This window comes from Ursus americanus, chromosome 24 (assembly GCF_024610735.1).
Source record: "Ursus americanus isolate L20-20 chromosome 24, mUrsAme1.1.p, whole genome shotgun sequence".
NCBI lineage: Eukaryota > Metazoa > Chordata > Mammalia > Carnivora > Ursidae > Ursus > Ursus americanus.
Window position 1 is genome coordinate 33,422,928 of NC_142150.1, and position 72,089 is coordinate 33,495,016.

The 72,089-nt window shown below is 37.5% G+C and overlaps 8 protein-coding genes across 9 annotated transcripts; 7 read left to right on the top strand and 1 right to left on the bottom strand.

Moving 5' to 3' along the window:
* Positions 1-6,288: 6,288 nt before the first annotated feature.
* Positions 6,289-7,230, top strand: OR5D18 (olfactory receptor family 5 subfamily D member 18). The gene has a single exon (XM_045786957.2). The coding sequence runs from the start codon at positions 6,289-6,291 to the stop codon at positions 7,228-7,230; it is 942 nt and encodes a 313-aa protein (XP_045642913.1).
* A 4,181-nt stretch (positions 7,231-11,411) lies between these two features.
* LOC123785239 (olfactory receptor 5L1-like) lies at positions 11,412-12,408 on the top strand. Its single transcript, XM_045786958.2, has one exon. The coding sequence runs from the start codon at positions 11,473-11,475 to the stop codon at positions 12,406-12,408; it is 936 nt and encodes a 311-aa protein (XP_045642914.2). The 5' UTR covers positions 11,412-11,472.
* A 9,813-nt stretch (positions 12,409-22,221) lies between these two features.
* LOC123785240 (olfactory receptor 5L1-like) lies at positions 22,222-23,198 on the top strand. The gene has a single exon (XM_045786959.2). The coding sequence runs from the start codon at positions 22,254-22,256 to the stop codon at positions 23,196-23,198; it is 945 nt and encodes a 314-aa protein (XP_045642915.2). The 5' UTR covers positions 22,222-22,253.
* A 7,559-nt stretch (positions 23,199-30,757) lies between these two features.
* LOC123785241 (olfactory receptor 5L1-like) lies at positions 30,758-31,742 on the top strand. Its single transcript, XM_045786960.2, has one exon. It carries the CDS (start codon positions 30,788-30,790, stop codon positions 31,730-31,732), a length of 945 nt encoding a protein of 314 aa, XP_045642916.2. The 5' UTR covers positions 30,758-30,787; the 3' UTR covers positions 31,733-31,742.
* An 8,309-nt stretch (positions 31,743-40,051) lies between these two features.
* LOC123785242 (olfactory receptor 5L1-like) lies at positions 40,052-42,439 on the top strand. Its single transcript, XM_045786961.2, has one exon. It carries the CDS (start codon positions 40,089-40,091, stop codon positions 41,031-41,033), a length of 945 nt encoding a protein of 314 aa, XP_045642917.2. The 5' UTR covers positions 40,052-40,088; the 3' UTR covers positions 41,034-42,439.
* A 6,952-nt stretch (positions 42,440-49,391) lies between these two features.
* On the top strand, positions 49,392-54,760 carry LOC123784944 (olfactory receptor 5L1-like). 2 transcript variants are annotated; one of them, XM_087855239.1, is made up of 2 exons: positions 49,392-50,300; positions 54,731-54,760. In XM_087855239.1, exons 1-2 carry the CDS (start codon positions 49,392-49,394, stop codon positions 54,758-54,760), a joined length of 939 nt encoding a protein of 312 aa, XP_087711365.1. The 2 variants fall into 2 exon arrangements, with proteins under 2 accessions (XP_087711365.1, XP_045642439.2); XM_045786483.2 differs by lacking the exon at positions 54,731-54,760 and having other exon boundaries at positions 49,392-50,451.
* Positions 54,761-57,397: 2,637 nt separating this feature from the next.
* On the top strand, positions 57,398-58,402 carry LOC123785243 (olfactory receptor 5I1-like). Its single transcript, XM_045786963.2, has one exon. It carries the CDS (start codon positions 57,398-57,400, stop codon positions 58,400-58,402), a length of 1,005 nt encoding a protein of 334 aa, XP_045642919.1.
* Positions 58,403-62,866: 4,464 nt separating this feature from the next.
* Positions 62,867-63,805, bottom strand: LOC123785244 (olfactory receptor 5W2-like). Its single transcript, XM_045786964.2, has one exon. It carries the CDS (start codon positions 63,803-63,805, stop codon positions 62,867-62,869), a length of 939 nt encoding a protein of 312 aa, XP_045642920.2.
* Positions 63,806-72,089: the final 8,284 nt, after the last annotated feature.

Here is a 72,089-nt window from a genome sequence, read left to right on the forward strand (position 1 = left end):
TGCGGGGAATTTTGTAAGAATATATTTTTGTTAGGTGCTATTTTGGCACGGGTACACATCTTGTTTCCCAGAATATTTTCAAAAGACTTAAGTTTTAAAATTGCACAGATAAGTCTTTTTTAAAAAGTTTTATTGTCTCAGATTATTTCTGCAGACCTGAAATAATTCAGTGGTAATTTCTTAATGAAAATGTGCTACCAAAGTACTCAACTAATGTCATCCGATATTTTGTTAATGTTCTAAGAAATACCAACATAGAGGCATATAGAGGACTTTAAAGGACGCCCACAGTTATACCCAAGTAGGCTTCCTTCTCTTTCTTTCTGCCATAAATAATGTCACCCTGAAATATCCAAGTTACAGTTTTGCAAGCAGGTTTAGACAGCAGAGAACGTCACCTCAACTGCAGAATTATTGAGATGCGTAATAAAACCGGGTGTATATTTTTCAAGTTTTTATTTGAATTCCACTCAGTTAACACACAATGTAATATAAGTTTCAGGTGTAGAATTTAGTGAGTCTATGCTTACATACACTACCCAGTGCTCATCACAAGTGCTCTCATGAATACCCATCACATATTTACCCCCCACCCCCACAATAACTCTCAGTTTGTTCTCTATAGTTAAGAGTCTGTTTCCTGGTTTGCTTCTTTTCCCCCCACCCAGGTACCCCTGTTTTGTTTCTTAAATTCCACATATGAATGAAATCATATGGTATTTGTCTTTCTCTGGCTGACTTATTTTGCTTAGCATAATACCCTCTAGATCCTTCCATGTCAGGTGGTGGTAAGGATGCAGAGAAAGGGGAACCCTCTTATACTTGATGGGAATGCAAACTGGTGCAGCCACTATGGAAAACAGTATGGAGGTTCCTCAAAAAGTTAAAAATAAAACTACCCTATGATCCAGCAATGGCACTACTAGGTATTTATCCAAAGGATACAAAAATATTGATTTGAAGGGATACATGCACCCTGATGTTTGTAGCAACATTATCAACAATAGCTAAACTATGAAAAGAGTGCAAATGTCCATTAACTGATGAATGGATAAAGAAGATGTGGCATATATATACAATGTAATATTCCTCAGCTATCAAAAAGAATGAAATCTTGCCATTTGCATTGACATATACATATATGACATATATATATATATATATAATTTTACCATGCTGTACATGATCTTGAAAATTTCAAGATTTCTGTTATAATAAACCTGACTAGAGATAGGAAGTTCAGTGGAGTAGATATTTGTTTTTGTTTGTTGATGTTTTGTTTTATTTTGACTGCACAGTTTCAAAAATTACTTCTGAAACATTCTTAGCATTCTTCGTGAACTATCTCCTCTCTGCACTGAAATTCCTCATAGTTCTGGTAGTTTGGCTCTATTCCCAGTTCCTTTGGAAAGTCATATTTATTATTCAATAAAGATTCACGGTACACTGACTTTATGGCAGTCATTCACCTAGGAGTTTGGAATATATTTGTTCAGAGCAGTGAATGGGCTCTGCTTCCCTGGAACTTTTATCTTAGCAGGGAAAAACAAGCAACATACAATAAAAGAAATAAATGAGGGTTAAAATATATTTGAATCATGTGAAGTACTTGAAACACTCAGTTGGGTAGTAGAGTAGCTCCTGCAAGAAAACAGTAAGTTCATGGAGGGTTTCACCGTACAGGTACATTTGAACAAAAACTTAAAGGGAAAGCATTTCAGCATGCAGGAAACACGAGTAGGAAAGACCATAGAGAAGGAGTGGGTAATGTTTTTTTGAAAAACAAAAAGCAAGGGACAAAAAAAAAAGGAGGTCAGACTAGCTGGAGGAAGCAGAGGTGGGAAAGAGTAATAGAACAGGACAAGATCTCAAAGGGACTAGATCATTTTCTCAACTCAATATTTAACTTTGTAAGTATTTCTGCTTTAACTCTCAGTGAATCATAATGACCTAAAAGATGGATCTTCACTCTTCTCCAATAGGCTCAGAGTGCATGGTAGGGAGGAAGAGGGTTATGCCCAGCATATGGTAGTCACTCAATATTTGATAAGGATGATTTTTATAATTCCATAATATTGGTAATGGTAGGAAGGTATGGGAGTAATCAGGGGTTGAGGAAGTGATTTTAAAATATGGATTTTGGGGGCGCCTGGGTGGCCTAGTCAATTAAATGTCTGCCTTTAGCTCTGGTCATGACCTCAGGGTCCTGGGATTGAACCCCATGTCGGGCTTTCTGCTCATTGGGAAGTCTGCTTCTCTCTCTCACTCTCCCTCTGTGCTTTCCCTCTCTCTCTCTTTCTCTCAAAAAAATAAATAAATCTTAAAAAATTAAAAAATAAATTAGATAAAATGTAAATGTTTATATAAAATGCTCCCAGCGTTTCTTCAGGTTTTCAAGAATTACATCAGAGAAAGGTGATTAATTTTAATTGTTTATCTCATGACCTCAAGAGAATGGGGCAAGACATAATCCCTAGAGTTCATGTCCCAAAGGTTGTACTATACATATAAGAATATATCCATCAGTCCCAACGAGGAGAGGCCCTACCTTTGCCATCAGCAGGTTTGTTTTAAGATTCTAGAGACAGATTGATATTAACGTCAGTGTAGGGTATCTACAAAACAACACGGGAGGGGGTAACTTACCCTTTAGATCTAGACAGTCCTTGAGAAATACTTAGTCACTGCAAAAGTAACATGTTTGAACATGCAAGGAAGAGAAAGTGCATTTATTCACATAGTTTTGTATTAGAGGAACTGGTTCAGATGAACAAGGGGTACCTGGAGTGGGAGAATTGAAAAGGTCTGAAAACTTTGGGGATGTGCACTGTCTTGTTTCTACAAATTATTGAATAAATAGCCAAAGTAGAATAGAGAGGATTTAAATAAAATAAAACTAGCAGAGTTGTAACAGACTCTCTTGTGAAAAAAATTGAAAGGGACCAGCTTTAATCGAGATTATAAAACAGGAAACACATGTGTCTAAGCAAAAATTACAACAAAATGGGGAAAACATAAGTAAGATGACAGCTATCATATTTTTTGGATTCAATGATATAGAAAATTTTTACCAACAATTTAATAATAGCATTTGAGATGCAAGGACCATCACATTAAATGTAACATTAGTTTAAAATAAATTCTTAAATGCTTTAGATAAGTTAAATATTGTATTAAGCAAAAAATGTGATAATTGGAATGTCTGGCTTCATGATGAATTGTCTTTTGAGATTTTCTTTAATACTCAGAGGTATGAGTATAGGGACAGAGAGGGTCGTTGAGAGCCCAGTCTTGAATATGATCTGACATCTTTATTGAGGGGCCATCTAAAACTATTTCTTGGGTTGTGGGACCAGAGATAACCTTACCAGAGAGAAAATTAAGTTTCCTGGTATGGGGTGCATAAGTGGCTCAGTCAATTAAGCTTCTGACTCTTGATTTCAGTTCAGGTCATGGTCTCAGGGTCCTGGGATGGAGCCCTGTGTCACACCCTGGACTCAGCAAGGAGTCTGCTGCTCCCTCTCCCTCTGCTCCCCCCCCCCGCCCCGCCTCTCAAATAAATAAATAAATAAATAAAATCTTATAAAAAGAAAGAGTTTCCTGGTACGGTAGGATTTCAGAGGTGTTGGGCACCAACTGGAGAAATAGAATGATTCTTTCGTATTACTATTTTCTCCTAAAATGTCTTCATAGTGCATTACTACCTCAAGTTTTTAATCTTTCTCCTTACAGATAATATTGGAACACAATGAATATCCTCCATGTCTTGGAGAGAGAGGAGAGGTGAGGAGAGAGAGAGAGAGACTGAGAGAGAGTCAGTCCTAGGCAAGGAAAGTTTCTAAGTCTGTCTTTAGTACACTTAGTTATTTCTGGGAGAGAACATTTCCCTGAATGCCGTTCTCATTTCATCTTGATGCTGCTTTCTAGTGTAGCTCTGTGGTCTGGGCACTGTCCGCAGACTCTTTCCCATAGGTCCAGAGACTCTGGTTCGTCATAAATTACAGATATGATTATTAATAAAGGAAATACTTTAGTATCTAGACCAAGAACATGGGTCAGAGTCTGATGTGAAGGAATGGACACATGGCTACGATTCCAATCAGGGCTCTCATGGATGTGTAGATTGGTCCTCATTTGCATGTCATTGGGAAAGTCAAGTTTTCTCCAGCTTCTGTTTTGTTACCTCTAGAATAAGGAAGTAGACAAGATTATCATTATCATCTGCTCTGATTTTATTATTCATCAAGCAATGTGGAAGAACTGACAGGAGCCCACTGGTTGAAAGGCTTACTCTGAAAAAACTAAGATTTATTTTTATATCAGCTTTACAGAATCAGAAAAAAAAGATTAAATTGTTATATGAAATTAATGATAAAGGCACAAATATAAAGTGTTAGAGGTGTTTATTCTTATTTTTTCAAATTTAAGTTCAATTATTCAACATATAGTATGTCATTAGTTTTTGGTGTAATGTTCAATGTTTCATTAGTTGTTTAACACCCAGTGCTCATCAGATTACCTGCCCTCCTTGGGGTGTCTGCGTGGCTCAGTCTTTAAGTGTCTGCCTTTGGCCCAGGGCGTGATCCCAGGTTCCTGGGATTGAGCCCCTCATTGGGCTCTCTGCTCTACTGGGAGCCTGCTTCTTCCTCTCCCACTCCCCCTGCTTGTGTTCTTTCCCTCTCTGGCTGCCTCTCTCTGTCAAATAAATAAATAAAAAATCTTTAAAAAAAATCACCTGCCCTCTTTAATGCCCATCACCCAGTTACCCCATCTTCCCACCTCCCCCTCCCCCCACCATGCAACCCTCAGTTTGTTTCCCCGAGTACAGAGTCTCTCATGGTTTGTCTCCCTCTCTGATTTCTTCTCATTCAGTTTTCCCTCCCTTCCCCTATGGTTCTCTGCACTATTCCTTATATTCCACGTATGAATGAAACCATAAGATAATTGTTTTTCTCTGCTTGACTTATTTCATTTAGCATAATCCCCTCCAGTTTCATCCATGTCGATGCAAATGGTAGGTATTCATCCTTTCTGATGGCTGAATAATATTCCATTATATATGAACCATATCTTCTTTATCCATTCATCTGTTGAAGGATATCTAGGGCTCCTTCCACAGTTTGATTATTGTGGACATTGATGCTATAAACATTGGGGTGCATGTGCCCCTTCTTTTCACTACATCTGTGTCTTTGAGGTAAATACCTAGTAGTGCAATTGCTGGCTCATAGGGTAGCTCTATTTTTAATGTCTGGAGGAACCTCCATACTGTTTTTCAGAGTGGCTGTACCAGCTAGCATTGCACCAAACGTGTAAGAGTGTCCCCTTTCTCCACATCCTTGCCAACATTCGTTGCTTCCTGTCTTGTTAATTTTAGCCATTCTAACTGGTATAAGGTGGTATTTCATTGTGTTTTTGATTTGTATTTCCCTGATGCCAAGTGGTGTGGAGCATTTTTTCATGTGTCTGCTAACCATTTGTATTTCTTCTTTGGAGAAGTGTCTGTTCATATATTCTGCCCATTTCTTGACTGGATTATTTGTTTTTTGGGTGTTGAGTTTGAGAAGTTCTTTATAGATCTTGGATATCAGCCCTATGCCTGTTATGTCATTTGCAAATATCTTCTCCCATAGCATAGGTTGCTTTTTAGTTTTGTTCATTGTTTCCTTTGCTATGTAGAAGCTTTTTATCTTGATGAAGTCCCAATAGTTCATTTTTGTTGTTGTCGTTTCCCTTGCCTTTAGGGATATGCCTTGCAAAAAGTTGCTGTGGCCGAGGTCAAAGAGGATGTTTATTCTTAATGTCACAGTATGAACCTATGATGTAAAAATTAATTTGTTTGAAAATTTCTCATTTTTGTACTGATTATAGGGATAACATGATCAGTCATTATATTATGCTAGCCATATCTTTTATGAACTTATAATGTTCAAGGGCAGCTGAAAGCGTTATAGGAAGATTTGATTTAAAGTAACCATGAATTCCGTTATGTCATATTCTTATTTGTAAATATTAAACATTACAGTTGAAAACTTATGAATTTTTAAGTCAGCAATTGTATTGCTTTTTTACTTAAAGAAAAATTTTTAAATGATTTTCATGTTTTAAAATCTTAGACATTTAATATATCTTGTATAATAAGCACATAGCATAGAGAAATTACGAAAAGATCTTTTGCTTCCTCTTCCACTCTTGCTAAGTGGTAGGTAAGCAATCTTCTCATATCCTCACTTTCCTTAATATTTTTGTTTTCAGGACTGATTCAGATTCCGACAATCAGAAACCATCATGTTACTGTCAGAGAGAAACAAAAGTGGGGCTACATTCACTCTCTTGGGCTTCTCAGATTATCCAGAACTGCAAGTCCCTCTCTTCTTAATTTTTCTAACCATTTATAGTGTCACTGTTGTAGGGAATATTGGGATGATAGTTATAATCAAGATTAACCCCAAACTGCACACCCCCATGTACTTCTTCCTCAGCCACCTCTCATTTGTGGATTTCTGCTACTCTTCCATCATTGCTCCCAAGGCCCTGGAAAACCTGGTTGTAGAAGACAAAACCATTTCATTTCCAGGATGTGTAGTACAATTCTTTTTCTTTTGTACCTTTGTGGTAACTGAATCCTTTTTATTAGCTGTGATGGCCTATGACCGCTTTGTGGCCATTTGCAACCCTCTGCTCTACACGGTCGCCATATCCCAGAAGCTCTGTGCCATGCTGGTGGTCGGATCATATACGTGGGGAGTAACATGTTCCTTGATACTCACATGCTCTGCTATCAAATTATCTTTTCAGGGTTTCAATACAATCAATCACTTCTTCTGTGAGTTCTCTGCATTGCTCTCCCTGTCTTGCTCTGATACGTACATCAGTCAGTTGTTGCTTTTCATTTTTGCGACCTTTAATGAGGTCAGCACACTGCTCATCATTCTCTTGTCTTATGTATTCATCATTGTCACCATCCTCAAGATGCATTCATCCAGTGGGCGCCGCAAAGCCTTCTCCACCTGTGCCTCCCATCTGACCGCCATCACCATCTTCCATGGGACCATCCTCTTCCTCTACTGTGTGCCTAACTCCAAAAACTCCAGGCACACTGTCAAAGTGGCGTCTGTGTTTTACACGGTGGTGATCCCCATGTTGAATCCCGTGATCTATAGTCTGAGAAATAAGGATGTCAAGGGTACAGTCAGCAAGTTAATGGACACCAAAGTTTTCTCTTTTTGAGCATAATATTTTAGTAGCATTTATCCCTGAAATGTAAATAAAGTGTGCCCATAAAGGTTGATTGTAAAGATATCTTTAAAATTAATGAAGAGTTAATGTACAATGGGGAGGATGTGGGTTTTGATTCAAAGAGACTACACTTGTCTCTTGCTTACTGGAAAAAAAAATCAGCAATATCTCCCATCTTTGGATTTTAATCTACAAAATTGTGGTAACATAAACTAGCTCCTAATCCAATTGTGAAGACTAAAAGATAATATAGATATCATATGGAATACCTTGTATAATCTCAATAAACATTAATTCCATTCTCCTTTCTTATAACACACCTGGAGTAGACTGGGCTCTCAATAAACACATGAATCTATCTCATAAAAGTACAAATAGCAGTTAAATTGAAACACAGTCTTCATCTTGAAGGAATGCAAAATCCAGTGTCGACAGTAGGGCAGGGAAGAAAAAGGCCATTGTGTTTGAAAGAAAGAAAAGCTCAAGTCCATTTGGGGGTTTTAGAGTAATGCCTTCAAAAAATAGGTATTGTTTGAACTTGGCTTTGGATAACAGGATGGGCAGAGTTTTAGGAGACAACAAGGTACGAGTGGTAGGTAGAAATAAGACACCCAGACACGTGCCTCAAACTCAGGGAATTATCAGATGACTCAATCTTAGGAAAATGCATGAAGGTTATTGAAAATTTGGAAACTGATTGCCTGTAACTAATTACAGCCATGGAGCTGTTGAAATGTGTGATTTTATGCAAGGACACATACCACAGACAGTGGTTTGCAACCTTATTAGTTTAGGAGGCATTCTACAGCCAGTAAAGGAGCCGACCCGGGAGAAATCCTGGAGCCAATCCTGTTTAATGGCCTCTGGTGTCCAGCAGGGAGATGCCGTCCCGGCACCGTCAGAAGCTCTGCTCTTTCTCACATGGTCTTATGGGTGACAGATCAAAATGCAGCAGATGGCCTCATGTTATCGGTGATTTGGGGTGTGATTTTTGGGCAAGTTACAACGTCCTGTACCTTAGTCACCCTTTCATAGAGGTACATAACGGCACTGATCTCACTTTTTTTTTTATAAAGGTAAAATGTGTTAGAAGTTGTGTTCAGAACAGTACCTAGCACGTAGCAAGTGGTCGGTATATGTGAACATTTATTACTCTTCTCCGTAAAGGAGGTGGGTTATTCCCACCCATTTCCGGCATTTGGCAGAAGTCTGGTTTGACTTCAGACCTTAGGCTTTCCAGGAAGGAGCTTTTGACTACAACACAGGCAAAGTTTACAAGGCCTCTTCATATATTCCATGGCTACAGTATGATCCCCGGGTCCCAGGGCAATGCTTGGATGCAGCATACATTGCTCTGCAATTCATCATGAACTCTGGAAGGAACCTCATTGGACTGTAATATGTACGAAGCTGGGATAGTTTCCCCCTTGTTTATACGTCATAGAGGTCATTAGTTGTTTGAGTCTCAGGACAGTATGGTTTTCTTGATATCTCATTTATATCCCACAGAGATCAGTAATTATTTGGGGAAACTTAAGGAACATGAGTCCCAGAAATACATACACACGAAAACATAAAGCCTTTCCATGATAGCCTCTTCAGACGCAGAAGAAGCAATATTGACCCACAGGTTAGTTGCACTCCACTCTCTTTTCTTGGAAATGGACCTAAATGGTATTTTCTGGGAGCTGGAAGCTTTTTCTCCTTTTTTCTCATAAGGTATTATAGCCATACATACAAGAAGGAGGAACGGAGAGCAGGGCGGTAGTATTAAACATATTTTTAAAAATCTGTGCTTTGCTCTTTCTTAATTAGAGAGTATTTTAAGAAATGCCATCTTTGGATCCCTCCTTTATGAAAACATTTATTTTTTGTGTATTGAGAAACAATCTCGGTGGGGAATGGAAACAGTCTAATCTGCAAGACCAAATACCTTGTAACAGGTGCTGGAGTAAGAGGGAAAAGGCTGTAAACAAGTTGGTAAGAGTGCTTGCCCCCCCCCCCCCATCCTATTCCCCCTCTCTCACACTGACTCCATCCGTGAAACCTGGAAAAGACCCCAGGGAGATTCCCCTCACAGTCACTCTGATGCTGAGAGCTGCAGGAAGGGGCCCTCAGGACTGTTCCTGGAGGGACACAGACATGGGGACCTCCTCTGAAGCAGAAAGGAGAGGAATTATTTTGTTCTCGGGCACCACACTTAGCTGTCATTCCGTAGCAGCAGGTGTCTCAGCCTTGGTCCTATTGACCTTTTGGGCCACATACTATTGTGCATGCGTGCGCCATACTATTTTTGGTATGTGTGTGGGGGACGTGGGGGTGGGGCTGCCTCCTGCATTTTAGCTGTTCAGCAGCATCTCCGGTCTCGGCCACTAGATGTCACTAGCACTCCTTTCTATTGTCACAACCAAAAATGTCTTCAGACAGAGCCAAGTGTCCAGGAGGGATCAACATCTCTCCTCCTTAAGAACCACTACTCTGTAAATAACCCAGCCTGATTTTTCATCTTCAGACTTGAAAACAGGCAAGGTTTTCAAAATTATGTGCTACGAAAGAGAGAATGACTTTTATTGGCTACTGAAGAGAGAAAACCGTATTATCAGAATAATTATTTGTTTTCAAACTGGGATTTTTTTAAGGCACATGTGCTTTACCTCTTTGAAATCATTTGAAAAAAAGCAAGAAATATCTGACTGCATTGAATTTTAGTGTAGACTCTCTTTTCTCCAGGAATAATCAACGTGGCTCCACGTCATGAATTAAGGCAAGTTTCTATATTTTTATTCCAAATGATTAGAATAAAATATTTATGTTTCATGGATTTCGTGAGGGTTAAATATGCAAAGCAACTTATGTATACATATATAATATTCTATCTGTGCAATCAGGCTTACTATTTTTTAGCTTATCATTTTATCATAGTTATTTTTCAGGTCATTAAACGTTCTTCAAAAATATCCTCTGAATATCTTCATAGTTTTCCATAGTATATATGTACCATAGCTTTGACCATTTCTCTCTTGTTTGACACATTATTTCTGAGTTTTACTATCATAAATAATGCTACATTGCGGCAGCAAACATTTAATACTTTCATATGTGCATCTCTGATTAGTTTTTCAAATAGATTTAAAACAGTAAATGTATTTGTCAGATAGGGCATTATAAGGCTTCAGAGTCATAGTTATAGGGAGTTTGTTTCCAAGTGCCAATTCCCTGACAATGGCTGGCATTGAATAGCATAATTAACAAAATCACTATGTTAATTTTATAGAAAAAATGCTAGTATGAAGCATAAAAGCTACTTCTCCATCTAAAATACATTGATAAAAAATGAACACTTGTGGAATAACAATCTTCGATACATAGACTTTTCACCATTTCAATGGAAAACAGAGAAGAATGTTGTGTGTTTTAAAAAAATTATTTCCTCCTCCAGTGCCGTCCATGTTGTAGCAAATGTTGATAATGCTAAGTGAAATAAGTCAAGCAGAGAAAGACAACTATCATATGATTTCTCTCATCTATGGAACATAAGAACTAGAATGATCAGTAGGGGAAGAAAGGGATAAAGAAAGGGGGGTAATCAAAAGGGGGAATGAAACATGAGAGACTATGGACTATGAGAAACAAACTGAGGGCTACAGAGGGGAGGGGGGTGGGGGAATGGGATAGACCGGTGATGGGTAGTAAGGAGGGCACATATTGCATGGTGCACTGGGTGTCATACACAACTAATGAATCATCGAGCCTTACATCGAAAACCGGGGATGTACTGTATGGTGACTAACATAATATAATAAAAAATCATTATAAAAAAAAATTATTTCCTGAAATTTCAGTATTTCCGGTACTCCTTAAATATTCTGCCAGGAAAGAGGGATTTAAGTTTCACAAAACAATATGGCTAATTAAATAAGGTGTGCTGTCTTTCCAATGATTCGATTTCAAGCTCTGAATTGTGTAGGACTCCTCTAAGGAAACACATAAGCTATTATGGATGTGCAAGTTTTTGTGTGATCTGTGAATTAAACTGGTATCTTACGGATCTTTGTCACAATGCCTGCAAATTTCCTAAACTTCAGGAAAGCAATGCCCTATTTCTTCACTGAAAACATTAGTTATCTTACTTGTTATCATGTCTTTTTTTAGGAAACAGTCAAAACATGAATTTGGGATCATATAATAGAGAGTAACTTTAATATTTTTCTCCAACTTCAATAAAGTGGGAACATGGGGGAGGAGAACTGCACCTCTGTGACAGAGTTCATTCTTCTCGGATTAGCAGATGCCCCTGAGCTCAGAGTCTTCCTCTTCCTGGTGTTCCTTCTCATCTATGGAGTCACCATTGCAGGAAATCTGGGCATGATTGCAGTGATTCAGGTCAGCTCTCCACTTCACACTCCCATGTACTTTTTCCTCAGCCACTTGTCCTTTGTGGATTTTTGCTACTCCACCATCATCGTGCCAAAGATGCTGTCCAATATCTTAAAGGGGGACAAAGCCATCTCCTTCCTGGGATACATGGTGCAATTCTATTTATTTTGCACATGTGTGGTGACTGAGGTCTTCCTGCTGGCTGTGATGGCCTATGACCGCTTCGTGGCCATCTGCAACCCACTGTTGTACATGGTCACCATGTCCCGGAATGTCTGTATGGAGCTGGTGTCTTGCTGCTATCTCTGTGGGGTGGTGTGTTCTCTGATCCACTTGTGTTTAGCTCTGGAGATCCCATCCTATAGGTCCAATGTGATTAACCACTTTTTTTGTGACCTACCCCCTCTGTTATCGCTTGCTTGCTCTGATGTCTCTATTAACGAACTCATGGAGTTCATTGTGGTCACTGTTAATGAAATCACCACCATCGTGGTCATCTTCACCTCCTACTTGCTGATTCTCATCACCATCCTGAGGATGCGCTCTGCAGAGGGAAGGCGCAAAGCCTTTTCCACCTGTGCCTCCCATCTCACAGCCATCCTTGTCTTCCATGGAACAATTCTTTTCATTTATTGCCGGCCCAGTTCTGGCAACAGTATGGAGACTGGCAAGGTGGCCACAGTATTCTACACCATAGTGATCCCCATGCTGAACCCCCTCATCTATAGTTTGAGGAACAAGGATGTGAAAGAAGCTCTCCGGAAAGTAGTGAGCTCCAAAATATTTTCCTAGAAAATATTTTCTTAGCAGGACTCAGGGTCCCAAAGTGGAGGCTGGTGGGGTGATGAATGGGCGGGCTGTAGTGTTCGAGTGGAGGGAAGAGCCAGGAGGTAGGTGTTTCTGAGTGATTCCTTTTGATTCCCTTGCTTTTGCGCTTTCAATTTGCCTCAAGGGTCGGATTGAGCACTTTTCAAACTTGAAGGCTATGTCTTTGTTTTCTTTCAATGTCTGATGTCTTAAATGGGTACAAGTAAGGGATTCTTCAGACACATATCATTTGCTGTATAACCTTCATGAGCTTAATGAAGAGCTCTTAGGATCACACTTTCGGTGTCTATTATGGAAACTTTGATCCTTTCCTAAGGTGAATTCCTCCTATTTTACAATGAAGAACACATCATTGTCCAACAGTTTATATACAGAATGAGAGTTCCACATGGCTATGTGTCTATTTTATGCTTATATCTATTTTTTAGATTTATTGCCTATATCTGGTTTTCTTTATTATATTTGTTATTGCTGTTGCAGGGTCCAGTGATCTTGTTACTTCAGATATGATCTCATCTGAAGATATGGAGATAGGACTAATTCCCATGAATGTTAGGAAAAGTAAATTACATAGCACGTGCAAGGAGCATAATCTTTGGCATACAATTAGCTCTCCCTTTCCCTCTTTCTTTTTCTCTTTCTCCTCCTCCCTCTCTTACACTGTACTTATATTTCATATCTGCAGCCTGTCTCATATATACACACTCAAATGCACACATCTGTATGAGTGTGGATGTATATAAAATCTCCACACACACATAAACTTGCCATCACCGAAGAACCACTACTACCAGTACCTGTATTTCTGACTTAGGTCAGTCATCACAATTTTTTTTTAAAGATTTTATTTATTTATTTGACAGAGAGAGACAGCCAGCGAGAGAGGGAACACAAGCAGGGGGAGTGGGAGAGGAAGAAGCAGGCTCCCAGCAGAGCAGGGAGCCCGAAGCAGGGCTTGATCCCAGAACCCTGGGATCAGGCCCTGAGCCGAAGGCAGATGCTTAAAGACTGAGACACCCAGGTGCCCCACTCATCACAATTTTTGTTTGCTTGTTTTACTTTGTGTCTCCATTCTAACTCTCCCTTGTGGATAAAATGCTGTCACATATAAGTGGAATTCCAACCTGCTTGTAGAAAACATAAATATTTCGTTTTCAAGGTAAATTATGGAAGGATCCCAACTGTCCAACAACTGATGAATGGATAGAGAAGATATGATACGCACACGTGTGCACGCACGCACACACACACACACACACAGGAATATTACTCAGCCATTAAAAAGAATGAAATCTTGTCATTTGCAATGGTGTGGATGGAGACAGGGTGTACCATGGTAAGCAGAATAAGTCAGTCAGGGAAAAACAGATATCATATGATTTCACTTACACGTGCAATTTTAAAAACAAAACAAATGATCATAGTGGGGGAAGAAAGGAGGCAACCAGAAAACAGACTCTTACCTATAGAGAAGAAACTGAGGGTTGCTGGAGGGGAGATGAGTGGGGGATGAGTTAAATGGGCGAAGGGTATTAAGGAGGGCACTTGCGATGAGCACTGGGTATTGTATGTAAGTGAATTTTCACTAAATTGTACACCTGAAATACTAAATTGTACACCTGAAATACTACATTGTATATTAACTAACTGGAATTTAAGTAAAAACTTGAAGAAGAAAAAAGAGGTAAAAAATTCATTTTCAGGGTACACAATGCACTTCTTTTCTAGTCATCTTTGTGCTTATTGCATTAATACTATCTGCCATGATGGTGTTTGACAGCTTCTTGGCCATTCCCAACCCTTTCCACTACACAGTTGCCGTGTCCCAGAAACCCTGTGCCATACTAGTGGTTGTATCTTATGCATGGGGAGTAGCATGTTTCTTGATCCTCACATGTTCTGCTTTCAGAAGATCTCCTTGTGGTTCAACACAATCAATCACTTCTGTTAGATCTCACTAAGTTCTTTTTCTTGCTCTGAGTCTTATCGCAACTAGTAACTTTTCACTGCCACGACTATTAATGAGGTGGACACTGCTCGTCATTCTCCTGTCTTAAGTGCTTTTCATTGCCACCAGCCTGCAGATGCACTCAGCAGGCGGGCACCACAAAATCTTCTCGAACCTGTCAGCTTCTCAAGCGACTGTCTTCAGCATTTTCCACAGCACTATTCTCTTCTACTTTGTGTGATAACTCCCAAAACTCCAAGCACACAAAGTGGTATCTGTGTTTACACAGTGGTGATCCCCATGTTGAATCCCCTCATCTCAGCCTGAGGAGTAAGGACATCAAAGTCAAAGTCAGAAAGTAATGAACACATTTTTCCATACTGAATGAATGCACTGGTAAAAGCTTACTTCTGCTATTACTGAACATCTTTCTGTGGCTGTTGAATGACCTGAGTATCAAGCTCATTTTTTTATAATATTTTTTATTATATTATGTTAGTCACCATACAGTACATCCCTGGTTTTTGATGTAAAGTTCCAAGATTCATTAGTTGCGTATAACACCCAGTGCTCCCTGCAATACGTGCCCTCCTTACTACCCATCACAGGCCTATCCCATTCCCTTACCCCCCTCCCCTCTGAAGCCCTCAGTTTGAAACAGAAGGGGGAATGAACCATGAGAGACTATGGACTCTGGGAAACAAGCTCATTTTTTAAAAGTATTTTATTCATTTGAGAGAGAGAGAACATGCATGAGCAGGGGGATTGGCAGAGGGACAAGAAAACTCCCCACTGAGCTGGGAGCAGGTGCTCAATCCTATGACCCTTGAGACCATGACCTGAGCTGAAGTCAGACGCTCAACTGACTGAGCCACCCAGGAGCCCCAAACTCACTTTTTTTAAAATCAGTTCAGGTTTTCAAAAAAGTAAGGCATTTACAATAAAAAGACATGAATTTTAGGTCAGAGAAACTATACCTGGCTCTGATAATATAAGCCAGACCGGCTGATTTATCCGAGCCAGTTTTTATCGACAAAAGTGATATAATCTGATGCAGTTCGTAAAGTGGTATGTGGGACAACATGAAATGTAGACATCTTGTCTGGCATACTGTATGTGTGCAAAAAATGCTAGTTCTATTCTCTTTTCTTCCCTGATAACTGAGACGTTGTAGGTGTTAAACAACGAATTTTTTATTTTAAACTTAGTGAACTAGATGACAAGGAAAGATATACATGGTCTTATGTTCAAGAACCTCACAAGCCAGTGTTATTAGTAAATATCATAATAGGGTTGGTGGGGAGACACAGTTCAAAACATTTGTGGATAGCAGAGATTGTTTCATAACTGCATGCGTCTTTTGCTTGACCTTGAGGGGTGGGCAAGTTTTTAGGAGAAACAAAAGAGAAAGACAAGAGATTTATTCGGGAGCAAAGAACATGAACAATATTGAAGAGGTGAACATATATAGTTAAGTCAATGATTCAGCAATATTTTCGAGCTACTATTTTATGCCATAAGCACACAAGGTATCGTGTTAGGTGCTTGAAGTAATGAAATTTTGCATAAGATAAAATTACTGTTCTTAATTCTTTCAGAAAGAGTTCCAGTGTGGAAGCTACAAATATTTACAAGAATTTTAGAAATATTGTTTCTCAGAATACTGGGAACAAAAACAAAATATATTCATGTCCTATGTTTTATGCTTCCTTTTTATCACCTATCAATCAGCATAAATATATTATTAATTTATATGGCCACTTGATCAAATTCGTATCTGAATTCTCTTCATCAGCACTCCTTAGGCAGTCTTCATAAAGTAAATGAATAGATTTCTTGTAAATATTGAGAGCCATTCAGGGGCTCCTGGGTGGCTCAGTCAGTTAAGTGTCTGCCTTTGGCTCAGGTCATGACCTCAGGGTCCTGGGACAGAACCCTGTATCAGGGTCCCTGCTCAGGTGAAAGTTCGCTTCTCCCTGTCTCCCTGCCCCTCCCTAAGCTGGTACTCTCTCTCTCTCTCTCTCTGTCTCTCTATCTCTCAAATAAATAAATAAAAATATTTAAAAATATTGAAAGCCATTTGCTTTCCTTAAATGTCATTTTGGTTAACTTTCATTTTTAATTATAATCTATATGAGGATTACATTTCTCTAGTACTAGTAATAATTATTATAAGATGGCTTCATAGATACAGGTCCCTACTTTTCAAAAATATTATGACATCATATTTATCTTTCTTTTACCATTAATTTTGCTTGAAAATGTACATATCCTTTATTCTGTACTTGTTGTTTTTGGATAAATCCCAAATTAGTTCAGTAAATTACTGAGAGGAAAAAAATACTAGCTGTTTTTGTTGAGGGTAACATAAAAGCTGCACAATAATCTTATATTGGTTCATGAAACAATTCAATGGTGATATGATTTTAAACTTATAGCAATGAATTAAAATCAACTTGATTTCACAAATTTGGATACATAATTATATTCCGCACTATTTTATATATTTGAGTGTACTCACATTTATGAAACTGTTCTCCTTTACACATTGTCACTTAAGTGAATTTAACTTACATGGAACACTTGTAGAAAAGTAGCAAGAACACTATATCACTCTTGATTGTAGTCAATGACTACATGAAATTTTAATAGATGCTTCCTAGTGTTTACAAGGAAATTTAGGTATTCAAATAACTATATTAAAAAAGGGGAAAACTCTTAAAAACTAGAAACTGAACTTCCACATTAAGAAATTTAAAATTTTTTTTTTTAAAAACAGACAAAGTTAATATGATAATAAAGACTACAGCACAAGCCAATAAGGTAAGAAGATGAAGGACAGAGAATATCCATGAGTTTGTACTGTGAAAAGTTTAATATAATTGACAAAACTTTAGCTAGAATTACTAAGAAAAAAGGAAACAAAAAAAAAAACAAAATTAATACAATCACTGAGGAGACTAAACTTGAAATTAAAATGAGTATAATGAATAGTAGAAGCAATTTTATGCCAACAATTTAGTCAACTTAGATGATACAGACAAAATTGAAAAAGATCAATTTACCAAAACTGACAAAGAAATAGAAAATCTGAATAGATATGTAACAATAAATTCAATTTATAATGAAAATATTCCCTCCCTCCCCATACTAATATTGAGACACAGACAACTTCACCAGTTGAATTACGAAATTAAGTATATAGGCAATAGTACCAATTATCAATTACCTCATTTAGAAGATAGAGGACATGATGGTCTTTCCAGTTTATGTGATTATACTAGTATTCTCCCGATACCAAAGCCAAACAAAGACAAATGTAAAAAAGAAAACACAAACCAGTATCTTTTATGGATATAAACACAAGAATTCTCAACAAAATATTATATCCAATAAGGAAATAAAATAAATGCAATAAAACATATAACAGGATTATGAACCATGATCAAGTGAGATTTATCTCAGACATGCAAGCTCAGTCTAACATATGAAAAACAATGCAATACATCACTTACATAGAATAAAAGGAACAAAAAATCACATGGCCACTTTATAGATACAGAAAAATTATTTGACACCAATCAGCAGCCATTCAAGATAAAATTTACTAATAAGGTAGAAATAGAGGAAATTACTTCAATCTATGCAGGGTGTCTACTCTCAGTACTCAAAAACAGATTTAAAGATCATAGATGAGGCAGAACAAAAAATCACATGGCCACTTTATAGATACAGAAAAATTATTTGACACCAATCAGCAGCCATTCAAGATAAAATTTACTAATAAGGTAGAAATAGAGGAAATTACTTCAATCTATGCAGGGTGTCTACTCTCAGTACTCAAAAACAGATTTAAAGATCATAGATGAGGCAGAGCAAAGGCAATAGAGGCCTGGGTCTCCAGGAGCGGGCCAGCTCCTTGAGAACGAATAGGCGAAGGCTGCTCCACCAGCCCATCCACCATGGCGCCTGCCTCCAGGACTAACAAGAGCCTACGCCCACCAAGCCTCAGCATTCAGACCACAAATTGCTGCCCCACCTTCCATGGCCAAGATGGCGGCGACCACTATAGAGAACAAAAAATCACATGGCCACTTTATAGATACAGAAAAATTATTTGACACCAATCAGCAGCCATTCAAGATAAAATTTACTAATAAGGTAGAAATAGAGGAAATTACTTCAATCTATGCAGGGTGTCTACTCTCAGTACTCAAAAACAGATTTAAAGATCATAGATGAGGCAGAACAAAAAATCACATGGCCACTTTATAGATACAGAAAAATTATTTGACACCAATCAGCAGCCATTCAAGATAAAATTTACTAATAAGGTAGAAATAGAGGAAATTACTTCAATCTATGCAGGGTGTCTACTCTCAGTACTCAAAAACAGATTTAAAGATCATAGATGAGGCAGAGCAAAGGCAATAGAGGCCTGGGTCTCCAGGAGCGGGCCAGCTCCTTGAGAACGAATAGGCGAAGGCTGCTCCACCAGCCCATCCACCATGGCGCCTGCCTCCAGGACTAACAAGAGCCTACGCCCACCAAGCCTCAGCATTCAGACCACAAATTGCTGCCCCACCTTCCATGGCCAAGATGGCGGCGACCACTATAGAGAACAAAAAATCACATGGCCACTTTATAGATACAGAAAAATTATTTGACACCAATCAGCAGCCATTCAAGATAAAATTTACTAATAAGGTAGAAATAGAGGAAATTACTTCAATCTATGCAGGGTGTCTACTCTCAGTACTCAAAAACAGATTTAAAGATCATAGATGAGGCAGAGCAAAGGCAATAGAGGCCTGGGTCTCCAGGAGCGGGCCAGCTCCTTGAGAACGAATAGGCGAAGGCTGCTCCACCAGCCCATCCACCATGGCGCCTGCCTCCAGGACTAACAAGAGCCTACGCCCACCAAGCCTCAGCATTCAGACCACAAATTGCTGCCCCACCTTCCATGGCCAAGATGGCGGCGACCACTATCTTCCCTCACAACATTCACAGACATTAACTCAAACAGATCATAGACTCAAATTTGAGAGGAAAAGTGCAGGTACTATAGCCGATGGAGGACTTGTGCTCAAAATATATAAAGAACACTTAGTAACAGAACATAGAAAACCAAGTAAAATATTTTTTAAATAAGCCAAATATTTGACCAGACATTTATAGAAATTATAACCTGAAACAGAAATTGTGTAAGATGGAAAGAAGGAGTTGCATGCCGTGAGTTACCGGTGCCCTGAATGAAGAATTAAACATCAAAAATGGCCTTAAGAACACCAACAATCACAACTATCGCTTTCTTTTGACCCACAGATTTCTACTCATGGGGCAACTTAAAAAAGATAGTTGGTGAGAACATTTCTTCTCTTTTGTTAAATGTGAAAGGTGAATTGGGAATGGAGAACCAAACGGAATGTCTCCTCAGCCTTGGGTGCAGTCTTCCGCACAGCAATATTAGGAACATATGTATGGTACTTGAGAGTATACAAAATGTATTTACCTGAAATTACTCTCCGACCATATATATCTTTAAAATTTATGTGTACAGCCAGGGATGCACAGACACAAATAGAATACTGTGGTCTAGATTGATATTGTAAAGTCAGAAGAAGAACTCACCGAAAACAGATAATTGATGTCGTCCAATTCATTGGCTTCCAGCATTGGACATGCACTCAAAAAATGCCACCTCAGAAATCTCTCTGGGTTCATTCTTTTTTCCATACATTCATATGAGTGAAAAACCAGAAGGCCACCATTGCTTTTATTGGCAATTTATGTTGAGTTGATTCAAGTGGCAACTCTCTGTGTCTCCATCATCTCCTTTGTAAGAGAGGCATGAAACCCAGAACTGTTTCCTGGCTGGTTACTAGGAAGCGAAAAGGAATGAATACTTGCATAATATTTAGAATACTTTCCAACACCTAGCAAGAGCTCAATAAGTGTCATCTACTGTATAGTTTTCTGGCCAGCTGGATCATTACTTTTACGGTATTTAAAGGAATTCTGATATACATTAGCCACTGTGTCCTACAGGAATCTAGGGCATTCTATCACGTTATAAGAAAGGAAGAATTCCTAAGAAATATTCACATTATTTCATAATGGCCTTATGAGCTGTGCCCCACACATCTGACACTTAGATGTGATAACATGGCACCAAGAAACAGAGAAAAAGGCATGTTTGGTTTTATGCCATTGTTTCCCAAATAGGGATAATTTAAAGGATAAATTTCCTGATAATATGCCATAGAGATTAATTTTAGTTGTGTAGTCTAGGTTTAATTTTTATATATTTTGTTTTACCATGGAGATTAGTAATCGTTTGGGGGCCTAAGGAGCCCATTTCCCAAGAGCTTAAATTACAGTATAAGTCTCTGTCTGCTGTACATGTCTTAACATCTTCAGCACCAGGGAGAAAATGTCTATCACTCAGGTCTGCTAGTTAGAACTAGCCTCTGGTTACTTGAAAATAGAAATGAATCTATGTTCCCTGTCAACAATTATTTTAAAAATGTATTGAACTCATCTCTCTTCTGATTAGAGAATGTTTTAACAGGACTTCTGTTAGTGTGCAGCTGCTGTTTAAAATGCCTTTGTGTTTTAGTATTCAGAAACACTTAATGGTGAATTTAGAACAATTTTCTCTGTAATACCAAAGATGTGTGTGTATGAAAGAATGTAGAATAAGCAAATGGTAGCCCTCTTGTCTCTCTCTCTCCCTCTCTCTCTCTTCCTGTTTCCTCTTTACACCTTCTTTCAGACCAGTTTCTGTAATGAAATCAAGAATTTATGATCATGGAGGGCCTCCTTAATTGTCCTACTAATGCTAAGGGTTGCATTCCTGTGCCTGCTGGATGGTCATGGACAGTCAGGACTTGTGAACTCTCTCTGCTCATAAAATGAGATGAATTCTTTTGGATTTGATTTCGGGTTTCCATGAAATAGCTTCTGGTTATCAACCTATAATAATTGCTTTATTTCTGACAGTTAACTTTTACGTTGTTAATAGTATAAACAGTACCACAATATAGTTTTGATCATAGTCTTTCACAATTTTATCAATGTAACCAAATATTTCTTACAACAGCTTATTAAGAATACAAGCTCTCATAAAATAAATACCATATAGCTTTTGTTGTTGTCAGGGTTAAGACTTTGGACATATGCTGCCAAAATACTTTCCAGAAATAATGTATTCAAGAGTTCTATCTTTCTGAGTCTTTTTCAGCATAGATCATTACTATTATAATAGACTAAAACACTTAGTTAATTTGATAGGTAAAATTCTCACTTTCAAAGTGTTTCTTAATCTCTTGTTTAATAATTCAAAATTATAAGGGTTTTTGTGAGCCACAAACCTTAAAAAAATTGTCACACTTCACCAAAATAGAATATTAGAAAACCTTGTTTCAAATTTATGTTCCTGATAGACTCAACTAAAGAAGAAAAGAATATTTTTTGAGAATCACAGTAGGTATCACTCTGCTGGACAGAGCTTATTAAGTTTCTGCAGAACAGAGATAATTCCTTTGTGGGTTTGAAATATATCATTAAATCTATCTTAAATTCTATCAAATAACTGAACTTAATTAATCATTTCAGTGCATTGTGATAGATAAAGTTTGGTTCATTTAAGGTTTCTCCTGGTGTCAAAAACAATTTTGATCACTGGGATCCACTGAGACATTTAACATTTCGAATTATTTGACAACTGTGTTTTTGTTATTTCTTAAAAATACAATATTTTATATCAATGCTATATTACTCTGAAGGTATTATTTGTCTGTTTTTATTCCCATTTTAGAAGAAACACAAAATTTAACATTTGTTTTCCTAAGCCTGACATATGGCAGAAATGGGGGAGGAGAACTGCACCTCTGTGACAGAGTTCATTCTTCTCGGATTAGCAGGTGCCCCTGAGCTCAGAGTCTTCCTCTTCCTGGTGTTCCTTCTCATCTATGGAGTCACCGTTGCAGGAAATCTGGGCATGATTGCAGTGATTCAGGTCAGCTCTCCACTTCACACTCCCATGTACTTTTTCCTCAGCCACTTGTCCTTTGTGGATTTTTGCTACTCCACCATCATCGTGCCAAAGATGCTGTCCAATATCTTAAAGGGGGACAAAACCATCTCCTTCCTGGGTTGCATGGTGCAATTCTACTTGTTTTGTACCTCTGCAATCACTGAGATCTTCCTGCTGGCTGTGATGGCCTATGACCGCTTCGTGGCCATCTGCAACCCACTGTTGTACATGGTCACCATGTCCTGGAATGTCTGTATGGAGCTGGTGTCTTGCTGCTATCTCTGTGGGGTGGTGTGTTCTCTGATCCACTTGTGTTTAGCCCTGGAGGTCCCATCCTATAGATCCAATGTGATTAACCACTTCTTTTGTGATCTACCCCCTCTGTTATCGCTTGCTTGCTCTGATGTCTCTATTCATGAATTGCTGCTATACATCCTGGCCACCTTCAATGAGATCACCACCATCATGGTCATCCTCACCTCCTACTTGCTGATTCTCTTCACTATCCTGAGGATGCGCTCTGCAGAGGGAAGGCGCAAAGCCTTTTCCACCTGTGCCTCCCACCTCACAGCCATCCTTGTCTTCCATGGAACAATTCTTTTCATTTATTGTCGGCCCAGTTCTGGCAACAGTGTGGATACTGACAAGGTGGCCACGGTATTCTACACCATAGTGATCCCCATGCTGAACCCCCTCATCTATAGTTTGAGGAACAAGGACGTGAAAGAAGCTCTCCGGAAAGTAGTGAGCTCCAAAATATTTTCCTAGAAAATATTTTCTTAGCAGGACTCAGGGTCCCAATGTGGAGGCTGGTGGGGTGATGAATGTGTGGACTGTAGTGTTCGAGTGGAGGGAAGAGCCAGGAGGTGGGTGTTTCTGAGTGATTATTTTTTATTCACTTGCCTTTCTGCTTTCAATTTGCCCCAAAGGTAAGACTGAGCACATTTCAAACTTGAAGCCTACCTCTTTGTTTTCCTTCAATGTCTAATATCTAAAATGGATATTAGTAATGGATACTTAAGATACATTTAGTTTGCTGTATAACCTTTTATGTGCTTTATGAAGCATGCTTGAAAATCACACTATTTTCAGTATCTGTCAGTATCTATTATGAAAACCTGATCCTTTCCAAAGTTGAATTCCTCCCATTTTAAAATGAAGAGCACATCATTGTCCAACAGTTTATATACAGAATGAGATTTCCATGAGTATGTGTCTTTTCTTATCTTTTAATCCTTTTTTTAGATTTATTGCTTATTTCTGGTTTTCTTTATTTTTATTTTTTTGTTGTCATTGTTGCTGTTGCCGGTTCCAGTGATTTTGGAACTTCAGATATGATCTCTTCTGAAAAAATGAAGATAGTACTAATTACTTCCCATGAATGTTAGGAAAAGTAAATTACATGTCATGTGTGATGAGCCTAGAATGATCCCTGGCACACAATTAATTCTCCCTCTGCCTCCTTTTCTCTCCCTTTCTCCTCCTCCCTCTCCTATATGCTATTTATATTTCATATCTACTGTCTGTCTCATATATACACACACGTATATAAGAGTGTGGGTATATGTAAAATCTCCACAAACATACATACAGTTAACATAGTGAATAAAACTACAAGTACTTGCATCTCTGACTTATGTCACTTGTCACAAGTTTTTTTGGTTTGTTTTTTACATTAAGTCTCCATTCTATCTCTCCATTTTCAATAAAATGCTGTCACTTAAAAGTGGAATTCTAACCTACTTGTAGAACACATAAATGTTTCATTTTCAAGTCAAATTATGGAAGGAGCCCAAATGTCCATGGACTGATGAATGGATAATTGTGCTATACATACACGATGCAATATTACTCAGCCATCAAAAAGAATGAATCTTGCTATTTGCAATGATGTGGATGGAGCTAGAGAGAATTATGCTAAGCAAAATAAGTCAGTTGGAGAAAGAAAATATAATTTCACTCATATGTGGATTTAAGAAACAAAGCAGATGAACATGGGGGAAAAAAGAGATGCAAACCAGAAAACAGATTCTTAACTGTAAAGAAGAAACTGAGGGTTGCTGGAGAGGGGTTGGGCACGGGATAGGTTAAATGGGTGATGGGTATTAAGAAGGGAGAGGGAGAGAGAATCTCAATCAGACTCTGCACTGAGCGCAGAACCAGACATGGGATTCAATCCTAGGGATCTGAGATCATGATCTAAGATGCAATCAAGCGTTCATACCTTAACCACCCCAGCCACCCAGGCACCCCTTTAAAGTGCTTTTAAATTAACTGTCATTTTTAATTATAATCTAAACAGTAAACAGAAGGGGGTTGAGCCATGAGAGACTATGGACTCTGGGAAACAAACTGAGGGCTTCGGGGGGGGGGGGATAGGCCAGTGATGGGTAGTAAGGAGGGCACGTATTGCGTGGTGCACTGGGTGTTATACGCAAGTAATGAATCATGGAACTTTACATCAAAAACTGGGGATGTACCGTATGGTGGCTAACATAATATGATAAAATATTATTATTAAAAAAATAATAATCTAAACAAATAAGTAATAAAACCTAGATTATTCTGTCTATTAGGAAAGATCATTTTTTCTAGTCCTAGTAATATTTATTATAAGACGGCCAAATAGATATGGGTTCCTGATTTCCAAAAACTTTATAACATCATGTTTATCTTTCTTCTACTGTTAATTTTGCTTGAGTGACTTTTATATCCTTTATTCTGTTCTCAGTTTATGGATAAATTCCAAATTAGTCCAGAAAATTATTGAGAGAAAAATATTAGCTGTTTTTGTTGAGGGTAACATAAAAACGGCACAATAATCTTATATTGGTCCATTAAACAATTTGGGATGGCAATATAACTTTAAACTTACAATAATGAATTAAAAACAACTTGGTTACACAAATTTGAATATATAATTATATCCCAAACTATTTAAAATAATCATGTATATTCACATATATGAAACTGCCTTCCTTTACACATTGTCACTTTCTTGATTTGAACTCACCTGGAATACTTGCAGAAAAGTAGCAGAAATGTTGTATTACTGTTGATTGGAGTCAATGATGAAAATGAAAATCAATCTACAAAATTTTAATGGATACTTCCTAGTGTTTGCAAGGAAATTTAGGTCTTCAAATAACTATATTAGAAAAGAGAAAAACTTTTAAAACTAGAAATGTAGCTTCCACATTAGGAAAGTAAAACAAACAAACAAACAAAGAACAAACAAAAGAAGTTTATAATAGACTAGAGCACAAGCCAATAAAGTAGGAAGATGAAGAGCAAAGAAGATCAAGGAGTTTGTACTATGAAAAGATTAAGGTAATTGACTAAATTAGCTAGAATTACTAAGATAACAGGAAACAAGAAACAAAATTAATACAATCATTAAGGAGAGTAAACTTGAGTAAATTAAAATGAGTATAATGAATAGTCTTAACAATTGTATACCAACAATTTATTCACGTTAGAGGATACAGACAAATTTGAAAAAGATCAATTTACCAAAACTGACAATCAGAGAAACAGAAACTCTGAATAGATATGTAACAACAAATCCAATTTGTTATGAAAATATTCTCTCCCTCCCCCTATCAGTATCCAGACATAGATCGCTTTACCAGCTGTTTTTACTAAATAAGTGTATAAGCAATAGTACTGATTATTAATTAACTCATAAAGAAGATAAGACGTGATACTCTTTTTAGTTCATGTGATTATGCCAATATTCTCCTAAGAACAAAGCAAAACAAAGACAGCATAAGAAAGAAAACACAAGGGTGCCTGGGTAACTCAGTTGGTTAAGCATCTGACTTTGGCTCAGGTCATGATCCTGGGGTCTGCAATTGAACCCTGCACCAGCTCCATGATCAGGGGGGAGCCTGCTTCTCCCTCTTGCTCTCTCTCTCAAGTAAATAAAATTTTCAAGAATAAAAGAAAACACAAACCAATATCCCTCATGGATATAAACTCAAGAATTCTCAACAAAATATTATATCCAATAATGAAATAAAATAAATACAATAAAACATATAACTGTATTATGAACGATGATCAAATGGGATTTAGCCCAGAAATCCAAGGTTGATTTAACATATGAAAAATAATGCAATAGATCAATTACATAGAATAAAAGGCAACAAAAACCACATATTCACCGTATAGATACAGAAAAATTATTTGACACCATCTAGCATCCATGCAAGATAAAAATTACCAATACAGGTAAAGTAGAAGATATTACTTCAATCTACCAAAGCTGTTGCTATCATCACACTTAGAGTTAGGGAATGAGTGATCTTCCCTATAGTTTAAAAATGATGCGGGATGTCTACTCTCAGTACTCACAGACAGATTGAAATACCAATAGATTGATAAAAATACACAGAAAGATAGATACATAGATTAATAAATCGATCAGTCCAGCAGTCAGTCATCCAGATTTGAAGTAAAACTGATTTTATTCACATTATACATGATCTTTTAAGAAGAAAACCCTGAGAAATCCACACACACACACACACACACACACACACACACACATGCACGCACCCTACTAGCACTATTAGAACTAATAATTGATTTCAACATGTTCACGAAATACAGCATCAGTATTTCAAAATTATCTTTTGCCTTCATGGTACCAAAATAAAATCCCAAAGTAAAACTAAGAAAATAAATTCTTGAACGTATCAAAAAGATTCCGATACTTATAAATAACAAAACACTACTATTGAGAAAATGAAAATATTGTAAATGGTACTGGTATTTGGTGAGCATATACTTCAGCATAATAGAATTGAGGGTCCAAAATTAAACGGATTTATGGTTGATTGATTCTGACAAGCTGCCGAGGCAGTCTCCTGAAGTTGGATAATCTTTTCAACAAATGGTAATGAGCATCAGGGTATCCATATGCAAAAAAGATACATTTCAATTTACTTCATACCATACACAGACATTAGCTCAAAACAGAGCATAGACTTAAATTTGAGAGGAAAAGTGCAGGTTATATAGCCGAGGGAGGACTTGTGCTCAAAATATACAAAGAACACTTAGTAACAGAACATAGAAAACCAAGTAAAATATTTTTTAAATAAGCCAAATATTTGACTAGACATTTATAGAAGTTTTAACCTGAAACAGAAATTGTATAAGATGGAAAGAGGGAGAGTTGCATGCCATGAGTTGCAGGTGCCCTGAATGAGGAGTGAAACATGAAAAATGGCCTTAAGAACACCAACGATCACAACTATCGCTTTCTTTTGGCCCACAGATTTCTACTCATGGGGCAATTCGAAAAAAGATAGTTGGTGAGAACATATGTTCTCTTTCATTAATTGTGAAAGGTGACTTGGAAATGGAGAACCAAAGGGAACGTCTCCTCAGCCTTGGGGGCAGTCTTCCGCACAGCAATTTTAGGAACATATGTATGGTACTTGAGGGTATGCAAATTTATTTACTTGAAATTACTTTCCAACCACATATACCTTTAACATTTAAGTGTACATCCAGTGATACACAGACACAAGTAGAATACTGGGGCCTAGATTGATACCTTAAAGTCAGAAGAAGAACACACTGAGAACAGATAATTGATGTCGTCCCATTCAATGGCGTCCAGCATTGGACACACACTGAAGAAATGCCACCTCAGAAATCCCTCTGGGTTCGTTCTTTTTGCATACATTCATATGGGTGGAAAAACCAGAGGGCCACCATTGCTTTTATTGGCAATTCATGTTGAGTTGATCCAAGTGGCAGCTATCTGTGTCTCCATCATCTCCTTTGTAAGATAGGCATGGTTACTCCTGGCTGGTTACTAGGAAGCTAAAAGGAATTAATACTTGCATAATATTTAGAATAACTTCCAACCCCTAGCAAGAGCTCAATATGTGTGATCTATTCAATAGTTTTCTGACCAGTAGCATCATTAATTTTATGGTATTTAAAGCAATTCTGATGTGGCATTTGTCACTGTGCCCTACAGGAAGAATCTAAGGGATTCTATTGTGTTATTAGAAAGGAAGAAATATTCTTGCTATTTCATTATTGACTTATGGTTGTGTCCCACGGATATGGCACTTAGATGTAATATCAGATAGCACCACGAATGCTGGGAGGGGGCATCGTTGGTTTGAAACAGTCATTTCCCAAATTAGGATAATTTAAAAAATAAATTCCTAATTATGTACCGTAAGGACTAATTATTAGTTGTGTTACAAGACATGTAGTCTCAGTGTAATTTTTATATATTTTGTTATACCGTAGGGGTTAGTAATTGTTTTGGGGCCTAAGGAGCCCATTTCCCAAGAACTTAAATTACAGTATAAGTCTCTGTCTGCTGTACATGTCTTAACATCTTCAGCACCAGGGAGAAAATGTCTATCACTCGGGTCTGCTAGTTAGAACTAGCCTCTGGTTACTTGAAAATAGAAATGAATCTATGTTCCCTGTTAACAATTATTTCAAAGATGTATTGAACTCATCTCTCTTCTAACTAGAGAATGTTTTAACAGAACTTCTATTTGTGTGCAGTTACTGTTTAAAATGCCTTTGTGTTTCAGTATTCAGAAACACTTAATGGTGAATTTAGAACAATTTTCTCTGTAATAATCAAAGATGGGTGTGTATGAAAGAATACAGAATAAGCAATTGGCAGCCCTCTTCTCTCTCTCTTTCTGTTTCCTCTTAACTCCTTTTTTTCAGACCAGTTTTTGCAATGAAATCCAGAATTTATGATCATGGAGGAGTTCCTAAATTGTCCTACTAATACTGGGGGTTACATTTGCCTGCCCACCAGGCTGTTCACAGTCAGGACTTATGAACTCACTCTGCTCAAAAAATGAGATGAACTTTTTTGGACTTGTTTTGGGGTTGCCATGGAATAGTTTCTTATTATCAGGCTAGAACATTAGGAAAAAAAATTACCAAGTTGACTTTCCTGTTTCACTGGGAAGCAGACAAATAACTCAGGTATTTTGATTGTTTTGCTTTTGTTTTATTTCTGTTCTTGGCCAGATAATGAAAACAAAAAGAAAAACAAAAAAACAATGACTTCAAGAAAGTGATATGTTTCCACTTCCTTAAAGTCAGTTGAAGATTTAGAGAAAATACCAAATTACTCTTCTAGTCCAGAACCTCTTCACTCAATTTTCATTACACATATGTGTAGAGGTCACCAGTATACTCCTCCTGCTGCTAGAAGGGAGGGAAGAGAATAGAATCCCTCCATGTCTATCTGCCTTTTCTTTAAGGAAAGATCTCAGTGGTGGATCCCACTGCATCGAGTACACAAAATAACCACTTTTGCCAGACAACTACTTTGAGAACGTGAGTTTTCAGGCACCTCTGTATGACAATTTTCTCTCCTAGAAATGACCCACTGTAATTTAATAATTGCTCAATTGTTAATCATTAACATTTTCCATTGTTAATATTATAAACAGTACTGCAAAGGTAGTGTTGGGCTTCGTTTCTCATGATTTTATCAATGTAATTAAATATTTCTAACTACAGCTTATATTATTAAAGATTTTATTTATTTATTTATTTATTTATTTATTTATTTATTTATTTATTTAAGAGCTACAGAGAGAGAGAGAGAGAGCACTAGTGGGATGGAGGGGCAGAGGAGAGGAAGAAGGAGAAGCAGACTCCCTGCTGAGCAAGGAGCCAAATGCAGGACAACATCCCAGGACCCTGGGATCATAAACAGTACCCAAGGCAGACACTTAACCTAATGAGCCACCCTGGCCCCCCTCTAACAACAGCTTATTAAGAATGAAATCTTTCATAAAAACATAGACTTTTTGTGTTGTCAGGAGTAAGGTTTAATTACTGTAGATCATTACTATAATAATTGATTAAACCATGGATTGTTAGAAACTTTGCTGCAGATATATGTTCCTGAGAGACTCAGTAAAAAAAGGAAAGTATATGTTTTATAGAATCACAGTAGGTGGTACCTTGCTGGCTGAAGCTTCTTAAGGATTTTCAGAGAACAGAGGTTCATTTCTGTGTGGCTTTGAAATGTATCATTGACTCTATTTTAAAATCCATCATAAAATCAAACTTAGTTAATCATCACGATGTGTTGTGATAAAGGTTGGAATCATTTACATTATTTAATATTTCTGCTGCTGATTCTGAACTCAGTTTTGATCATTGGGATCCAGTGAGACATTTAACACCTTGAATTATTTGACAACCGTGTTTTTGTTATTTCTTATAAATACAATATTTGATATCAATGCTATATTTTTTGAAGTTAATATGAACCTGTTTTTTTTCCCCTCCCATTTTAGAAGAAACACAAAATTAAACATTTGTTTTCCTATGCCTGACATATGGCAGAAATGGGGGAGGAGAACTGCACCTCTGTGACAGAGCTCATTCTTCTCGGATTAGCAGATGCCCCTGAGCTCAGAGTCTTCCTCTTCCTGGTGTTCCTTCTCATCTATGGAGTCACCGTTGCAGGAAATCTGGGCATGATTGCAGTGATTCAGGTCAGCTCTCCACTTCACACTCCCATGTACTTTTTCCTCAGCCACTTGTCCTTTGTGGATTTTTGCTACTCCACCATCATCGTGCCAAAGATGCTGTCCAATATCTTAAAGGGGGACAAAGCCATCTCCTTCCTGGGATGCATGGCGCAATTCTACTTGTTTTGTGCCTATGCTATCACTGAGGTCTTCCTGCTGGCTGTGATGGCCTATGACCGCTTCGTGGCCATCTGCAACCCACTGTTGTACATGGTCACCATGTCCCGGAATGTCTGTATGGAGCTGGTGTCTTGCTGCTATCTCTGTGGGGTGGTGTGTTCTCTGATCCACTTGTGTTTAGCTCTGGAGATCCCATCCTATAGATCCAATGTGATTAACCACTTCTTTTGCGATCTACCTCCTCTCTTATCGCTTGCTTGCTCTGATGTCTCTATTAACGAACTCACGGTGTTCATTGTGGCCACTGTCAATGAGATCATCACCATCGTGATCATTTTCACCTCCTACTTGTTGATTCTTATCACCATCCTGAGGATGCGCTCTGCAGAGGGAAGGTGCAAAGCCTTTTCCACCTGTGCCTCCCACCTCACAGCCATCCTTGTCTTCCATGGAACAATTCTTTTCATTTATTGCCGGCCCAGTTCTGGCTACAGTGTAGAGACTGACAAAGTGGCCACAGTATTCTACACCATAGTGATCCCCATGCTGAACCCTCTTATCTATAGTTTGAGGAACAAGGATGTGAAAGAAGCTCTCGGAAAAGTAGTGAGCTCCAAAATATTTTCCTAGAAAATATATCCTTAGGAGGACTCAGGGTCCAAAGTGGAGGCTGGTGGGGTGGTGAATGGGTGGGCTGTAGTGTTCCAGTGGAGGGAAGAGCCAGGAGGTGGGTGTTTCTGAGTGATTCCTTTTGATTCACTTGCCTTTGTGCTTTCAATTTGCCGCAAGGGTAGGATTGTGCACATTTCAAACTTGAAGCCTACCTCTTTTTTCCTTTAGTTTATAATGTCTTAAATGGCTATTAGAATGAATTCTTCAGACGCATTTAGTTTGTGTATAACCTTCATGGAGCTTAATTGAAAATCACGCTTTCTTTTGTTACCTATTATGAAGCTTATCCTTTCCAAAGTTGAATTCCTCCTATTTTACAGTGAAGAATACGTCTTTGCCCAACAGTTTATATACAGAATAAACTTTCACATGTATATGTGTCTTTTTAAACTTTTTTTAAGCTTTATTGTCTATTTCTGGTTTCTTTATTATTTTTGTTGTTACTGTTGCAGGGTCCAGTGTTTTCGGAGCTTCAGATATGATCTCATCTAAAAATATGAAGATAGTACTAATTACTTCCTATGAATTTTAGGAAAATTAAGTTACATGTCACGTGCAGAGAGTCTAGAATGACCCTGGATCAGAATTAGCCCCCCCCCCAACTCTCCCACCCTCCCTCTCTTATATATAGTACTTCTATTATATATCAACTGTCTGTCTCATTTACACACGCACACTCATATATACACACATATACAGGAGTGCGTATATATAAGTCTCCACACACAAGTATACTTGCCATCACTGAATAAATATTGCTTAGGTTATGACTTAGGTCACTCATCACATTGTTTTGTTTGTTTGTGTGTTTGTTTGTTTTTTTACTTTGAATCTCCATTCTAACTCCCACTGGAATAAAGTGCTGTCACTTAAAAGTGAATTCTAACCTACTTGTAGAACACATAAATAGTTCATTTTTAAGCCGAATCATGGAATGTCCATCAACCAAATGTCCGTTGACTGATGAATGGATAAAGAAGAAGTAGTATACATATGCTATGAAATATTAATCAACTACCAAGAAGAATGATATCTTGCCATTTGCAATGATGTGGATGGCACTAGAGAGCATTAGGCTAAGGGAAATATGTCAGTCAGAGGAAGACAAATATCATATGATTACACTCATATGTGGAATTTAAGAACAAAACAGATGAACATGCATGTGGGCAAGAGAGGTAAACCAGAAAACAGACTTTTAACTATAGAGAAGAAACTGAAGGTTGCTGGGGTGTAGGTGGGCAGGGGATGGGTGAAATAGGTGATGGTATTAAGGATGGCACTTGTGATGCACACTGGGTATTGAATGAAATGTTGAATCACTTGAATTCTATACCTGAAACTAATATTACACTGTATGTTAACTAACTGGAATTTAAATAAAAACTTAAAGAAGAAAAAAAGCTGTAAAAAATTCATTTTCAGTGTGCATGTGCACTTCTTTTTTTTTTTTTCATCATTGTGGTTAATGAGTTAATTCTCTCTGCTATGATGGTGTATGATAGCTTCGAGCCATTCCCAACGCCTTCACCACACAGTTGCTGTGTCCCAGAAACCCTGTGCCATACCAGTGGTTGTATCATATGCATAGAGAGCAGCATGTTTCTTGATCCTCACATGTTCTGCTTTCAGAAGATCTCCTTGTGGTTCAACACAATCAACCACTTCTTCTGTTAGATCTCCTCACTAAGGTCTTTTGCTTGTTGTGGGTCTTATCTCAGCCAGTTACTTCTTTTCACTGTCACGACTATTAATGAGGTGAACACACTGCTCGTCATTCTCCTGTCTTAAGTGCTTTTCATTGCCACCAGCCCGCAGAGGCACTCAGCAGGCGGGCACCACAAAATCTTCTCGAACCTGTCAGCTTCTCAAGCGACTGTCTTCAGCATTTTCCACAGCACTATTCTCTTCTACTTTGTGTGATAACTCCCAAAACTCCAAGCACACAGAGTGGTATCTGTGTTTACACAGTGGTGATCCCCATGTTGAATCCCCTCATCTCAGCCTGAGATAGAAGGACATCAAAGTCAAAAAATAACACATTTTTTCCATATCGAATGGATGCATTGGTAAAAGCTTACTCCTGTTATTATAGAACATTTTTCTGTGATTGTTGAGTGACCTGCATATTAAGCTGATTTAAAAAAAATCACTTTAGATTTTCAAAAAGACAGAACATTTACAATAGATAGAATATCAATTTTAGGTCAGAAAAATTATACCTAGATCTGATAATATAAGCTCGGCCAGTTGGTCTTTCTGAACCAGGCTTTAATTACAACTGATATAATATGATATAGTTCATAAAGTGGTATGTGGGACAACATGAAATGTAGACATCTTGTCTGGCATATTGTGTGTGTGCAATAAATGCTAGTTCTATTCTCTTTTCTTCCCTGATAACTGAGAAGTTGTAGGTGTTAAATAAGCAACCAATTTTGTATTTTAAACTTAGTGAACTAGATGACAAGGAAAGATATACATGGTCTCATGTTCAAAAACCTCACAAGCCAGTGTTATTAGTAAATATCAAAATAGGGTTGGTGGGGAGACACAGTTCAAAATCATTTGTGGATAGCAGAGATTGTTTCATAACTGCATGCATCTTTTGCTTGACCTTGAAGGGTGAGCAAGTTTTTAGGAGAAACAAAAGAGAAAGACAAAAGATTTATTCAGGAGCAAAGAACATGAACAATGTTGAAGAGGTGAGCATATATAGTTAAGTCAATGACTCAACAGTATTTTTGAGCTACTATTTTATGCCATATGCATACAAGTTCTGTTTTTAGGTACTCAAAGGAATGAAAAGTTACATAGGCTCAACCTACTATTTTAAATTATTTCGGAAAAGTTCCAGTGTGGAGGATAAACATATTTACAAGAAGTTTAGAAACATTAGCCTGTTTCACAAGCCAATAGTGAGAACAAAGACAAGGAAAATGTATTCATATTCTGTTCCATCTTTCCTTTGTATCACCTATCAATCAGCATAAATATATTATTAATTTATGTGGCCACTTGACCAAAAGCATTCTCAATTCTCTTCATAAGAACTCCCTAGGCAGTCTTCATACAATTATTGAATAGGTTTCTGGAAAATATTGAGAGCCATTTTCTTTCCTTAAATGTTGTTTTATTTTTTTATTTTTATTTTTAAAAAATATTTTATTTATTTGAGAGAGGGAGAGAGCACAGGCAGGAGGGCAAAGGGAGAGGGAGAGAATCTCAATCAGACTCCACACTGAGCAGAGAGCCCAATGGAGCTTGATCCTATGATCCTGAGATCAGGACCTGAGCCAAAATCAAGAATCCGATGTTTGACCAACGGAACCATTCAGGCGCCCCTTAAATGTTATTTTAAATTAACTGTCATTTTTAATGATAATCTAAGCAAATAAGTAATCAAAACTAGATTATTGTGTCTATTAGGAAGGATTAAACTTTTTCTAGTACTAGTAATATTTATTATAAGATGGCCAAATAGATATGGGTTTCTAATTTCCAAACATTTTATGACATCATGTTTTTCTTTCTTCTATCATTAATTTTGCTTGAATTATTTATATATCCTTTGTCCCATACTATTTGTTTTTGGATAACTCTCAAATTAGTTCAGAGAATTATGGAGAGAAAAATTACTAGCTATTTTGTTTAGGGTAAATAAAAACTGCACAATAATCTTATATTGGTTCACGAAACAATTTGAACGGTGATATGATTTTTAAAATATAGTGAGAAATTAAAACAACTTTATCTCAGAAATTTGGGTATATAATTACATCCTACGCTATTTTATATAATCATATATATTCACATCTATGAAATCGCCTTCCTCTACACATTGTCACGTCCTTGATTTGTGCTTAACTGGAACACTGTAGAAAAGTAGCAGAAAGATTATATTACTCTTGTTTGGAATCAATGATGACAATGGAAACTAGCCTATGAAATTTTATTAGATGCTTCCTAGAGTTTACAAGGAAATTTAGATCTTCAAATAACTACATTAGAAAAGAGAAAAACTATTAAAACTAGAAACTCAGCTTCCACATTAAGAAATTTTAAAAAAAGAAGAAGAAAAAACAAAGGAAGGAAATAATAAAGACTAAAGCACAAGCCAATAAAGTAGGAAGATGAAAACAGAGAAGATTAATGAGTTTGTGCTGTGAAAGGATTAATGTAATTGACAAAATTTTAGCTAGAATTACTATGAAAAAAGAAACAAGGAAGGAATTAACACGATCATTGTGAATAGTAACCTTGAAGTAAAACTGGTATTATTCACATTATACATGATCTTTTAAGAGGAAAATCCTAAGCAATCCACACACATACACATGTGTGTGCACCATATTAGGACCATGAGAACTAATAATCAAATTCATCATGATCACAAAAGACAGCATCAATATATCAAAATTATCTTATTTCTTCCTAGTACCAAAATAAAATCCCGATGTAAAACTAAGAAAATAAGTTCCTGAACACATGAAAATATTGGAATACTTAAAAATAAACAACAAAAGACTATGGAAAAACTGAAAATTAAAAACATAGTGTAATTGGTACTGGTATATGGTGGGTGTATACTTCAGCATAATAGAATTGAGGGCCCAGAATTAAAAAGATTTATGGTTGATTGACTCTGACAAGCTGCCGAGGCAGTCTCCTGAAGTTGGATAATCTTTTCAATAAATGGCGATGAGCAACAGGGTATCTATATGCAAAAAAGATACATTTCAATTTACCTCATACCATACACAGACGTTTGCTCAAAACAGATCATTTACTTAAATTTCAGAGGAAAAATGCAGGTCATATAGCCGAGGGAGGACTTGTGCCATATATATATATATGTGTGTGTGTGTGTGTGTGTGTGTGTGTGTGTGTGTGTGTGTGTGTGTTTGTGCCCAAAATATGTAAAGAACTCTAACAGAATATAGAAAACCAAAAACAAAAATTTAAATAGGCCAAATATTTGACTAGACATTTATAGAAGTTGCAATCTGAAACAGAAATTGTGTAAGATGGAAAGACAGAGAGACGTATGCCCTGAGTTGCAGCTGTCCTGAATGAGGAATTAAAACATCAAAAATGGCCTTAAGAACACCAACAATCACAACGATCACTTTCTTTTGACCCACAGATTTCCATTCATGGGGCAATTCAAAAAAAGATAGTTGGTGAGAAATTTTCTTCTCTTTCATTAATTGTGAAAGGTGATTTGAGAATGGAGAACCAAAGGGAACGTCTCCTCACCCATGGGGGCAGGCTTCCGCACAGCAATTTTAGAAACGTATTGTATGGTAGTTGAGAGGACACAAATTTATTTACTTGATATTGCTTTCCAACCACACATACCTTAAAAATTTAAGTGTACATCCAGTGATACACAGACGCAAATAGAATACTGGGGCCTAGCTTGATATTATAAAGTCAGAAGAAGAATACACCGAGAACAGATAATTGATGTAGTCCAATTCAATGGCTTCCATCATTGGACATGCACTCAAAAAATGCCACCTCAGAAATCTCTCTGGGTTCATTCTTTTTTCCATACATTCATATGAGTGGAAAACCAGAAGGCCACCATTGCTTTTATTGGCAATTTATGTTGAGTTGATCCAAGTGGCAAGTGTCTGTGTCTCCATCATCTCCTTTGTAAGATAGGCATGAAACCCAGAACTGTTTCCTGGCTGGTTACTAGGAAGCGAAAAGGAATGAATACTTGCATAATATTTAGAATACTTTCCAACACCTAGCAAGAGCTCAATAAGTGTCATCTACTGTATAGTTTTCTGGCCAGCTGGATCATTACTTTTACGGTATTTAAAGGAATTCTGATGTGGCACTTGTCACTGTCTCCTACAGGAAGAATCTAAGGGATTCCTCATGTGATTGGGAAGGAAGAAATATTCATGCTATTTCCTTATGGCTTCATGGCTGTGTCCCACAGATATGACACTTAGATGTAGTATGACATAGCACCATGAAGGCTGAGAAGGGGCATCTTTGGTTTTAAACAGTTGTTTCCCAAATTGGGATAATTTAAAAAATAAATCTCCTGATGATATGCCATAAAGATTAATTATTAGTTATGTCACACGACATGTAGTCTCAGTTTAATTCTTATGTATTTTGTTATACCATAGGGATTAGTCATTGTTTGGGGGCCCAAGGAGCCCATTTCCCAGGAGCTTAAATTACACTATAAGTCTCTGTCTTCTGTACATGTCTTAACATCTTTGGCTCCTAGGAGAAAATGTCTGTCACTCGGGTCTGTTAGTTAGAACTAGCCTCTGGTTACTTGAAAATAGACATGAATGCAGGTTCTCTGTCAACAATTATTTTAAACATGTATTGGAGACATCTCTCTTTTAACTAGAGAATGTTTAGCAAGATTCCTCTGCAGGTATAGTTTAAAAAGCCTTTGTATTTCAGTATTCAGAAACACTTAATGGTGAATTTAGAACAATTTTCTCTGTAACATCAAGGATGGATGTGTATGAAAAAATACAGAATAAGCAAATGGTAGCCCTCTTCTCTCGTTCTCTTTCTGTTTCCTTTTAACATTTTTTTTTTCCAGACCAGATTCTGCAATGAAATCCAGAGTTTATGATCACGGAGAAGCTCCTTCATTTTCCTGCTATGCTGAGGGTTGCATTCATCTGTCCTCCAGATGGTCATGGACAGTCCAGACTTATGGACTCGCTCTGCTCAGAAAATGAGATGAATTCTTTTGGATTTGTTTTGGGGTTGCCATGGAATAGTTTCTTATCCTCAGGCTAGAACATTAGGAAAAAAATGTACCAAGTTGACTTTCCTGTTTAACTGGGAAGCAGGCAAATAACTCAGGTATTTTGTTTTGTTTTGCTTTTGTTTTATTTCTGCTCTTGGCCAGATATTGAAAAACACATGACTTCAGGAAAGTGATACGCTTCCACTTCTTTAGACTTAGTTCAACATATGGAGAAAATACAGTTATTCTTCTAGTCCAGACCTCTTCACTCAATTTCCATTACCCATATGTGTAGAGGTCACCAGTATACTCCTCCTGCTGCTAGAAGGGAGGGAAGAGAATAGAACCCCTCCATGTCTATCTGCCTTTTCTTTAAGGAAAGATCTCAGTGGTGGATCCCACTGCATCGAGTACACAAAATAACCACTTTTGCCAGCCAACCACTTCGAGAACTTGAGAGAGTTTTCAGGCACCTCTCTTTGATGCGGGTGAAGATTGAATATTTCAGTTAGAGCCAAACCAAAGGTATTGATAGATAAATCTATCAGAGGTATTCATACCCTCTATGTACATCTTTATATACATCTACTAATATACACCAGGTGGACTATTTGGTATCCTCTTTCTTTTCTTAATTTACCACCAGCATGATAATTTTCTCCACTAGAAACGACACCCTGTAATTTAATAATTGTTCTATTGTTGATCATTAATTTTCCATATTTAATATTATAAACAGTACTTCAATGTACCTTTGGTTTAGTTTTTCATGATTTTATTAATGTGATGATATATTTCTACCATAGCTTATTAACAATGAAATCTCTCATAAAAATATATAGCTTTTATTGTCATCAGGATTAAGACTGTAGATCATTACTGTAGATCATTACTATGAGAGTTGATTAAACCACGTTCTTCATTTGGTGTAAAATTTTCATTTTCAATCTATATTCTACATCTCTTGGCTCATAATTCAAAAATTAAAAGCGTTTTATGACAGAAACCGGGGATATACTGTATGGTGACTAACATAATATAATAAAAAATCATTAAAAAAAACGTTTTATGAGCTGCAGACCTCAAAAAATTTATCACAATCCCCAAAAATGGAGTGCTAAAAAACTTTGCTTCAGATATATGTTCCTGAGAGACTCAGTGAAAAAAAGAGAGTATACATTTTATAGAATCATGGTAGGTGGTACCTTGCTGGCCGAAGCTTCTTAAGGATTTTCAGAGAACAGAGGCTCATTTCTGTGTGTCTTTGAATTGTATCTTTGATTCTTTTTTAAATTCCATCAAACAGTCGAACTTCGTTAATCATCTCTATGTATCGTGGTAAAGGTTGGAATCATTAAGTTTTTTAATGTTTCTGCTTTTGTTTAAGTCAATTTTGATCAGTGGGATCTACTGAGACATTTATCATTTCGAATTATTTGATAGCAGCGTTTTTGTTCTTATAAAAACAATATTTGATATCAATGCTATATTTTTTGAAGTTAATATGAACTTGTTTTTCTCCTCCCATTTTAGAAGAAACACAAAATTTAACATTTGTTTTCCTAAGCCTGACCTATGGCAGAAATGGGGGAGGGGAACTGCACCTCTGTGACAGAGTTCATTCTTCTCGGATTAGCAGGTGCCCCTGAGCTCAGAGTCTTCCTCTTCCTGGTGTTCCTTCTCATCTATGGAGTCACCGTTGCAGGAAATCTGGGCATGATTGCAGTGATTCAGGTCAGCTCTCCACTTCACACTCCCATGTACTTTTTCCTCAGTCACTTGTCCTTTGTGGATTTTTGCTACTCCACCATCATCGTGCCAAAGATGCTGTCCAATATCTTAAAGGGGGACAAAGCCATCTCCTTCCTGGGATACATGGTGCAATTCTATTTATTTTGCACATGTGTGGTGACTGAGGTCTTCCTGCTGGCTGTGATGGCCTATGACCGCTTCGTGGCCATCTGCAACCCACTGTTGTACATGGTCACCATGTCCCAGAATGTCTGTATGGAGCTGGTATCTTGCTGCTACCTCTGGGGGATGACGTGTTCTCTGATCCACTTGTGTTTAGCTCTGGAGATCCCATCCTATAGATCCAATGTGATTAACCACTTCTTTTGCGATCTACCTCCTCTCTTATCGCTTGCTTGCTCTGATGTCTCTATTAACGAACTCACGGTGTTCATTGTGGCCACTGTCAATGAGATCATCACCATCGTGGTCATCTTCACCTCCTACTTGCTGATTCTCATCACCATCCTGAGGATGCGCTCTGCAGAGGGAAGGCGCAAAGCCTTTTCCACCTGTGCCTCCCACCTCACAGCCATCCTTGTCTTCCATGGAACAATTCTTTTCATTTATTGCCGGCCCAGTTCTGGCTACAGTGTAGAGACTGACAAAGTGGCCACAGTATTCTACACCATAGTGATCCCCATGCTGAACCCTCTTATCTATAGTTTGAGGAACAAGGATGTGAAAGAAGCTCTCGGAAAAGTAGTGAGCTCCAAAATATTTTCCTAGAAAATATATCCTTAGGAGGACTCAGGGTCCCAAAGTGGAGGCTGGTGGGGTGGTGAATGGGTGGGCTGTAGTGTTCCAGTGGAGGGAAGAGCCAGGAGGTGGGTGTTTCTGAGTGATTCCTTTTGATTCACTTGCCTTTGTGCTTTCAATTTGCCGCAAGGGTAGGATTGTGCACATTTCAAACTTGAAGCCTACCTCTTTCCTTTCCTTTAGTTTATAATATCTTAAATGGCTATTAGAATGAATTCTTCAGACGCATTTAGTTTGCTGTATAACCTTCATGGAGCTTAATTGAAAATCACGCTTTCTTTTGTTACCTATTATGAAGCTTATCCTTTCCAAAGTTGAATTCCTCCTATTTTACAGTGAAGAATACGTCTTTGCCCAACAGTTTATATACAGAATAAACTTTCACATGTATATGTGTCTTTTTAAACTTTTTTTAAGCTTTATTGTCTATTTCTGGTTTCTTTATTATTTTTGTTGTTACTGTTGCAGGGTCCAGTGTTTTCGGAGCTTCAGATATGATCTCATCTAAAAATATGAAGATAGTACTAATTACTTCCTATGAATTTTAGGAAAATTAAGTTACATGTCACGTGCAGAGAGTCTAGAATGACCCTGGATCAGAATTAGCCCCCCCCCCCAACTCTCCCACCCTCCCTCTCTTATATATAGTACTTCTATTATATATCAACTGTCTGTCTCATTTACACACGCACACTCATATATACACACATATACAGGAGTGCGTATATATAAGTCTCCACACACAAGTATACTTGCCATCACTGAATAAATATTGCTTAGGTTATGACTTAGGTCACTCATCACATTGTTTTGTTTCTTTGTGTGTTTGTTTGTTTTTTTACTTTGAATCTCCATTCTAACTCCCACTGGAATAAAATTCTATCACTTAAAAGTGAATTCTAACCCACTTGTAGAAGACATAAATAGTTCATTTTTAAGCCAAATCATGGGATGTCCATCAACCAAATGTCCGTTGACTGATGAATGGATAAAGAAGAAGTAGTATGCATATGCTATGAAATATTAATCAACTACCAAGAAGAATGATATCTTGCCATTTGCAATGATGTGGATGGCACTAGAGAGTATTAGGCTAAGGGAAATATGTCAGTCAGAGGAAGACAAATATCATATGATTATACTCATATGTGGAATTTAAGAACAAAACAGATGAACATGCATGTGGGCAAGAGAGGTAAACCAGAAAACAGACTTTTACCTATAGAGAAGAAACTGAAGGTTGCTGGGGTGTAGGTGGGCAGGGGATGGGTGAAATAGGTGATGGTATTAAGGATGGCACTTGTGATGCACACTGGGTATTGAATGAAATGTTGAATCACTGAATTCTCTACCTGAAACTAATATTACACTGTATGTTAACTAACTGGAATTTAAATAAAAACTTAAAGAAGAAAAAAAGCTGTAAAAAATTCATTTTCAGTGTGCATGTGCGCTTCTTTTTTTTTTTTCCATCATTGTGGTTAATGAGTTAATTCTCTCTGCTATGATGGTGTATGATAGCTTCGAGCCATTCCCAACGCCTTCACCACACAGTTGCCGTGTCCCAGAAACCCTGTGCCATACCAGTGGTTGTATCATATGCATAGAGAGCAGCATGTTTCTTGATCCTCACATGTTCTGCTTTCAGAAGATCTCCTTGTGGTTCAACACAATCAACCACTTCTTCTGTTAGATCTCCTCACTAAGGTCTTTTGCTTGTTGTGGGTCTTATCTCAGCCAATTACTTCTTTTCACTGTCACGACTATTAATGAGGTGAACACACTGCTCGTCATTCTCCTGTCTTAAGTGCTTTTCATTGCCACCAGCCTGCAGATGCACTCAGCAGGCGGGCACCACAAAATCTTCTCGAACCTGTCAGCTTCTCAAGCGACTGTCTTCAGCATTTTCCACAGCACTATTCTCTTCTACTTTGTGTGATAACTCCCAAAACTCCAAGCACACAGAGTGGTATCTGTGTTTACACAGTGGTGATCCCCATGTTGAATCCCCTCATCTCAGCCTGAGATAGAAGGACATCAAAGTCAAAAAATAACACATTTTTTCCATATCGAATGGATGCATTGGTAAAAGCTTACTTCTGTTATTATAGAACATTTTTCTGTGATTGTTGAGTGACCTGCATATTAGGCTGATTTAAAAAAAATCACTTTAGATTTTCAAAAAGACAGAACATTTACAATAGATAGAATATCAATTTTAGGTCAGAAAAATTATACCTAGATCTGATAATATAAGCTCGGCCATTTGGTCTTTCTGAACCAGGCTTTAATTACAACTGATATAATATGATATAGTTCCTAAAGTGGTATGTGGCACAACATGAAATGTAGACATCTTGTCTGGCATATTGTGTGTGTGCAATAAATGCTAGTTCTATTCTCTTTTCTTCCCTGATAACTGAGAAGTTGTAGGTGTTAAATAAGCAACCAATTTTGTATTTTAAACTTAGTGAACTAGATGACAAGGAAAGATATACATGGTCTCATGTTCAAGAACCTCACAAGCCAGTGTTATTAGTAAATATCAAAATAGGGTTGGTGGGGAGACACAGTTCAAAATCATTTGTGGATAGCAGAGATTGTTTCATAACTGCATGCGTCTTTTGCTTGACCTTGAAGGGTGAGCAAGTTTTTAGGAGAAACAAAAGAGAAAGACAAAAGATTTATTCGGGAGTAAAGGACATGAACAATGTTGAAGAGGTGAGCATATATAGTTAAGTCCCTGACTCAACAGTATTTTTGAGCTACTATTTTATGCCATATGCATACAAGTTCTGTTTCTAGGTACTCAAAGGAATGAAAAGTTACATAGGCTCAACCTACTATTTTAAATTATTTCGGAAAAGTTCCAGTGTGGAGGATAAACATATTTACAAGAAGTTTAGAAACATTAGCCTGTTTCACAAGCCAATAGTGAGAACAAAGACAAGGAAAATGTACTCATATTCTGTTTCATCTTTCCTTTGTATCACCTATCAATCAGCATAAATATATTATTAATTTATGTGGCCACTTGACCAAAAGCATTCTCAATTCTCTTCATAAGAACTCCCTAGGCAGTCTTCATACAATTATTGAATAGGTTTCTGGAAAATATTGAGAGCCATTTTCTTTCCTTAAATGTTGTTTTATTTTTTTATTTTTATTTTTAAAAAATATTTTATTTATTTGAGAGAGGGAGAGAGCACAGGCAGGAGGGCAAAGGGAGAGGGAGAGAATCTCAATCAGACTCCACACTGAGCAGAGAGCCCAATGGAGCTTGATCCTATGATCCTGAGATCAGGACCTGAGCCAAAATCAAGAATCCGATGTTTGACCAACGGAACCATTCAGGCGCCCCTTAAATGTTATTTTAAATTAACTGTCATTTTTAATGATAATCTAAGCAAATAAGTAATCAAAACTAGATTATTGTGTCTATTAGGAAGGATTAAACTTTTTCTAGTACTAGTAATATTTATTATAAGATGGCCAAATAGATATGGGTTTCTAATTTCCAAACATTTTATGACATCATGTTTTTCTTTCTTCTATCATTAATTTTGCTTGAATTATTTATATATCCTTTGTCCCATACTATTTGTTTTTGGATAACTCTCAAATTAGTTCAGAGAATTATGGAGAGAAATATTACTAGCTATTTTGTTTAGGGTAAAATAAAAACTGCACAATAATCTTATATTGGTTCATGAAACAATTTGAACAGTGATATGATTTTTAAAATATAGTGAGAAATTAAAACAACTTTATTTCAGAAATTTGGGTATATAATTACATCCTACACTATTTTATATAATCATATATATTCACATCTATGAAATCGCCTTCCTCTACACATTGTCACGTCCTTGATTTGTGCTTAGCTGGAACACTGTAGAAAAGTAGCAGAAAGATTATATTACTCTTGTTTGGAATCAATGATGACAATGGAAACTAACCTATGAAATTTTATTAGATGCTTCCTAAAGTTTACAAGGAAATTTAGATATTCAAATAACTACATTAGAAAAGAGAAAAACAATTAAAACTAGAAACTCAGCTTCTACATTAAGAAATTTAAAAAAAAGAAGAAAAAACAAAGGAAGGAAATAATAAAGACTAAAGCACAAGCCAATAAAGTAGGAAGATGAAAACAGAGATTAATGAGTTTCTGCTGTGAAAGGATTAATGTAATTGACAAAATTTTAGCTAGAATTACTATGAAAAAAGAAACAAGGAAGGAATTAACACAATCATTGTGAATAGTAACCTTGAAGTAAAACTGGTATTATTCACATTATACATGATCTTTTAAGAGGAAAATCCTAAGCAATCCACACACATACACATGTGTGTGCACCATATTAGGACCATGAGAACTAATAATCAAATTCATCATGATCACAAAAGACAGCATCAATATATCAAAATTATCTTATTTCTTCCTAGTACCAAAATAAAATCCCGATGTAAAACTAAGAAAATAAGTTCCTGAACACATGAAAATATTGGAATACTTACAAATAAACAACAAAAGACTATGGAAAAACTGAAAATTAAAAACATAGTGTAATTGGTACTGGTATATGGTGGGTGTATACTTCAGCATAATAGAATCGAGGGCCCAGAATTAAAAAGATTTATGGTTGATTGACTCTGACAAGCTGCCGAGGCAGTCTCCTGAAGTTGGATAATCTTTTCAATAAATGGCGATGAGCAAAAGGGTATCCATATGCAAAAAAGGTACATTTCAATTTACCTCATACCATACACAGACATTAGCTCAAAACAGATCATAGACTTAAATTTCAGAGGAAAAATGCAGGTCATATAGCCGAGGGAGGACTTGTGCTATATATATATATATATGTGTGTGTGTGTGTGTGTGTGTGTGTGTGTGTGTGTGCCCAAAATATGTAAAGAACTCTAACAGAATATAGAAAACCAAAAAAAAAAAATTTAAATAGGCCAAATATTTGACTAGACATTTATAGAAGTTGCAATCTGAAACAGAAATTGTGTAAGATGGAAAGACAGAGAGACGTATGCCCTGAGTTGCAGCTGTCCTGAATGAGGAATTAAAACATCAAAAATGGCCTTAAGAACACCAACAATCACAACGATCACTTTCTTTTGACCCACAGATTTCCATTCATGGGGCAATTCAAAAAAAGATAGTTGGTGAGAAATTTTCTTCTCTTCCATTAATTGTGAAAGGTGATTTGAGAATGGAGAACCAAGGGAACGTCTCCTCACCCATGGGGGCAGTCTTCCGCACAGCAATTTTAGGAACGTATTGTATGGTAGTTGAGAGGACACAAATTTATTTACTTGAAATTGCTTTCCAACCACACATACCTTAAAAGTTTAAGTGTACATCCAGTGATACACAGACGCAAATAGAATACTGGGGCCTAGATTGATATTATAAAGTCAGAAGAAGAATACACCGAGAACAGATAATTGATGTAGTCCAATTCAATGGCTTCCATCATTGGACATGCACTCAAAAAATGCCACCTCAGAAATCTCTCTGGGTTCATTCTTTTTTCCATACATTCATAAGAGTGGAAAACCAGAAGGCCACCATTGCTTTTATTGGCAATTTATGTTGAGTTGATCCAAGTGGCAACTGTCTGTGTTTCCATCATCTTCTTTGTAAGATAGGCATGAAACCCAGAACTGTTTCCTGGCTGGTTACTAGGAAGCGAAAAGGAATGAATACTTGCATAATATTTAGAATACTTTCCAACACCTAGCAAGAGCTCAATAAGTGTCATCTACTCTATAGTTTTCTGGCCAGCTGGATCATTACTTTTACGGTATTTAAAGGAATTCTGACGTGGCACTTGTCACTGTCTCCTACAGGAAGAATCTAAGGGATTCCTCACTGATTGGGAAGGAAGAAATATTCATGCTATTTCCTTATGGCTTCATGGCTGTGTCCCACAGATATGACACTTAGATGTAGTATGACATAGCACCATGAAGGCTGAGAAGGGGCATCTTTGGTTTTAAGCAGTTGTTTCTCAAATTGGGATAATTTAAAAAATAAATCTCCTGATGATATGCCATAAAGATTAATTATTAGTTATGTCACACGACATGTAGTCTCAGTTTAATTCTTATGTATTTTGTTATACCATAGGGATTAGTCATTGTTTGGGGGCCCAAGGAGCCCATTTCCCAGGAGCTTAAATTACACTATAAGTCTCTGTCTTCTGTACATGTCTTAACATCTTTGGCTCCTGGAGAAAATGTCTGTCACTCAGGTCTGTTAGCTAGAATTAGGCTCTGGTTACTTGAAAATAGACACGAATGCAGGTTCTCTGTCAACAATTATTTTAAACATGTGTTGGAGACATCTCTCTTTTAACTAGAGAATGTTTAGCAAGATTCCTCTGCAGTTATAGTTTAAAATGCCTTTGTATTTCAATATTCAGAAACACTTAATGGTGAATTTAGAACAATTTTCTCTGTAACATCAAAGATGGATGTGTCTGAAAAAATACAGAATAAGCAATTGGCAGCCCTCTTCTCTCGTTCTCTTTCTGTTTCCTTTTAACATTTTTTTTTCCAGACCAGATTCTGCAATGAAATCCAGAGTTTATGATCACAGAGAAGCTCCTTCATTTTCCTGCTATGCTGAGGGTTGCATTCATCTGTCCTCCAGATGGTCATGGACAGTCCAGACTTATGGACTCGCTCTGCTCAGAAAATGAGATGAATTCTTTTGGATTTGTTTTGGGGTTGCCATGGAATAGTTTCTTATCATCAGGCTAGAACATTAGGAAAAAAATGTACCAAGTTGACTTTCCTGTTTAACTGGGAAGCAGGCAAATAACTCAGGTATTTTGTTTTGTTTTGCTTTTGTTTTATTTCTGCTCTTGGCCAGATATTGAAAAACACATGACTTCAGGAAAGTGATACGCTTCCACTTCTTTAGACTTAGTTCAACATATGGAGAAAATACAGTTATTCTTCTAGTCCAGAACCACTTCACTCAATTTTCATTACACATATGTGTAGAGGTCACCAGTATACTCCTCCTGTTGTCTAGAAGGGAGGGCAGAGAATAGAACCCCTCCATGTCTATCTGCCTTTTCTTTAAGGAAAGATCTCAGTGGTGGATCCCACTGCATCGAGTACACAAAATAACCACTTTTGCCAGCCAACCACTTCGAGAACTTGAGAGAGTTTTCAGGCACCTCTCTTTGATGCGGGTGAAGATTGAATATTTCAGTTAGAGCCAAACCAAAGGTATTGATAGATAAATCTATCAGAGGTATTCATACCCTCTATGTACATCTTTATATACATCTACTAATATACACCAGGTGGACTATTTGGTGTCCTGTTTCTTTTCTTAATTTACCACCAGCATGATAATTTTCTCCACTAGAAACGACACCCTGTAATTTAATAATTGTTCTATTGTTGATCATTCATTTTCCATATTTAATATCATAAACAGTACTTCAATGTACCTTTGGTTTAGTTTTTCAAGATTTTATTAATGTGATGATATATTTCTACCATAGCTTATTAACAATGAAATCTCTCATAAAAATATATAGCTGTTATTGTCATCAGGATTAAGACTGTAGATCATTACTGTAGATCATTACTATGAGAGTTGATTAAACCACGTTCTTCATTTGGTGTAAAATTTTCATTTTCAATCTATATTCTACATCTCTTGGCTCATAATTCAAAAATTAAAAGCATTTTATGACAGAAACCGGGGATATACTGTATGGTGACTAACATAATATAATAAAAAATCATTAAAAAAAAAAACGTTTTATGAGCTGCAGACCTCAAAAAATTTATCACAATCCCCAAAAATGGAGTGCTAAAAAACTTTGCTTCAGATATATGTTCCTGAGAGACTCAGTGAAAAAAAGAGAGTATACATTTTATAGAATCATGGTAGGTGGTACCTTGCTGGCCGAAGCTTCTTAAGGATTTTCAGAGAACAGAGGCTTATTTCTGTGTGGCTTTGAATTGTATCTTTGATTCTATTTTAAAATCCATCAAACAGTCGAACTTCGTTAATCATCTCTATGTATCGTGGTAAAGGTTGGAATCATTAAGTTTTTTAATGTTTCTGCTTTTGTTTAAGTCAATTTTGATCAGTGGGATCTACTGAGACATTTATCATTTCGAATTATTTGATAGCTGGGTTTTTGTTATTTCTTATAAATACAATATTTGATATCAATGCTATGTTTTTTCTGAAGTTAATATGAAGTTGTTTTTTTCCTCCCATTTTAGAAGAAACACAAAATTTAACATTTGTTTTCCTAAGCCTGACATATGGCAGAAATGGGGGAGGAGAACTGCACCTCTGTGACAGAGTTCATTCTTCTCGGATTAGCAGGTGCCCCTGAGTTCAGAGTCTTCCTCTTCCTGGTGTTCCTTCTCATCTATGGAGTCACCGTTGCAGGAAATCTGGGCATGATTGCAGTGATTCAGGTCAGCTCTCCACTTCACACTCCCATGTACTTTTTCCTCAGCCACTTGTCCTTTGTGGATTTTTGCTACTCCACCATCATCGTGCCAAAGATGCTGTCCAATATCTTAAAGGGGGACAAAGCCATCTCCTTCCTGGGATGCATGGCGCAATTCTACTTGTTTTGTGCCTATGCCATCACTGAGGTCTTCCTGCTGGCTGTGATGGCCTATGACCGCTTCGTGGCCATCTGCAACCCACTGTTGTACATGGTCACCATGTCCCAGAATGTCTGTATTGAGCTGGTGTCTTGCTGCTATCTTTGTGGGGTGGTGTGTTCTCTGATCCACTTGTGTTTAGCTCTGGAGATCCCATCCTATAGATCCAATGTGATTAACCACTTCTTTTGCGATCTACCTCCTCTCTTATCGCTTGCTTGCTCTGATGTCTCTATTAACGAACTCACGGTGTTCATCGTGGTCACTGTCAATGAGATCATCACCATCGTGATCATTTTCACCTCCTACTTGCTGATTCTCATCACCATCCTGAGGATGCGCTCTGCAGAGGGAAGGCGCAAAGCCTTTTCCACCTGTGCCTCCCACCTCACAGCCATCCTTGTCTTCCATGGAACAATTCTTTTCATTTATTGCCGGCCCAGTTCTGGCTACAGTGTGGAGACTGACAAGGTGGCCACAGTATTCTACACCATAGTGGTTCCCATGCTGAACCCTCTTATGTATAGTCTGAGGAACAAGGATGTGAAAGAAGCTCTCAAGAAAGTATTGGGATCTATATTACCTTTTGAAAAACTATTTTCTTAACTAGACTCAGAGTTTCTTCAGAGACTTTTAATGAGGGGCTGATTTTGGGTGGATGTGAACAAATAGTAAAGTATGGAAGAATTTTATGAGCTGGGGGGCTATGCATGCTTTTTTGTTTTCCACTTGTTTTTATTAAGCCATATATTATCTCTTTATAGATAATTCAAATGCACATGGTGCCTTTTCTGTTCTTCTCCAATCTCTAATTGCTTTGAATGGGTTTTGGGTGGTGTTGTCAGGCTCAATATCTTGGTTTGAGAAAACTTCAATGTATTTCTCACAACGTGCGTATCGATAGATGTGTCTTTTCATCATCATTAAAGCATGCAACCTTTTTAACTAAATTAATTTCATTTTTTACAAAAATGGAATGAGTGTACATCTGTCTGATATCCTATGTTTTTTAATAGAAAGTTTGAGTAAATTTCTGTGTATTTTTTAGTCATTTTTGTTTTATAATTACTTTTCCATTGCAATATTATAATTTTAGGACTTTTAAAACTTCTTTTAAGGGGATTAAGAAGCACAGACTTCTGGTTATAAAATAAATAAGTCACAGTGATGAAAAGTATAGCAAAGGAAATATAGTCAATAATATATAATAATGTTGTGTGGTGACAGATGATAACTGCAGTTATCATGGTGAGCATTGTGTAATGTACATATTGTCAAATCATGAAGTTGTGCCCCTGAAACTACTATAACATTGTATGTCAACTATACTTCAATAAAATAATAAATAAGTTTAAAAAAACCTTTTTTTCTACAATATATAGATATTACTCTAATTTTCTAGTAAGATTTCCATGAAAATTAAATGATATATCTTAAATTCTTATCACCATATATGGTATATTATAAGTGACTAATAAAGTATTTGCTGATAATCCTATTGTTACTTTTAGTTTTATCTTTTGTTCTCTATTCTATCTTATTTCTTGATTAAATAAGTAGATCATGTATTTGATGGCTTACCTGTCTTGTTTCTGGGGTTTTGTTAATTTTTTTTTCTGTTTTGCCTGATATTATTTCAGTTATTTACTGTATTTTCAAATCTATTATATCCTAAACCTATTGTTTGCATTAGTTTCCTGTGACTTCTGAAAAAAATGCTATAAATTTGTTGGCTTAATACAGTAGACTTTATTCTCTTTTAGTTCTGGAGGGCAGAAATTTGAAATCAATGTCACTGGGCCAAAATCAAGGTGTCAGCTGACCCATACTCCCACAGGAGGTTGTCACGGACAACACTTTCCCTTTCTCTTCCAGTTTGTGGAGATCACAGGCATTCTTTGACTTGTGGTTCTATAATTTCAGTCTTTAAGACTGGCATCTTCAAACTTCTCTACTCTCCATCTTTTCTATGTTTTCACATGCCCCTGAGTTCAGGTGTGTGAAATAACCTCCCTCTCTCTCTCTTTAAAGATTTTATTTATTTATTTGACAGAGAAAGAGAGAGAGAACAAGCAGGAGAAATGGCAGAGGGGGATGGAGAAGAGGCTCCCCCGCTGAGCAAGGAGCCAATGTGGGGCTCGATCCCAGGACCCTGGGATCATGACTTGAGCTGAAGGCAGACGCTTCACCAACTGAGCCACCCAGGTGCCCCTAGACTCCCTCTCTTGTAAGGTCACCTGTGAAGGCATTTACAGCCCACCCAGATAATCTAGGATAATCTCCTGATATCAAGATCTTTACTCTAATCACATCTGCAAACACCCTTCCCCCAAACAAGGTGGCATTTACATGTTCCAGGATTAGAGCTTGATATATATAAAGGTCCATTTTTCAAACTTAACACACCCACCTTTTAAAGGCCAAAGTATGATTTACTTTTCTTGTGTTCTTGCAATCTTAACACTTCATTTGTTTCCTCACTTTCTTAGGATTTCATTTTATATTAGTTGTTGTTTATATTTTTATTGGGATGGGTTATTTAAAGTAACATAGGTCCTTGTCGCTTTAGTGAAGTATGACCGGCACTGGACTTTTAAACAGCTGGGTCCGGGTTCAGACCCTGAAGAGTGATTTTGAGGAAGATAGTTAAACTTGCTTAACCTCGAGTCTCTGAAATATAAACTGGGGATAAGCTGCCAGTCTCAGAGTTATCACTGAACTGAAACATAATAACAAAATAACTGCAAAAACCTGGCTCATAAAATTAATTCTTCCTAATGTTTCTTAAAAAGACATCTTTGAGGGCAAGAGTTATTTAGAAATATTCCAGGAAAGACAGCTATCAGTTATTTCTTTTAATGAATGTATAAATAATGACTAGTAGAATAGTGTTATATTGTGCATCTGATGAAAATATGGCTCTGTATTGCATTTCAGATGTTCTGAAGGGAGTGAGATTTCCTGCATCACCCATAAGACTTTGGATTTTAAGATGAAAGTGAGAGAAACATCTTTCACCTTTGGTCCTCCAACAAGAACAGTTTCTCCACCTCGGCACTCTTGGTCTCACACACACACACACACACACACACACACGCATACCCCTAACATTATCTCTCTTCATGAGGCAACACATTGTCTCTAAATCTCATTTTCAGATCTAAAATCATGCCACACACGTTCCAATCCTTACACAATTGCTTATGTTGTTTCTTTTACCATCTCTCATTCACTATTCTGTACTTGAAAAAATTCTTAAATGTGTAGTGCAAATTATTCTTTTTTCTGTTTTGCCACCTGTCATACATATTCACAGAGTAATTGTATTTTTTTAAGTTCATGTTTTTTATTATGTTCAGTTAGCCACTGTATAGGACATAATTAGTTTTTGGTGTAGTGTTCAATGATTCATTAGTTAAGTATAACACCCAGTGCTCATCACAGCATGTGCCCTCGTCAATACCCATCACCTTGTTACCCCCTTCCTCCATCTTCTTCCCCTCTGAAACCCCCAGATTGTTTGCTGGGGTCCATAGTTTCTCATGGTTCATCTCCCTCTCTGATTTCTCCCCCTTCGGATTTCATTTATTTAAGGAATCTCTACTCCCAACATGGGGCTTGAACTCATGACCATGAGATCAAGAGTTGCATGCTCTTCAACTGAGCCAGCCAGTTGTGCCAAATAGAAACATTTATTAAAGAAATATTCTCTGGTCTATTCAGGCCTTGGGTGGCCAGAATTGCACTTGCAAATAGATGCATGCATAGCACATATCAGAGTCATCAACTTCATTCATAATTGGTTTTCCCCTGACATTTGACTTTCAATGTCTTCTAATTCTCAATAGTCAGATAGACATATTTTTGCTTCTTTCTAGTTTATTCTACTATCCTATCCATAGGATAATACTCAGAGTTCTTTGATAAGTTGCTCTAAGCTGGTTAAATCAAATTAGACAGAAAATAGCATAATCTAATTTTATATATAATAATCTACCATTTCAAAACTAAAAATATATTTTTCTTTGAGACATCCTCAAGATGTAGAAAAACACATCGCATCATTTCATTTTGTGTTTAAGCAGTTCCTCAGTAGAACTGTTTAATTGCTCACGTATCTTTTCCCACTGGGATTTGCATAGCAGACTGTGTGTTCCTGGGATCCTAAGTGAGATCTGAAAGCTAACCTCAAAAGACTCGAGGCAAAACATAAAAGGTCTTGTGTTCTCCTAAGAAACCACTACCTTCCTAAGGGAGGCACAGATTTCTTCTATGAACACAAAAGGCCTGCCCAGATAGAGTATGGAAAATGCTGCAATGGGTCGATTTTTTAAATAATTAACTATCAGCACTGAGTTTTTCCAGTGAAAAATGAACTAACTTTGACAACAGGGTGGTAAGAAGATAAGTGAAAGAGAGTGTTCTGGTAAGTGCTCTTCACATAATCCTGGGATATCAGAGTTGGACAGGATTTTAAGTGCTCGTCTTATACTCACTTATTTTACATGCAGGAAACTGATGTTCTGAGAAGACATATGCCTAGCATAACACAGGTTTTAATTCGCAAGGCATTTCCAACAAACACCACCACCAACAAAAAAGCACATTTAATGGATGATACTCTTATGACAATCTTCAGTATAATTGGACTCTGATTAGAAATCTAACTCTAAATACAGAGCTCATTGCCTATTAATTATTTTTTCAAAGTTGGACAGACTGAGATATAAATTAAAGCTCACACAATTTGTATATCATATTATTTATTCTATCCTGTGGTTATGTGTTGATAAGGAGTGTTGATAAGAACAGTTATCAACACACAGATAACAGGACTGGGGGAGGGTTAGGCGAGTGGCTTTGAGGGAACAGAAAAATGGTTTAGAAAGGTAGAGACCAGGGCTCACTATAGAGAACTGACAGGAATAGGTAATTTTGTTGAATTCTTTTAGAGTTCATTTTCATTCTCACCTGCCAATTGCATAGAAGAACAGATAATTGGCTCCTCTTTGCACTCTTCTTAACCTTTTGTCTTGTATTCCCTTCCCCTTCTATTGTTCCATTGACTTTCATATTTCATTTTTCAATCCTGAAAGTCTTTTTTGGTCTTAAAGCAGATATCATCCTTGAAATATTAATACAAGTAAATATTCTCTGTATAAATGGATGTCTTCAGTACCTCTACTTCTGTGATTAGAAATAAAGGATTTGGTAGAAAGAAGTGGTTGTTCTCCATGGCTCAGACCCCAAGCTTATTTAAACATTGTCCCTAAAGAGGAGCCTCTTTTTTTCATGCCTACTTTTTGATAGTCGTTTTTCATAACTCCCAAAAAAGTGAATGGCACAGCAAAGAAGGATTTTCATCCACCCTACCTTCTAGCCACTGGCTATAATTTTCTTTTGTCTTCATAACAGTGGCTATTGTTCCACTTTTAGGTCGATTGACAATCTTGCCTCTCATATTCCTAGACAGGCACAGATGGGCTGTCACGTAACGAGAGCTGGTATTTTCTAAGGAGGATGCCATATGTATTTTAGGAAAGGAGAGTTCCAAAGAGTTGACTAGTAGATCTGAGATGCTTTTTCTCCAATTAACGCTTTTTTTTTAAAGCAAAGTGTTTGGAGTGAAATGGAGTATAGGAGATAAAAATGGGAATATATGTGAAAACTGAGTGTATTTAAATGCTGAGCTTGTAGGAAATGGAATAATTTGAGGTTTAAGAAGAAGGCAACACAATACAAAATCTATTTTATGTATATAATTCTTACAGTGGTTTATGGATACATTTTGGATCATGTTTGGAAGTAAGATGGGTATTGACTGAAGTGAATGAGGCCAATTAAGAGGTTCAAATTGAGGAAAACAAGGGATGACATTAAATAATGGAATGTCAGTGATGACAAGAAGGAGATACCAGATATTTGCCACATTTCACAGATTGAATCAATGGTTCTTGTTCAGATCTAAGCTAGAAGAGGATTCTCATTTGGACTAGCAGTGGAGGTGGTAGAGATGTATACCAAGATAGGGATCATAGAATAGGCATAAGTTATAGGAATTGATAGTAATTAAATTTTGCTTTAAGCATGTTGAAATATGCACGTGCCTTTTATTAAAGATTTTATTTATTTGACAGGTAGAGAGGGAACAATTTTATTTAATCATATATACAAATGTACATGTCTAACTTAAAATTTTATTCAATCATATATTGATTATGATTTTATTCAATTATATATACACAAATATATATGTCTAACTATTATACAAATATAAGATGGAACCATGTCAGTAATTTTACTTCATTTATTCATTCATTCAACTGTTCCAACTAGTATAAAAGACAGTGCGAAGAATTATAGATCAAGAATTCACAAGTAAATAAACAAATATATACAAAACTGGCTTTTTCCACAGGAGGGAGGGAAATCGATTGTCTCTGCACTGGACAAAATGTGCGTGTCTGTAGACAAGTACCACATATGTTGCTATGGGTTGTCCAACAGTTTTGTAAACTAGAGCAAGGGTGATGAAAGGCAGTAAGGTAGAGAAATAGTAGACGAGGATTTTTCAACATCTTTTACAATTTTTCACTGTGGAAGGCATGGGAACATTCCTGGATATCACCCTCCCATTGCCTGGATTGAATTTAAGACATTTGTGGGCATGAGGATTTCTCTGGTTTTATTCTATAGCTTGAATTCCAGAAAGATAAAGCAGATGTCTGGATTGACTCAGCATTGCTATGCTGCCAGCTTCAGAACCACGAAGGAACAAGATGTGAGGAGATTGAATCTGTAGAAGGACATTCATTGAACACGTACAATTTGATGAGAAAGGTACTATCACTCTCTTAGATGATGGACTGAAACTCGGTGCTTCATTGGCCGGACCAAGGTCTCACAACTTCTGAGCGACAGAGCTGGGATTCAGTGACTTTTATAACTAATGCAGAACCTTTCTTCTTTCTATTTTATCAGTGGATTTCAAACAACTCTTAGGAGTTCTTTTGTTCTTTAGAGGTGAAGCCACATCTCAAGGTGAGAAACATAGAACTTCTGCTCCTCTGCCTATACAGGGCTCCACTTGGAACAGCAATGCTGTCTGTTGTGAAAATAAAAACAACACAAATGGGGACAGAGGGTAGTTATTCAGTTTCCTGTGTAATCATGTACTTAACCACTATTACTTGACATTGGTGGAAGATGAGGAAGGGGAAGAAAGTGGAGTTCAACAACTGAGTTGATGGTGGTGCCCCTAAATATGGAAAACAATAGCTTTAAGCAGTGGAAATGGTACCTCGTCAACTTAATAAAAGTTTGAAAATCTGGGGCGCCTGGGTGGATCAGTCAGTTGAGCATCTGCCTTTGGCTCAGGTCATGATCCCCAGGGTCTTAGAATTGAGCCCCACATTGGGATCCCTGCTCACTGGGGAGTCTGCTTTCCCCTCTCCCTCTGCCTCTTCCTGTTGCTCATGCTTTCTCTCTCTCTCTCTCTTTCTCAAATAATTAAAATCTTTAAAAAAATTGAAAATCTGAAAACTTGAAATGCATCATACTGCACTCGCTGTAGATGTGCTTAGGTGTTACCAGGATGCCGAAGTGGATTTAGAATGACTCTTGTATTTATTTTGACTGTTTCATTTCTTATTTTTTAGTGAATGCTGAGGTTTTTACTAATATTGCCATCATTACTGTGCCACAACCTCAGAAGTCCAGGGTCGCTGAAGAGAATGGAGTTCGAAAACCATACTGTGAAGACGGAGTTCTTTCTCTTGGGATTTAGTGACCATCCAGAGCTTTGGAGGATTCTTTTTGCTGTGTTTCTTTTTATCTACTCTGTTACCCTCATGGGGAACCTTGGGATGATGTTATTAATCACAACCAGTTCCCACTTGCACACCCCGATGTACTTTTTCCTCTGTATGTTGTCATTCGTAGATGTGTGCTACTCTTCTGTCATTGCCCCCAAATTACTTGTGGACTTGGTTTCCGATAAAAAGACCATTTCTTACAGGGGCTGTGCTGCACAATTATATTTTTTCTGCTCTTTGGTTGACACAGAATCTTTCCTCTTGGCTGCCATGGCTTATGACCGGTACATAGCAATCTGCAACCCACTGCTTTATACGGTTATTATGTCCAAAAGGGTTTGCTGCCAGCTTGCCATTGGAGCATTTTTGGGAGGTACCATGAGCTCAATTATTCACACTACTAATACCTTTCATCTGTCTTTCTGCTCCAAAGAAATCAACCATTTCTTCTGTGATATCTCCCCGCTCTTCTCTCTGTCCTGCACTGATACTTACATGCATGACATTATTCTGGTAGTCTTTGCTGGTTTGGTGGAAGCTATCTGTCTTCTAGCAGTCCTTCTCTCTTATGTCTGCATCATAGCAGCTATTCTTAAAACAGGTTCTGCTGAAGGAAGAAGAAAAGGGTTTTCCACTTGTGCCTCCCATCTGACTGTAGTCACGATCTACCATGGTACCCTCATTTTTATTTATTTGCGCCCCAGCACTGGTCATTCACTGGATATTGACAAAGTGACCTCTGTGTTCTACACATTGATTATACCTATGTTGAATCCCCTAATTTACAGTCTAAGGAACAAAGATGTCAAAAATGCCTTTAGGAAAATGATCAGCCAGAAATTGGTTTCTTAAGGAAGAATGAAACTGAGCCTGACAAATTTTCAACAATGGCTGTTCTTTGACCATTGGTTCTAATTGTTGAGAAAGTTAGTTTAATATGGATGTTCCCCAAATCTGTGGGTAATGAGGTCTCAACTACAGAATAGGGCCCAAACATAACATCAGAACCAGGTCCTGTCACATTACTTGTATTATGTCTATCTCTTTATTATTTTAAAGTTGACACTTTTTTAAAGATTTTATTTATTTATGTGACAGAGAGACAGCCAGCGAGAAAGGGAACACAGCAGGGGAGAGGGAGAGGAAGAAGCAGGCTCCCAGCCGAGGAGCCCGATGTGGGACTCGATCCCAGAACACCAGGATCACGCCTTGAGCAGAAGGCAGACGCTTAACGACTGCGCTACCCAGGCGCCCCTTAAAGTTGACATTTTTAATATATATTCCAGGAGTAGATTTACCCTTTGCATAATGTCCTATATTACATATTTTTACCCCTTTTCTCTTCCATCCTAAATTTATTGCAATTATTCTCAATATTGGATAAGCCATTAAAATATCACAACCTTTTTTTGTGTGGAAGAAAATAAATGCAATTTATTGAGACCATTTTCAATAATTTTTTTTTATTTCCATGTAAATATGTGTGCATTGTAGCTTAGCTGTCTAACTATACTCTCTCTAAAAAAATCTTCCTCAAATTTTAACTCCTACGTGATTTTGTAGATCAGTTCAATTATAGATGGTAGGTCACATCCAAAACCTCACTATAATATTAAAACTCTTAGAATTTTCTATCTAATCTTGTAGTTGTTTGTGTCTGTGTTTTATCCCTCTACTAGGCTTATCGTTAATTATTGTCCCTTATTTGATACATTGCCTCTTTATTACAGTATTTTTTCCAGTGCAGATATTGAGTAAATTTTTATGAAATAAACATGAATATATTTGCTATTTATTGTTTTTAATTGAGATTATATATCTATCATTATTTCTCTTGCAGTTTTTTTGTTTGTTTGTTTCCTTCTCTGGAAGGGTACTGTATACACATGTGACTATTGCAAAATATTGTCAAATATGGTGACTTATTAAAAAACAATTTGAAAGTATCACCAAAATTAAAGTCTGGCTCATAAACTATTTCCTCAAGAATAGGTTCAGTCTGAAGTCTCTTGATTGGTAAGAAAACAGCTGAACTTTCTGAAGGAGGCTATCCTCTGACAGCAAGAGTTGGGATCAGAAACTAACAGATGGTGGGCTCACAGTTAGGTGGGCTGCTGGGACATGACCCTTAGACAAGGTGTGGCAGAAAGTCTAAAGAGAGTGCTGAAGCAAAGGTGAGGTTGAAGAGTGGGAGAGGGTAAATTAGAAAAGCCATCTGACAGTGAAGATGCAGACTGAGTTACAAACCAAAATCACAATTCTATTCACTGCAGTGGAAACTCTTTAAAAGTAGGTTTTTGTCTGTACATCTCAGTGGTGAGGTAGGGCTCTGGTCAATGTGGGCTATCAATATGGAAGAGTGGAATGCAGCTTGATGCCTATGAGAATCAAGTGTTTCATTTTAAATACTGCGCCGAAAATGTTCACCAAAGTGTATGGGTTTATCACAACAGATGAATATTTGTTCTTTTGTTGTTAAGTGTATATTGGTTCATAAACCTCCCCCTCTCATCCCACAGAGGGTAGGGAGAGATGGAAGAAAGAGGAAGACCACTCCAGATTGGTAGGTGGCAGGTGTAATGAACTTACATATGAAGCTTATATTGGGCAGCCATAACATGAGCAGACCTCTACTTCTGCCCTCCAGAATCTTAAAAGTTTATATAGAGGCCTTCACTGGGTTCAGTCATGTGTACCATCCAGGTGGTCTCAACACCACATCGATCTCTCAAGGCTATGTCCTCAGAACAGTTCAAACTGTGGGATCGGTGGGCAGAATGCACATTCCAAGGACAGGGGAAGGGTGAGGATCCTTTTGATTCCTTGGGTCCAGCTCACAGGTCAATCAGTGGTCACATCCTCTCCATGACCTCCTCCAGCCACATCCTATTTCAGCTGTGGCCCTTGGGATAGGGCCACACAGGATAACATAAAGTGTGGTACTCTGGGATTAATTATCTAAACTCATTTCTTGGCAATGTGGGGTCTGAGACTGAGATCAGAAGTACAGTTTCAGGCGTCTGGCCTAGACATGGGAAGAAATCTTTGCTCAGCTCCAACCAGAAGTAAAGGAAACATCAAGAAAAACTAGTCCCAAGGTGGCTGGGCAGAGAGCTCCAAAGAGCACCTGAGGCTACGAGGTACAACTAGAATCTGAATAACTGGGTGAGGAGGCTCTAAAGTGGATAAAGATGGATCCTGGAGACACAATTTCATGACAGGACGCCATGAATGATGCCATGTTTTCTTGCCACTTGAGTTTAGTTTCTTGAGTTTAGTTCCTGAGAGGGAGTTAGTTGGCTCTGAATGATCTTAGAAACTCCATTATCATCCTCAGATAAATAGATATATACCTGATTATAAAAATATCTATGTCTTTATAATATATATAGTAAAGCCAGGTTAAAGAGATGAGGACACTGTTAACAGGATTAGTAATCTACAGTCACACAGCTAACAAGTAAATGATAGTATGTGGATGTGAACCAGGTCTGTCTCCCTCCAAATTTCTGTTCTTACCCTAAACCCTCAACCCTCTCTCATCTTTACCGTGTTTTCAAATGAAAACAAAGCACAAACAAAAACAAAAACAAAATCCTGGTTTCCTGATCGTATGTAAAGGCTATCAAATTTAAATCTTAAAAAAAAAGATAAAGAAGAAAAAATAAATATCTGTTATTCTTACACATATATGAAAGCTGGCCAGTGAATCCAATTTTGTGTAACGTGAATGGGTTTAATCCTTACAGATAGGAATATATTTGATACAATTTCAATAAAGTACATTGTGATGGGAAGGGATTTGGACAGTGATGGAGAGGTCCTGATAAATGATATGTTCTATGAACGACAAATAAATAACTTGAGATTGTAAAGTAAAATACTCAATACATAATAAAATACTTTGATTTGTCTTAAAACTGTTCAATCAGTAATGGAAGACTAATAACTTGCTGAAAATTGCATCTTTTAAATTGCATCTTTTAAATTTAATTCTTATGGTATTTTGAAGTACACTTAGCCTATTTCATACACTAAAGGAATACATAAAAATAGGGAAGAAAATTTAAATGAAAAACCTTGTACCACCATTGCTGCATCCTCCTGGGACCAGGAAAAAAACAAACAAACACCTTTCTGTTCCCTTCTTGACAATTAGCTAAAATAAAAAGAGTACTCTTGAGAACCTCTTGTTATGTTTTTCATAAATGGATTAATTCTTAATTGATGCCTGTGTAAACAACACATACAATTACTTAAATTTATGGAAAAGATACAAGATTACTTAACATCCAGGTACTTAGCAAAGACCATTATTAAAATCGTGTTTATTTCACAGATGCACAGAGATCCAATTATTACAATTAGAATTTTTTGTAAATATTATTTGTTCTTTGTTTTTTTCATTGACCATATTATTAAGTTAATAAATCTTCCTTTCACTTAAACTGTATCAATTAAGCTTTTTTAAAAATTTTATTAGTGAAATGCTATGAACACATCAAGGGAGACTGAGCCATCTTTCCAGTGGCCTTTGGGCAAGGTGAGGGTCCTTTAGCCCCAACTTTCCTCTGTGCAGCTTCTATGCAGTTGTCAACAGCATCATATCTGTTCTCCAGAGTGGGGGCAGGAAGGGAAATCCACAGGCCATGTGCACTGTGAGGTGGAGTGTGAATCTAGAGCAATTGATCCTGGGGATGTCTGCTGATGTAACTGGGCCAGAATGATGAGGAATACGTGGTCCCAAAAAAGATTTACTGCAAATGATCCCTGTCCCTGATGGTTACTTCAGCCTAGGCCAAAAGAAAAGATGAACATACTAGAATAATATTTAAAAAGCAAGTTTGTGCATGTGTGTGTTTGTGTGAGTATATGAGTGTGTGTATGTGTGTGTGTGTGTATGTATGTGTGAATTTGCAAAGCCTCCTTTGCATCAGTTTTTCAGGGGACACTCATGCATTTATTTAATAAATGTTTTAAATAACATTTGGACCTGAGCTTTGTAAATAATAAAGTAGAAATATTAGTGAACAATACTGGAAAGGGCATTGCACTCATGGAACTTGGAACAGAGAAGGCAAGTGTAAAAAGATCCTTTTTGCAGACCAGCAATTGAACCTGGTATTACTCTTTCTTAGTTTGAACAGAAGATCAAGATCAATAATGACTCTTCCCACACTCCATTTAGGTATCATGATAAATAAGAGGAAACATCTAGAAGGTTGTGTTGGTGAGACTATAGGAATGTATGTCAAAAGACCTCGGCTTCGGTTCACAAAATCTTTAAATAAATACCATTGGGTGAAAAATACAACGTCACCCAGACCATAATTTAGTGCGGATTGCTTTTCTCAGGGGACCTTTCACATCCTTATTCCTCAAGCTGTAGATGAGTGGGTTTAACATAGGAATGACCACCGTGTAGAAGACAGAGGACATTTTGTCTGTGTCCATGGAGTAGCTGGAGCTGGGCCGGAAATACATGAACAGGAGTGTGCCGTGAAATATGGCCACCGCGGTCAAGTGGGAGGCGCATGTGGAGAAGGCTTTGCGTCTCCCCTCGGCTGAGTTCATCCTGAGGATGGTGGTGATGACGTAGCTATAGGAGAGGAGGATGGTGATGATGCTGCAGCCTACCACACAACCGATGAACGTGAACATCACTATCTCATTGATGGACGTGTCTGAAGAGGAGAGGGCCAGCAAGGGTGGGATGTCGCAGAAAAAGTGATTGATGATATTGGAATTGCAGAATGACAGTCGAAACGTGCAGCAGGTGTGGATTGCTGAATCCACTAAGCCCACAAAGTAGGCAAGGGACACGAGCTGGAGGCAGATTTTCCCGGACATGGCGACTGTATAGAGAAGTGGATTACAAATGGCTACATACCGGTCGTACGCCATGACAGCCAACATGAGACATTCCACATCTGCAAAGACCCCGAAAAAATACATCTGAATTGCACATAAATTATACGGAATCCTCTTTTGCTCAGATAAGAAGTCAGCCAGCATCTTGGGAGAGACAGTGGAGGAGTAACAGACATCGCAGAAAGACAGATTGCTCAGGAAATAATACATGGGCGTGTGGAGCCTGGAGTCCAGCTTGATCAGCAAGATCATCCCTAGGTTGGCAATGACGGTTATGCCATAAACCAGCAGGAAGAGCACAAGGAGCCCCTGCTGCACGTCCTTTCTGCCAGACAGTCCTAGGAGTGTGAAGTCAGTAATCACAGTGCAGTTCTCAACAGCCATCACTCAGATCTGGGAACGCCTGGTTGTGAGAGAAGGAAATGGACCCGGGATTAACATCACTTTACTGTAGTAGATAAACTGCTGGTCCTTTCTATTTCTCTGTATTTAGGAAGAGAGACAAGCAATGTCAGGACTGTTTAGGTGAAGCAGACTGTCCCGGAAATATATCCAAATCAATAGAAACGATTTGATAATGATATTCCCTGTATTTGTACAACACTGTACAGAATTTGTAGCACACTTTCATCCAAATTAAATGGTATTTGCGTGCCAACATATGTTGTCTTTATGATAAGTTTTGCTAAATGTTATTCTATAAGGAAATTAATGTTCTCATTGTTTGAGGCAATAGTTCTTATAATTATTTGGCCAGATAACCCTGTGTTCAGCAAGGCATTTTTTTTACATCTAATAGAAATATTGTTATAGTCTGTAATAGAGAAACATAGCTGAGAAGCACACATAATGAATGTATTCCTTTGTTTTCCCCCCAAAAGCCAAAATAGTGAGCCATATGAAAAATTCTTTCATACAACATGCTTCCACTTCCCCACTCACCCCATGTCCTATCCAGTCTCCATAAACAAGGGATAGAGCCAGTCTGAGATTCAGGACCCACTGGAGCAGGGAGGGTATGGTTGCAGAAGAACAGGGTGGAGGGTGTCCATGAGCAATCTCCAAAGTGGACAGACAGGAACATGCCAGGGCTAACCATGCTCCCTTCTGACAGCTGCTATTGCTCAGGGGACATTATGAACAACATTGGGCTCAAATCATAGAGATTCTTATAGCAGGTGACAGATCAGCAAATGAAGGAATGTGCTTTACTGTGTGAGTCTCCCTGCCCCAATGTACTAGAACCTTCATTGTCTAGTTATCAACAGTTCAGATCTGTAAGACACGTGAAAAATACTCACGTGCACAGTCCCACACCCCAGAGAGATTCAAGTCTCAACTGTACCCGTTCCAACTTCCCTAGACTTTTTAATATTGTTTTATTTTATCCCTTTTACCTTTAAATGTCTCTGAAATCTGCCTCCCTTTACTTTAAAAAAATGGTGGTTGAGAGGTCAATTGAATTATATGTTCTGCTGTTCTATTTTAACCAAAACTAATGATATCGTATGTAATATCATACAAGTCCTCCTCTGTTTGTGAGAAGTTAGGAAAAGTGAAGATGAAGTTAGATGAAGAAGAGATAAAAAATATCTGAATAACGATCGAGTGATCAATGTGCAAGTCTCCAAACCCTTGGCTTAAACTCATTTAAATATCGGTTCCTGTAGACACGTATTTAAAAAAATGCTTCCTTAAAAAATTTAAAAATATAGTTTTTTAAGAATATATAAAAATACAAGTAAGACATTAAAAACAATAAAACATAGGTGACATCTGTGCAATCCATACTTGTTTTTTTTCCCTGCTTTCTACGTGCATATTAATTTAAATAAGCAGATCAATAAAAGTAATTGAAATAAAAGTTTGTATAACATATCATACATTTCTTTGGTTTTATATCATGTTTGCAGTTAAAAAAGGACAAAAAAACAAAAATTTAGAGTATAAATCAGAGAAACAGCAAAAAATGTTAGTACCAGCCCCAGAATTTCTGACCTCTCTTCCTCACAGTTCTGTCTGCAGGAGGCTTCAGCGTTGTCTCCTGACTAACCTGGATTATATAATCATCTCTGAGTCTGGTCCCTGGGTGCTCAACACTTGGTCTCTCAGGAATAAGCAAGGTACGTCATACTGTGGTGGTGTATTTTCTGATATTTCATAGGGGTAAGGTGATCAAACAAGAAATACAGACCATTAAAAAAAATTGTGTCCCTCTCTACCTTACCACCTAAAATTATACCTATTTTAAGAATAGCAGAATGACCCCATTCAACAAGCATTCCTTATTTCTAATTCCCCAATCCCTCTTCTCTCCTAGAATTGATTTTTGTGATAATTTCATAATTTACAAAACAAATACACACCCATTCATGCCCAGGTACTTACACAGATACACAAACTCTTTCCCAGTAAAGACATTTACAAGGTAAAGATTTTTTTAGAAACAGCAAAAAACCACTGGACAATATCACATTGCCTATTGATAACATTTTGTTGTCAATATTATGGAATTTTAAATTTTCAAATAAGTGATGTCACAATATAAACATTCTTTATATACATAAATAAGTATGATGAATGCAATGTATTCCATTGTATTTATGTACATTAATTTATTCTATCTATCCTCTGCTAAGTGACCACTTGATTTATATACAATTCTACATATCATAAAAACTTTGATGCGAGTAAAATTATATAAATATTTATCATATCCATATATTTTTATTTTTTTAAAGATTTTATTTATTTATTTATTTATTTATTTATTTATTTATTTATTTATTTAAGAGAGAGAGCAAGAGAGCACACGAGCAGTGGGGAGGGGCAGAGGGAGAGGGAGAAGGAGGTTCCAGCTGAACAGGGAAGCTGACTTGGGGCTCGATCCCAGGACCCTGGGATCATGACCTGAGCCAAAGGCAGGTGCTTAACCGACTGAGCCACCCGGACACCACCATATCCATACATTTTTAAAAATAAATTCTATAAATGATTTTTAGGAGCATAGAAATTGACCTTAAATAAAGGCAATGTTGGCCTTTTTACCATAGCCAAATACTTTATGTTATCTAATTATAGGCACAAATTATGATGTATTTCATATGTATCACATGTCCTGGCTTGTCTCTAACCACTTCATATCATGGTACAGAAATTGAAACTGAGAGTTTGAATCTACAGAAGTTATTCACAATCGATTGCCAAACATAGTGGAGTAAAACAAATTTTGTCTTAAAAAACTAGCACTCTAAATCCTCTGATAGAATGTGATAGTATGTATGTGTTAAAGTAACATTTGAAAATTCACAAATCCCCCAAAGACTCCCCAGATTTCCAATGGAACTGAGAGGCCATTCAGTCCCAGTTCTCCACCAAAGTTAGGATCCCAATGACTATGGAAGGCAGAAGTGTGGTCACATGGGAGGTAATCCAATTTAATTATATTAGCTGGGTACTTGAACATCATTAATGTTGGTGTGAAGAAAAAGTGATTTGAAAGCGCCCTGCATTGTACAATTCCATGAATCAAACAGAAAAGAAAGAAATTTTATTTCCTTAAGCTTGTGAAACCTGGCAGTTCAGAGGAAAGATCTCTATAGTCTGTTATCTGAGTCATAGTTTATCCTGTGTGTGAACCATTGCTATGCACCTGCAAGCACAGGTTGTTATGTATTCTTTAAATGTGAACTCTTGACTAATGTTACAAAAAATGTAAAAACATCACATATATTAGATTTTTTTTTAAAGATTTTATTTATTTATGTGACAGAGAGTCAGCCAGTGAGAGAGGGAACAGAGCAGGGGGAGTGGGAGAGGAAGAAGCAGGCTCCCAGCAGAGGAGCCCGATGTGGGACTCGATCCCCGAACGCCGGGATCACGCCCTGAGCCGAAGGCAGACGACTGCGCTACCCAGGCGCCCCACACATATATTAGATTTTGAGGCAGGTCATTTAATCGCCACAAATCTGTAAATGCAAAATTTGTGTAAACAAACAACAAAAAAGTAGGATGCAGGAGGCGTCTGCAGGTTTATGCATCCCAGCGCTTCAGGTATTTTCGTATTTCTCCTGAAACCTCACCTGGAGTCAATAGAAACATAGGTTCTGCACTTTTTTTTTTCACTTGTTTGTCTTTGTTATAGAATTTACCCTTACTGTCTATAAAACTAGATTACCCTTCAAGCAAAGTCAATGAAATGAATATATTTTCAATTTTTGGGAAAGTGATTGTCATGACAATTGTTAATGCATTTTCCTTAAATGTATTGTTATTCTTTGTGTGATGATCACAGTACCAAATATCAAATGTATTTCCTCTGGGAAATATTGTTGAGACAACTCTCAAAGCTTCTAAACAATTGCCAATACCTTGCCATTAGATGAACTCAAGAAAACGGTGTATTTGCGTTAGCTCAGCGCTTTCCTACTGTTCCCTATGTCTCTTATGTGTGTTTGGAGGAGGTGGAGTCATCCTCAGTCACCTTCTTCTGATTCTTTTCCATACTCATTTTTCCCACAGGTGTTTCTCTGTCTGCAGGGAGATCACATCTCCTCGGGCTGCACTCTGGTCATAGGGGAGCCAGACTTGAACTTCATAAACATGGTCGCCCCTCCAGACTAGGTAGTCTAATCCTAGTCGCCATTAGATCTGGAGAGTGTGTGGCAATACATTGCACAAAATTGGGTAATCTAAGTTAATTCCCAAAGGAATTTGATTGTGAATAGAAAGTAGCTTTCTTTAATTATGAGGGGAAAGGCTAAAGGTAAAATTTAAGAAGTCAGAGACAGAGAAGTGGGAAAAAAATCTTTAAAGAACTCCCTTGGTGTCACTGGTGCCCCTAAACATGGCACCACATAGGAACTGTCAACTGTCAACTCCTTCCTAAAGGGGCATCTGGGTGGCTCAGTCGGTTGCACTTCTGACGCTTAATTTTGGCACAGGTGCTGATCTTGGGGTCATGAGATCAAGCCCCACTTAGAGCACTGTGCTGGGCATGGAGCCTGCTTAAAATTCTCCTGCCCTCTCTCTCTCTCTCCCCCACCTCCCTCGTGTGCTCTCTCTCAAAAAGAAAACAAAAACAAAACAGAAAACAAACAAACAAACAAAAGCCTCCTTCACACAGTAGTTTTCTGGCCCTGAGTCATGGGCTGTTATGAGTAAGTTCTGTGCATGATACTGGTACCGAGCTTACTCAGTCTTCCTATTACAGGAAACGGGAATCAGGAGTTGTGGATTGCTAACGTCTCTATTCTATAAGCAAGCAACCCATTTTAGTAACATACAGGACAATTATTGAATGAAATACTTTCTAAAAGTTGCATGCTTTTTAACTTTACAGCAATACCTTGAAAACATTGTATAAAATAAACTGCTAGAGACTTTAAAAATTAATATGAAATTCTGCAGTTGTCTAAAATCTGATAGTAAATATCTTTAATTTTAGAATTAATTTTGAAGTTGCATGTGTGTGTGTGTTATTTAAAAAACAGCTATTTTCAGAAATAAAAACATCCCAGGGGGCGCCTGGGTGGCACAGTGGTTAAGCGTCTGCCTTCGGCTCAGGGCGTGATCCCGGCGTTACGGGATCGAGCCCCACATCAGGCTCTTCCACTATGAGCCTGCTTCTTCCTCTCCCACTCCCCCTGCTTGTGTTCCCTCTCTCGCTGGCTGTCTCTCTCTCTGTCAAATAAATAAATAAAATCTTTAAAAAAAAAAAAATCCCGGCACACATAGCCTAAACACGAACCAAAACACGAACGTCACAGCATTTCAGAGACCATGAGCCCTAACGCAAATTGATGTCCAATATGATAATTTAGTATTTTTTTAATCTATTGAAGTGAAATCATTTGGTTTGTAACCTTGTATGTCTTACGCTCTTTTTCATGTATGTGATTCCCTTATGCTGTTGCACGTGGTGACAGTTCATTCTCTCTCTTCGCTGTGTGGTATCCCAATGAACAATCCTACCCTATGTTATTGTCAATTTCTGAATAATGGAACAATCATTTTTGTACAAGCTTTGGGTGTCCATAGTCGCTCATATGTATTGGATATAGAAGTAGGGATAGAATTTGGGGACCAGCTATAGTAGCTCCTGCCACAGTTTTCCAAGGTTGTGCGTCAGTTCTGATCTCTGCTGTCAACCTGTGAGAGCTCTAATTGTCCCACATCCACACAAGTACTTGATGTCAATATCGTGAATCATTTTCATTTTGGCCATTCTTTAGGTGGGTCAAGGTACAGCACTGACGTTTTAATTTTTAGCTACCTGAATACTAATAATGCTGTATCACCATTTCTGTGACGTGTCTGTTAGATCCTGAATGCAGAAAAGAAGCTGTGTTTACAAGGACTCAGCCTTTGCCCGCTCCCACTTTCTAGCGGATATCATTGCCATTCAGGTCAACTCAGCCTCGAGACACAATGCCATTCTTTTGTATGAAGAGGAAGCCACTTGTTGGTTTGTTTACTTACCTTTTTTAATATTTCCAATAGTGGGAATAGGTTTACACAACAATAGAATCACCAGTATAGGGAGATGGACCATGGCAAGTGGAAAGGGCCTTAGAGATAATCTAGTGAGAGATCCTCTTTTACAGAGGGGGGTGAGGTCTAGTGCGGAAAAGCGAGTGGTTGAACACCACAGTGATTTTGAGTTGTATTTGGTGCCAGGTTCATAGCATATTTCTGGAAAAGAATGTTCAAAGAGGATTAAAGTTGCTGCCTCTGGTTTCACATAGGAGCAGCCACGCACTGGGTTATTGAGCTTTACCTCTGTTGTATTCTAACACATGGCGCTAGACACCACTAGCATGCATCTGTCTGCTCACTGGGTGGTACAAATGCCCAAATCTATCATCACTATGTCATTTTGATCCTTAGGGATTGCAGTACAAGGCTGAAGGAAAGGAATCCAGGTACAGAAGCATGCCTATTATATCAATAGTCATAAGTAATGTAATACTGGATAATAATTCTCTCATCAGGCCCTGGTGGCTGTGTAAGAACCCTGTGATGTAGTCACACAAAGAGTGGAAGGGAACTGGTGAGGAAGGAAGTAAATGAGCCAGAATAGACCAAAGTCTTTTAATGTTTTTCCTATTTCTGTAAAATCCCATATGGAAGGGTTAGTTCAGGCCATCTGGCCCAAGTTCCTATTTAAGTCATGAGTCTACTAGTCAACATTCCCAGTGAGTGATTTTTTTACTCTCTAATTATATAATTCAGGGAGATGAAGCCTACAATTAATTAAATTGGTTTCTTCCATTTTTAGACATACATTCCTTGAGCTTAAGATATCTCATGTAATTGGTTTATGATTTCCTTCTCGTCAGTTCAGACTCATTAGATGTGATTGAAGAGGCTGATATGCAGATCAAATCAGTCTTTACATGATATTACTGTCATATGTCATGTGGAAGGATGATGGCATATTTCCCATTTCTGAATTAGAAGCTTCTGATCCACTGAAACTCTGCTTGGTTTGGACTTTAATAAATTAAAAAAAAAAGGCTTTTGCTATGTTGCTTCCCATAAGAAAGATTAATAAAAGAGTAATGATAAATTGGGAAAATATGGTACAAGTGGGAGCTCTTAAAACTTTTTTCCCCAAAGAAACCTTCCCCATAGATTTTTTTTCCACCACCATATTTTCCCCGCAATCTGTCATAGTTTCCCACAAATGCCACCTTTAAAGCAGAGAGCCTTTCGAAGTTTGCTTCTGAAATTCTTTCTGAAATCCTTTCACGAAGGACAATTATAATTACTTAAGGGGTACAATCTAATAGATACTAAAGAGTGTCGTTGAGTCTTTCATGGTCCTGCAAATACACAGCCATATCCATGTTTTCTCAGCAAGCTGCTTCTGGTGGTTGACATCAGAAAACTTGAGCAGAGCCAAATAAAGAAGAGCACATCCAGAAAGTACACAGATGATTTTTTCTTTTTACTTCCCATGTAATTAATATAAGTAACTTTATAGGTTTATCACTTGAGTATCTGCAACCATTTTTATGCATTTTCTTAAAAGCTATTAAATACATATATATAAGGCACACATTATAACCTCAATTGTGTTTCGACAAATATCTAATGAACATTCAAAAATGTTATCAAATGTGTGGTTTTATTATTTATTTATTTTTCCATTTTGTGTCCCAGACATGATAAAGGAACTGGATTGATAAGAATGGTACTCAACCTGCAGCCAATGTTCATGGTCTAATGTTGGAGACAATGGTCAAATCAACTGAGCCATAGGTACAGTGATGCCTTGAGGAGAGTATTATTTATAAGCCACAAAGAGGAGCATTTAACCAGGATCGAAAAGGCAGAGGAAGGAAAGAAGAGCCAAGTGGAAGTGACTGAGTTGAATTTCAGCACAAGGATGTACTTTAACAAGACCTTCCACTTTGGACTTTTATCCTTCTCTTGATGGACTTTGAAGGGGAGCAAAATACGCCACACGGAAATATACCACTTTGGCTATTGATTATTTTATTTATTTTTTAAGATTTATTTATTTATTTATTTATTTATTTATTTATTTATTTATGAGAGAGTGTGTGCATACACAAAAGGAGTGGGGGGTGTATGGGCGGAGGGAGAGGGAAAGAAGCAGACTCCCTGCTGAACATGGAGCTGTCTTGGGGTTTGATCCCAC

What these genes read in the sequence shown, in the direction of transcription:
- LOC123785240 (XM_045786959.2), top strand. Translation starts at nt 22,254, where the DNA reads ATGGCAGAAATGGGGGAGGAGAACTGCACCTCTGTGACAGAGTTCATT.
- LOC123785242 (XM_045786961.2), top strand. Translation starts at nt 40,089, where the DNA reads ATGGCAGAAATGGGGGAGGGGAACTGCACCTCTGTGACAGAGTTCATT.
- LOC123785243 (XM_045786963.2), top strand. Translation starts at nt 57,398, where the DNA reads ATGCTGAGGTTTTTACTAATATTGCCATCATTACTGTGCCACAACCTC.
- LOC123784944 (XM_045786483.2), top strand. Translation starts at nt 49,392, where the DNA reads ATGGGGGAGGAGAACTGCACCTCTGTGACAGAGTTCATTCTTCTCGGA.
- OR5D18 (XM_045786957.2), top strand. Translation starts at nt 6,289, where the DNA reads ATGTTACTGTCAGAGAGAAACAAAAGTGGGGCTACATTCACTCTCTTG.
- LOC123785244 (XM_045786964.2), bottom strand. Translation starts at nt 63,805, where the DNA reads ATGGCTGTTGAGAACTGCACTGTGATTACTGACTTCACACTCCTAGGA.
- LOC123785239 (XM_045786958.2), top strand. Translation starts at nt 11,473, where the DNA reads ATGGGGGAGGAGAACTGCACCTCTGTGACAGAGTTCATTCTTCTCGGA.
- LOC123785241 (XM_045786960.2), top strand. Translation starts at nt 30,788, where the DNA reads ATGGCAGAAATGGGGGAGGAGAACTGCACCTCTGTGACAGAGCTCATT.